This window comes from Pholis gunnellus, assembly GCF_910591455.1.
Source record: "Pholis gunnellus genome assembly, chromosome: 2".
Classification (NCBI taxonomy): domain Eukaryota; kingdom Metazoa; phylum Chordata; class Actinopteri; order Perciformes; family Pholidae; genus Pholis; species Pholis gunnellus.
In genome coordinates, this window is record NC_136536.1 from 13,046,457 (window position 1) to 13,108,263 (window position 61,807).

The window sequence follows — 61,807 nt, forward strand, 5'->3', positions numbered from 1 at the left end:
TCCAATCACAGCTGCAGTAAAGCACATCTTGTAAAAGGTCACAGTGTGACCTCTCAGTTCTCTAAATTGGATGGTGGTTGGCCCACTTTCCTTTGAAATACTGCACAGCCTGAAATAAAAACGGCCCTGTACACAATCACACCACCGGTGGGACCGGCATGCAGCCCATCAGTAGGTGTTCATTTTGATGTGAAGTGTCACAGCGCAGAGAGTTTAACAACATATTGGTTGTCTGCGTTGAGGGGAAACAGGAATCAGATCTCAAACCTGAACTAGAGCTCGGGGGCCTGGGGATGATTTTGGGATAGGTATATCTGTGTGTGCTTGCCATAGGCAGCAGTCATATAGTGGAGCATCTCTCCTGCAGACAGCCAAGGGAACTGATCAGATGGACGATCAAACACTAATCATTCCCTCACGGCCCATACCGAGTAAAGCTGTCATTAATTTTGCGGAATTACATCAAATCTGAGACATTCTTTATGTGGCCCACGGCCTGTAGACAGTTATACGACAGGGACTGCTGCGCTAAGCAGATGGGGCAGCTTGGCCGTGCATACTAAATACCACCGTCCCCCATTTCTCCATCTCCGCCCTCCCAACACTCTGCCCTCCTTCCAGGCGCTCTGCTGCTGCCGCTTCCTTCTTTCTTTGTATTCGACCCTTCACTACATGGTCACACAGCCCTCCCCACAGTGAGGCGCATTCATTTATTCGCAAATGCTCGGATGGCATTAAATAAATACTACACCCTCGACAGAAAAAAATAAATATTCCTAAAAGCTCTACTCACACACAGAAGACACATCACAGTTTAAATTTAGTATGATGAGAAAATAAATTGTTTACCGACATAAATCTTTAATGCCGTCTCTTGGATGTTGACATCTTTAACAGTTTACTTGTCTAAACACAACAGAAGGTCATAATCCCATTTGAGGTTGCCTTGGCAACTGATTACTGCTGAAGGCAAGTTAGGATTTATGACTAGCGACACATACCTGCCATTCCCTTTGAATAAGACATGTGGCAAGCTATATTCAGGCAGACCACCTCAGGTAATAAAAGTGCAGTAGCACTCAGGGGCTATACCATTTTCTTATATATCGAGAGGAATTCCAAGCCAGGCTGCGAGAAATCAGCAGATGACGGATTAAATTTGTGTGGAGGAGTTCTGCAACAGATAAATAAAAACGGCACGCAGAGGCATCAACAGTTGATAGTTGGGAGTTTTTCTACCTAAATGCATAAAAGTGTTTATATTAGTTCAGTTCACACTTCCAAAAGAAAGAAACTAGGCTGTTCATGTGTGCGGGTGTGTGTGCATGTGTTGGGGTTGGGGGGGGGGGGGGGGGGGGGGGTTATGACAGACAGAGGAGCCACAACAGCAGGCAGTCAGGTCAAGATCAAGCAGTTCCATGGACAATCCACCTTTCAGTCTAGTCTCTATTAGGGTGAAGCCTCACATTCCGAGTGCACAGCCCTCTTCTAACGTCTAACGGCGACGCTTCAAAGTCAAGGCTAACTGAGGTCTGCCGTACTCTTCTCTGAAATAACAAGAGGCAAAAACCACCAAACAATTAGCGAAACAGCTAGAAAGCCATTATGAGTCAAAGCACATCATTAATTTGATTAGCTTTTTTATTCATGCATATGGCTTTTTATGCTAGTTAATAAAAAAATTAAACAAACAAATAAATCAATAAAGCAGAAGCAAGACACCCACTTTGAAGTTGCAACAAATACTAATAGAGCATTTTTTATATTTTAACTCCCCAACATTCTAGCCTAAAACACATGTAAACAATGGATACTGGAGAAGCTAGTGAATGTACAACCTATTTAATTATCCTACGGCATAGGGAGCCACTACTTCCAGCACCGCTTTGCTCACACAGGCTCAGCACACTATTAATCCACTTAAACACAATTTATAGGGTCTCCACAATCGACTGTCCGTCGGCATAAAATTACATGAAGCGTCCTTATAGTGTCTTCAACAGACTAAATTAGCCAAACTGGGCTTACTAATTGAGGAGAGTAAAGCACTGTGTGACTGGACTGGCTCGTCAATGAGCAGAGATAAATAAGCAAGCTATGGGAAGAACATCAATAACTATAATAATACAGGATGAACATTATTTAAGCTGCGGTAACTGAGGCACGATAACCTAATATACTAATTACCACTTCTATGATCTGAGTTTCTACTTTATTGTGGTCACAGGCAAACAACTGTCTCCTATTGAGCGTACGACACAGGAGATTTGTTTTAACTCCCTTAATAGCCATTTTAATGGCAATTAAATTTAAATGTATTCAGATTGAGCCGAAGTACAAATCCAATATTTTATGTTTTTCATTTAGAAACTCACAATTAGGCATTTTGGTCCAATACAAACAATTTAACAAATCCCTGTGATACACTTCCCCTCTTCTTTGCGGTTCTGTGTTTACAAAAACTTTATTTCACCAAACTTCTTCAATGCAAAGTTGAGGAGAAGTAGACATTTGGTTTTTCTATTTAGGATCTCATCTTGCGGCCTAATTAAATACCAACCTTTTTAAATTTTTTATTTCCTAAATGAATACAAAAGACAAAAAAACATGTATGTCAAAATGGCCTCCGAGACCCTGGGACAGTCTCGGGAGAATGAGGAAAATACATTGTGTGTTATAGATGGTTTAGGAATATGGTCTTCATGTGACAGCCTGAATGCATTAATGCACTGAGTTTTAAAGATGGTATACTGCCATCTGCTGTCCGGCGCCGCAACTTCATCATGCAGTTTAACTTCTACACCCACATGTTTCCAAGACAAGATGAGGAGTCTCTCAAAACAATTGGCAAACTGCGGCACGTTTCAAAAGTAGGATTAATGCTTTTGAAGAAGAAGAAAAACTAAATCCACATCAAATCCATAACATGGAATAATATCAAAAGGGTATTTTTTCCCAGTTATACAGGTAACTCAGTAAACCTGCTTATTGGAACAGTCTCCTGTGGGACATCGACTCAACAGATTATCAAAAACTGCAACAAATAACTATAATAATAAATAGCTCATGTGCTCATATACACATTTTACTGCCATTAAATTTACATACCAGAATCGGAACCATTTATTGCCACGGTATGTTGCACAAACAAGGAATTTGACATGACGGATGGTGCATAAACATTAAACAATCAACACAGCGCAAAAAGTAGAAATATATTAAAATGTACAGTAAAAGATAAAATAAAGTAAATTATAAAATAAAGTGAAATATAAAATAAAGTGGACAAAAAATCCTTCATAGTGTTTGCTATTGTCTACCTTCCATATCCAGCTGCATGGGAATGAATGCGTAGTATAAACGTTGACAACATATTCTACAGAGTATATCGTCACAACAGAAATTGAACAATTGCTCTCTCTCCCACTCTGCACCTCTCCGCTGTTTCGCCCGCTAATCGTTGTTTTCCTCATCGCACACCAGCGCTAATCATGCCCATTGGTCAGTCCGCACATCTCTGCCGTACAACCAGCGTCTCTCGGTGCCTTGACATCCGATGAGAAAAACAACGGCGGCGGATGAGGCGCATCATATTACGTGCAGCGCGACCTCGGCTACTCCGCTCCGTGGCCTGGGGATTGTAGTTTAAAATGAGCCGTTTCAGCGTACTTTCATCGACGTGGCGAACAACAGCTCCCACAATGCCGCGGTTGAAGTGAAGCTGTCACGCTTGTGTTTTGCTTTGTTTTCTTGTTATTGTTTCGGGTTAGCGGAGCTACTGAGTCCGAGGAGGAAAGCGCGTCTGGGCCGTGTTTTGATGCCATCTCACACATCGCGACGACCGTGTCTGTTAGAGAGACAGCTCCTTTAGGCCGTTTACAGAGAAGTTAGGGATATAAAAAGGTAAGCGAGACGCCCGAGAGGCAATGTGCGCAGATGTCTTTTGTACAAAGCCTGTTATTGTCTCGCCTGACTTGCACGCGCATCACATTCTTTAATTGGACAACGATAAATAACGAGACGGCTACAGGTCCAAAACAGCTTCAGTGGCTTTGTTTACACGTTTGTCTTCTCAAGCTTGCATCGACGTGGATGGCACACTGTTTTCTGGACATGTGCTAATGTTGGGCCTCAAGCCTCGTGCTGTGTAACGTGAACCCTCCGAAAGCTACTGTATAGTCACGGATCTGTTTTTGTGACGGGAACATGTTCTGCAATATTTACAGTAGAAACGTTTCTTCCAAGATTAGCAGGATGCTTTACTAAAATAGAAAACGTCACACCCCTATACTTGTATTTGATCATGACTGTATCCACAGGGGATACATATAAAGTATGGGAAAGTCACAGTGAATCCACAGGTGCAGTGTATGTACACTGCAAACCAAAATGGGGCTTTTAGTTACAAACATATGATGCTAATAGGGTACTAACTGAATAAATAATGCTCCCTGTAAGCCACACATGTCTCCATGTGTTGTGGTTTACTGCAGGCTGGAAGTGTATCTATGGGTAGAACTTGAGCCCTATACATGCTGGAGGCCACATACACCTTGTACTGCATGCTGACACGTGATGGTGTACAATAGCAATGACTGAAATAGCCCGAGTGACAAACATGTAATATGTCATGTCGCTCAAAAGGCCATGCTGTCACTGAGGTTTAGTTCTGGTGTCCTCAGTCAGGATATCTTCTTACACTGAATAAATACTCACATGCTGTCGGCTCTGTCTCCTTTGTTCTGGAGCGGTCGCCCCTTACCTATTATGCATGCCTGTCAAGTTTGTACCCGGAAATTGGACTCAATAATAAACTAGAAAAACACAGACTCAAGTTTGAACATTGTGTTTTTTTTCCCCCACTTGTAGGTGCAGAATAGCCTGTTGCCATGGAGAAGGCTTGGCGGGTGGAGTTCAGAAACGTGGGCAGCAGCTACTTCCCTCAGAGCAGAGTGGATTGCCACTACACACTTAGCGCACAGCACAACTGGGCCAGCAATGACTGGATAGGGCTCTTCAAGGTATTGTTAACCCGACGGCTGTCGCAAAGTGAATAAAGAGTTTATGCATCAACTGCCAAATAACGGCACGTTTTTCTCCCTCAGGTGGGATGGTCGTCAGTGAAGGACTACCACACATTCGTCTGGGCACTGGCGCCAGCTGACTATCAAGAGGGCACAGATGTCAACTGCTGTGTGCACTTCCAGGGTACACGTGCCCTTGTTTTCTAATTGTGTATTTTATTTCCCATAGTTAGCCAGAATCTATACTGGTACGGTGCTTAGATCTGCACATAAAACCTTCAGCAGGAGATTGATGTTTCTGTAAATTGAATTGCTCTCTTGTACACAAAAGGCTAGCGATTGGCATATTGAATGGAGGGAAATGTAAGTTACTTCTATAGTAAAAAAAACAACAGTATTTTCACAGATGTAAAGGGGGAAATATCCTATACAGAAGCCAAATGTCCCTCTCATCTTGGTCTCGGTCATAGTTTCAATTAATTTCTGAAGGATGCAGGAGTTTGAGTAATGAGTACGACAAAGACAAAGCCTTTGTCAAAGCCTGCTCTGACTACGAGTCAAAACAGTGACAACTGATAAGCCTGATTCAGTGTGAGGGGCACGCATGCAGCAGGTGTGGCACTGACCTCTAGTAGAGTGATTTATCACTAACTTTGGCATACTGACAATGTCATTCTTCATTTGAAGAAGAGCAGAGGGAGGGAAGTCTAAAGAAACTGCTGATGGTTCCTTATCGTCAGCAATGCAGTGATTCACAAAGAAGGTTTCCTGCACTGTGACCAAAGCCGGCGCTGTAAGTTACAATACAGCTCATAAACTTTGCTGTATCCTTCCTGTCGGTTTCCCATCTGGCCACTTTACTGTTCATGTGTTGTGAAACCGAAAGGTAAATCACTCTAAAGATGACGCTGAAGTCTGAGCGAGATAAGGATAATATTAGGTTAGCTTACTTTATGGGCTGGAAGAAGTCCCGGGCTGTGGTTCGCTGCTCAGCGGTCAGAGTGGGAAGCAGGAGGCCTATATAGCATCATCAGTTCCTGCCTGATCTGTTGAGGGATAAAAAAGGACAGAGAATTACAAATATGGTATTATGACAAATATGGTTTACGGTTGAAAGTCAGTTGCAAGGTTATGCTAATAGCGCAACTAATCAAGAAACCATTTATTTAGCAGCACACCAATACGGGTAAACTTAATTCCCCCGGGAAGGCAAATCCATGATTGGCTCTCAATTGTGTCATTTGGGATCTAGTGTGCAGAGACAGAGAGCATGCAAAGCACCATTAACAGCATGTGGATGCTTGCTTTTTTTTTTTGCTGAACAGGTAACTTCTATATTTAACTTGCTTAGACACACAATTCAATTGCGACACGTTGTTGTTTAAAGGGCAGTTAGTTTGATGGAGCATGCCAATTAAAGTATAGGCCCTTTTCACAGCAGCCATTTTGACGTGCCACCGCAGAGTAAACACACTGGTTTAATTAATAACGTTAATTAGGGCCTCGCTTCATTTAGGTGTGCCTAACGGAGCCAGCCGAACAGCAGGGCCTTGTAAATGCAGGCCCCCGGTTTGACTCTTCCTGAAAGACAAATGTAGAGCCACTGGAGGACGCGTTTTACTGCTGAGGCTAACGGGAAGCGTTTTCACCTGCTTCAATAACTGCGACGCCATGCGTAAACCCTGCACCGGGCCAATCACTCAACTGAGCAGAGGTGAAATTCGATATCCTCATCCAAGCTAATCCCAGTATGACAGCAAAAAAAACGAAAAAAATGTTTGCAGTCCTTTACAAACACCACACCACTCGTCCCCGATACAGGACTGTTGGTGTGCCATCTCAGGTATTCTGTGCGCATTAAATACTTTACAGGCTAATAATCAAAATGGGAACTCACTCGAGGCAAACTGGACATCTCGACGATGTGTCAGGATGGGAACATGCTGTTCCAGGCCGGTGTAAAGCAACAGAACCTCAGCTTGTACACGCGAAATTCCGACTGACGTCTGTGTGAACGACATTCAAATCAACGATGGCGCCAAACTGCGCAACGCCATTTTTTCGCGCTCACCTGCGCAGAACGACCTGGGTGCTGCCACTGGTGGTGGGAAGTTATATTGCAACCCTCTGCTCTATCTATCTAATCTATTGGAAATACACGTTTAATTATAATTTTGTAAATGTAATGTTTTATGCATTACAATATTAAAGCCATATAAATGTGTAAACTCTCTAAATGCTCACTACCAAAATACTGTCAGGCTGTTTCATAAAGGACTCATTTTAAAAAGGTGATTAGCGCCTCCAAAATTAGAGGTAGTTAAATAATATAATTATCGATAGTACACTTACCTTCCACCTTGTTCAACACAGTATGATGGGAAGTGAGCTCAAAAACAAAAAATGGGTTACTTTGAAATACAATTATTCTCCACTGAAAATAGATTTTAACATGTCTCATCTTTTTTTCCCCCTATCTTATAGCCTCCTACCTACCCAAGCTCAGCTCCCAAGAGTATGAGTTTGTATATATTGATGCAAAGGGGGAAGTGTTCTCCCGCAGCTCCCAATTCACTTTCTGTGCTCCGAAGCCACTTGAGGATCTGGTGACCTTTGAGGAGGAGCCCCATGGGGAGGAAGGAGGCACAGACATGTTGCTGGTAGTGCCTAGAGCTGAACTGCTGCAGGTGAACATAACAAAACCGTATAGATTTACTACATAAGGTAGTGAAGGAGTGTATGTTATCAGTTTTGTAAATTAATGAGTGCTGATAAAACACATATACTGATAAATCAATACTGTTGTTTACTGCCGGCAAACAAAGACACAACTATGACTCCCCGTGTGCTCCCTGCATCCACCTGTCTCTTGTCAGGGTCGACTGCAGGAATGTCTGCGAGAGCGAGCTGAGCTGCTGCAGGTGCAGGAGGCATTAAACAGGCAGAGGGAGACAGACCAGGAGGAGTACAAGAGGGCGAGGGAGGCCTGGGACAGAAGACGCAGAGGGCAAGAAAGTGATATCGCCAGGCTGCAGGAAGAGCTGAAGCAGAGTCGAGAGAAGATCGAGGACATGGAGGCGGAGCAGAAGGTGGCGTATAGAGCTCGGCAAATGACGGCCAAGACCATTTGATTAGGACCAATTTGCCTGTTATTTCCACACTATATAGACGTATCTGTCCCCCTATTCTTTGATGAAAATCACGTCTCTGCTCAAACAATATCCTGTCTTTTGTGATATAAAATTCTCCAGTAATTCAATAAAATGTTTGGGTTGTTATATTAAAAATGTAAATGTAATATATTTTATATGGGTAGCCTATATCACGATAAATTAAAAATTCTCATAAAAATGTGAAATGCCTCTGGTCTGTTAGGAGGAGCAGGCTTTTGGAGAATCACTAGCCCAGGAGAAAAGTGCTTTATTGGATGCGAGCGAGGCGAGCGAAGTGCGAATCAAAGAGCTGGAGGAGGATATCAAAACCCTGACTCAGAGAACGGTGGAAAGAGAGACCGAGTTGGAGAGGTATGACATTTTGTTTTTTATTTTCTCTTCTCTCTCTTAGTTTTATGTGGGTCTCATGAATACTTTTGATCATCAGTAACTAAATCTATGTGTGCAGGATGAAAGAAAGAGCAAAGAGAGCTGGAGCTCAGAGAAAAGAAGAGGAGAGTGACAGAAAGGGCCTGCAGGTAATTATAATTCAGAACATGCTGTATATCTTAGTAAAAACCTGTGTCTCAGTTGTTATTTTCTTCTACATCTCACTCTCTTTTCCCGTCTGTATCGTGTCTCTCTTTCAGACAAAGCTGGAACAGACAGAAGGTGAACTCCGAAGTCTGTCTAAGGAGTTCCAGTTCTTGAGGAATTCACTGGCCCAGAGAGACACAAGCGCCCTGCAGCTCCAAAACAGCATCACCACCCTCACCCAGAAACTCACCACTTCCCACAGGAAAGAGGTCAGACATCTCTTAGGAAATCAGAGGAGACCGGATTGAAAGCAGGGTTGAGAATAATGTGGGAATTCATAGTTAAAGGCAGAGTAGGCAAATCTGCATGCTAAGCTCCAAATGTGTGCTGTGACCACCAAGAATATCACCAGAGTTTGTTTGAGACAAACGCGCTGTCGAAATTACTGGAGTTGGGTTGTTGTTTTTTATTGTACCTTTACTTTGTGGTTTAGGCTATTTTCTTCATAGATATGCTTCACTTTAAATAAGTTGTATGTCTGCACGTTCTAAAACTTTGCTAGAATGGACTTAAAACTTGACCATGGCATCTCGAATTCAGTAATAGTTTTTTTCCAGACTGGCATTATGTAGCAATTCACCTGCAGTTACAGATATAATGTCTCAAACACACGTTTTATTGCCCCTTTATGGCCAGGCGGAGAACGAGGCCACATTGAAGGAGATGCGGAGCCTGCGGGAGTTTCTGAACGTGAACGAGCGTGCCACAGAGGGCTTGAAGAGTGATCTAAGTGCCATGGTGGCCCAGAGGGATCACGGTCATGCAGAACTGCATCAGGCTCGTCTGCAGGCTGCCCAACTCACCCTTCAGTTTGCAGATTCTAGTCTGGCCATGAGAGAGGGAAGAGCCCGCTGGGCCAAGGAGAGGCAGATTCTGGGGCGCACTGCTGAGGTACTGTATCCGTGCAGAACACAGAATCTGAAGTGGAGCATTTATAAAATGTGCTGTGGTAGAGCCAAAGTTTTACATATATTTGGTCAAATGTCCCATCACGGTCCAAAGTTTTGAGTTAGATGTCATGAAGTTTCAAAACAGCACCTGATGGCTTCAAGATGACGTTTTCCCATAGCTCTTCTACTGTATGTGTTTATCTTATTGGGTACTGCAGCTAAACAGTTGAGTCAGGTTTTTACACATGGTCTAGTGACCTAAGGTGAACGTGTTGTATACTGAGTACCGTCTGTGTATCACCCTGACAGAAGGATCACGAGCAGCTTGAGAAACTCAACGCAGAGATGCAGAGGACGGAAGAGCAGCTGCAGGAAGAGAGGATGGAGAGAGTGAAGCTGGAGGTTGAGCTTGGGAGAGAAAAGGATTGCAACCGGGTGAGAAATACTACAAACCACTTAGTGCATTCAGTGTTTCTTGTTATAGGTTCATTTTGCGAGTACACTTGTACACAGTGTGTTTGCAGTAAATCAAACTACATTTAACACACAGAAATGAGAGTATAACGATCTTTTCATCTTTACAAAAAACACCTCAAGCAATCCCTTTGGCTTCACTGAGATTTACTCTGTATACTACACATTGTCATTCTGAAATCACAGTAACTGTTTGATGCTTCTGACATGCTGCTTCTGATATCTGGCCTGCAGGTTCAGCTGAGTGAAACTCGCAGGGAGCTCCAGGAGCTAAAGACCAGCCTGAAGGTTGCCCAAAAAGAGAAGGAGCAGCTACTTGCAGAGAAACAGGTCAGAGACACATTGTGATTAGTCATAGATGGCAACTTGAATCGATGCTGACAGAAAGTTTGTCCAAAAACGAGAAAAATATACTGTTTTGAGATGTTATGTTCATGTGTTTACACTGCATATATGGTGTCACAGGTCCTGACTTTGTGTCCTTGTCAGCTGATCCCAAGGCCAATGAGTGGCTTGTATGGAATAATAAGTAAACCGTAACTGTTTTATCCTAATCAGCTCACAACTGCAGTAATTCAGTCATTATCAGCCTTAGATTTAGTACAAGTTTGGTTACAATTTGTACCACTCTCAAGCTTGAGTGCACCTATGAATAATATTTTTTTTTTCTAAAAGCTGTGTATAGATAATGTATTCATATGCTCAAGCTTACTGATGGAACATATTCACAAGTATACAGGGATTGTAAGTGTCACAGGTGTTGGGAATCTTCTCTCTGTTGTTGTCTTCTTAGCCGTTATTGTGCAATATAAACTGTTTATAGTGCAATATAAATCAGTAGATTTCAGGGCAGTCAGTGCTACTGCTGTTAAAGTGTTTTTGTTGGCTAACCACCATCAAGTTTGCTTGCAACTAGCAGAGTAGTCATTGTTTTTAAAATCAGTGTCCAGCTTAATTTGCCATATAGGAGCATAGCGGCCAATCTGTGACACATCATAAATCAAACACATGTTAAAATGTTTATTGAACAGTGATGATATTTATGAAATATCAATGTTGTGTTTGTGTGTAAATATATTTTATGTGGCTTTAGCTTGAAGAAGTCAGACATCATGAGGGTTATGAGGGTGATGGCTGCTGCTGATGCAAGTCCTGCCCTGGTGTGTGATATGATGGCTGTATTTTCCACTACAGGAGTTGATGGAGTACATCTGTCAGCTGGAGCAGAAGATGGGAACAGTGGTCAGTGCCAAGTGGAGCGCTGCTCCGATTGCCTATGCAGGTGAATGGAGCCCCACATTAATCAACTGTATGCCCCGCAGATGTGAACCATAAAAGAGTTAATTATCACTCAACAGCGACACTAAATATTGCTCAGAACAGCATATGTTGTGGGGGCGACAGGAGCAGTGCTCTGGAGAAAAGTGACCACTTTTTCTGTGCCAATGATTCTGTCCGGCAGATCGGCCCAGCAGTGTGTTATCTGACTCTGAGGACGAGAACCCAGAGGCTTTGCAGCCCCTCCGTCCACCAAGACCTCTGGGACACTACAGCCTGTGTGAGCAGGGCCAGCCGGACTCCTTGCTCCTTGCCACCCCTCCTCCCTCCCCCAGGGAGATGGAGAGGAGCACAGTGGTCATCAACCAGCCAGCCCCGCTCTGCTCGCCACACCAGACCGACGCTGACACTCTGGCGCACAGCTCTGATTCGGTGAGACACACTATCCCGGCCATTTAGCATCACCATAGTCTAATTGCATGTGATACAGAAAATTAGGAATGTCGTCATGCTGATAGCTGTGCACACCAGTTAAACACGGGCAGTTGATCGTTTGATATAGACATTATCTCTGAGAACCAATTAGGCCGCTCGTCTGCAAGTTATTCGGCTTTAATGGCTGCTGCTGCTGTGTGTGTGTGTGTGTGTGTGTGTGTGTTGTTCTCTGATGTTAAGGAGGAGGAATCTGATACACTTAAGTGTGGAAGGCACAGCTCTGGAGAGGAAACAGCACTTTTGCTGCCTGAACACATGGACACTGTTCTCAGGTACAACCTCCCCTCACATGTTCTACATACAATACACACACACACATGCACATAGCCAAGTACAACATTCAAATATCAAGTGAGGGGGACTCCATAACATGTCCTGCAGTGTCTTTCTGGGGACTCTTGTCACGTTATAGATGTCTACAGTTGTCTATGTGCTGTTACTTGTAATGTCATATTGTTAAAAGTATTATTACTTAAGGAAAGGATCTCAGTACCTCCTCCACCACTGCCTATCACACTGTTACACATGGAAGTATTTATTTAATGTTGCTTCTGATATAACTATTTCAAATACTACTGCTTTCTAATGTGACTGGATACATGGACATGCTACTTGCCTTCCCGTGAAATATATAGCAGGATTCGGTTTAGATTAATGAAGGGTTTGGCAATTGACAATAAGACAATCGCAACAAATCGAGCACAGTTGAAGATGTAATGTTAAAAAATGCAGCTTTGCATTGCTGGCTGCATATTAAATTGAACATTTCTTTGAGGTCAAACAAGCCAACAAATGTCTTCCTGCCATGCTGGCTGGTTTTAAACTCAAGTAATGCATCATTTTTTATGAGCTCATGACTTGATTTGTGTGTACAACTTTACTCTGTAAAGTAATTAGTGAACACAGCAGCCAGATAAACACAGTGGAGTTAAAAGTATCACATTTCTTTCTTAAATGTAGAGAAGTAAAATCCTAAACTATCTCGAAAAGGAAGAATGAAGTAATTGTACTCAAACATAGTACCTGTGTACTGAGTTTCCACACCGGCTCTCACACAGAAAGGCTTAAAAAATGAATTCAAAGCTTGCTAAGGCACACGGACACATGCAACCAGTTATTTATGGTGACAGGGTGAGTATGGCTGGAAGATGGAAGTTTTGAATATGTGGTCGTAAAAGAAGTTGAGTCAGGGAGACTGTGTGAGACAGAGTTGGGGCGTGGGAGGGGCGAGATGGGAGGACAAGGGGACAGATAAGTTGACAGCAAGCTGTAGCAATGATTTACCTGAGGGGTGTACTGCAGTCACAGGCCAATTTTCAGCATCATTAAAGCCCTCTTTCTCCCACTCACCCGCTCCTTTAGTCTAACCTCCTCTTTCAGCCAGACTGTGTGTTTCTTTCATTTTTTTCACACACGCACACTCTGCTTTGTCTCCTCCTCCAGTGATCTGGCCGACACCTCGCTATGGTAACCGGTGGACGTCCAGCCACGGCGAGCGATTAAAAAGAAGAGAAGGGGGGGGGGGGGGGGGGGACTTTTTTGGAGTTTATGTGGTTTCACATTACTTCCACTAACAAGCACATATACAGCTCACTCACTACACAGACAAAATGGTAATATGCAATTTACATCATATCTGCCGCGAACCCTGGTTTTCCCCTCTAACTGTTGTGTTATTATTGCTCTAGATGTTTTGTTGTTAGGAATGACATAATGCTTGTGGTGGCAGGTCGACACTATGTTTATGACTGACATAAGACTTTCAGTTTGAAATGGCGTGCTTTCGGACATGGGCTCTGGCGTTTCAGAGTTTGCAGGTTGTAGCAGAATTATTTCTGTTGAATCATTGCAATGTCGAGAGCTTAACGATGGATGTTATGTCGTTTTTATGACATTTGTGATTAGGATTCATGACAGGCACTGTAATTATGATGTTTTGAGCAGCACCGGCTCCCCTGGGAAACATGGCAAAACTCTCTTCCAGCATTAAATTCTCCACAGCAGCTTTGAACGCTATTCACGGCAGCATAAAGTAATAATGATACAGCATCATGCTAGAATTATATTGCAGTAATCTAGGTCTATGACATCATATTTTTCCTCCATTTACTCACAAGTAAGTTTTGATATGCACTTTCTTGTAGGCAAGAGCACTTGATTGGTGTCGTGCAGATGCAGTTAAAGAGATTTAGTGACGCAGAGACGCTCTGAGACAGACAAGCATTTGAAAAAGAAAGCTTATTGAACAGATTGTGTTTAAAGTCTATTAAATAGATGCCAGATGCAACTTTCTACTTCAGTACCTTCATATAATTATTATTATAAAATGAATGTTCATTCGCTTTACACTATAGATCAGCTATAGTTTTTACTTTTTAATGATCCTGGATTTGCTAGCTGGCCATTAGGATATTTAGTGTTTGTTACAGTTTGTATTGTACAGAAATTTCGCATTCACGCAGTTATAAATTTGTGCGGAAAATAATTTAAAAAAGAGTCAAAGAAAATCATCTTTATAGATCCTGACACATTGACACGGTGTTGGTATTTTCCCTGAGCCCTATGGCAATATACTGCCTAATAAAAATGGCTGCCTACCTTTTAATCAATACTGTATGCATTTTTCATGATTTTCTATTCATAATTAACTTGAGTTATGCTGCAATTAAACTATATTCAGGTTTAGTTTTAAAGAGGTGTTTTTCACACAGCTGTCTGTGCAATGTATGACAAAATTTTCCATGCTTGGCTAAGAAAATTTGCTAGACACTTTGATGCTTGATTTTATCTGCTGTATTTGCACCCTATTTTTTACTATATAAGAGTTTTTAGATGAAAACGTTGATATATGGATACTTAATATGTTAGTCGTGTCCTTTCATCATTATCTTAATCATTACCATGGTGTGTTGTGTTTACGTATATATTTCATCTACACTTTATGTTTTTACATTCTGCTTTCAAATACTCACTTTGACTCTATTAAGATTTGATATAAGAGTTATATTGTTGCTAGATATCGGTGCTAATGAAAGGGAATGATTCCAGCACATTGTGTTTTAAGGTGAAACTAATTGATTTGAATGTTCAAACAGGAGGACCAGGGTTATGAAAGTAGTCACCTCTCATTTACCTTGTGTCACTGGGTGATCTGGTGTTGCAGTCCATGTTGATGCTCCTTGTATAGAGGTGGGAATGTTTTGAGGAGCCTGGTATTCTTTCCCATAAGATAGCACACTACACTACATGTATTCTCCATAGTCCTTGTTTGTGGTTGTATTCTGACTTTATGTCTTATGGATGTTGTTTTTTTGTTGTTCCACTGAGAGCTCTAGTACGAGTGCTCCTCGTCGGGACACCGTCTCCGGTTGCAATAAAGCTCCAGTGGTTATGGTTTGTTTTGAAGTTTTGTGTGAAGGTTATCCCACATGTACACCGCCGTGTATTTTCTTATCGGTCATGTAACGGGGTTTGGGTGGGGTTCTGTGTAATAAAATGGTTTATGTATCCATCATTGGAGCTAATGTGTCTTTTTCTAGCCAAAGATCATAGCAATATTTTGATCCTCACATGACATTTCACTGGTAATTAACTATGCCATTTCTTTTCACGTAGCTATATAACCTATATCCCCCCTTTGGCTCATTGCCTGTTTCAGACACATTTTTCATGCTGGATTTTCGCTCCGCTCACCTTTTGGCTCTCCTGCACTCTCCCCTCAGGCCTGACCTCCTCCTCATCATCTTCATCCTTGTGCCTCCCCACTCATATGGCAGTCTCCTGTTCCCTCTTTTAAGCTCTAAGCTCCTTCCACCACACTCCCTCCATCTTAAGTCTGGGGTGACGATAGCTAATTATAAAATCAATGATGCTGGGCTGCCTAGTTTACAGCCCCCTCTAAAACCTTAACTGGGAAATCACTGTGGGATTGATGACTCCCTCACTCTTTATCTCTTTTAATTAGAAATGTAAAAGATATGAAGACCCAGAGGCCAGAACACATCTCCGAGTTTTTATGACCCCGACACCCGCCTTCCCCAGCTCTCGCTCCCCTTCCCCAAATCACCCCTTCCTCTACCTGGCCTTGTTTATTCCTTCTTCCTCCCGGCTGGCACACCCTCCATTCTCACTCTCGTCACAGATACCTTTACCCGTTTCTTCATCACTTTCTCCATTACCCTTTCTTTAGGATCGCCCGCCTGCCTCTCTGCTCACGCAGTGGAAGGTGTTAAATTGATGGCTGTTGCACTTGAAAACGTTTCTCACCTTCCCCTCACCTCTCTTCTCTTCCCTTGACTGATTCCCAACCCTCTGTGGATTTGCTGCATATGTAACAAATGACAAACTTGTCCTTTTTGTCTGCTCTGAACCCAGCGGGAGACACACTGTAAATGATGTACTGTTTCACATTGTGACCCAGCTTCCAACTTTATGCGTCCAGCGCATGACACATACACCTCTGTGTATTGTAGCCTACATAGCTTTACGTCTACAGAAAGACCCCACAGTTTATTTTTATCACATCAAACCCAGGTCACATGCACCTCCGCTCTCTGACTTTATCACACCCTGAGCCCCTTCCTCTCTTACTGGTGCCAGAGCACTTGGGTTCAGTGAGCTTTATCCTCCCGATCACTCTCTGAGGAGCCAGCCTCTCCTGATCCATTATCCCGGCAGTTTCAGAGCAAACTCGGTGGATGTGCTCTCTCTGTGTTTAAATATTCAAATTCATTTTTTTTTTTTGGTATGCCGCACTCATGGCCTACTTTTATGGATTCTTTACAATTTTTTATGAATAATTGATGCCCTGAGGCTGCAAGAATATTACAAGGGAGATTTTTCCCCTTTATTAATTCATTGTACAGTTATACCCTTTTTTCCCCCGGGGGCCTTTTTTTTACACATTTCCATCTCTTTTTCCAATTTCCAGTCAATAAGCATTCCTAACTCATGTAATTAGTTAATCCAGCACCACTGATGTGGAAGGATGAGTATATAGAAATCCTGCCCGGCTCTTTTAAATTCCCCCAAGCACACCCAAACCCTCCCATAGGTTCCCATGGCAACACCGTCCAGGGGCTCAGTATATGAGGCCATTTGATTGTTCCTTGTAAAATAGTGTAATGTATGGGCCTTATTTTAATTCCAGTCTGGTGTTATTGATCTGTCTTTAATGATGGTTAATTAAAGTAATCATATAATTGATAGGATCTCATCGCTGTTTATCACCCTCTTCTGATTCTCTCTCGCTCGCAAACTATTAATAAAATCAAGGTGTGACATTAGTATCCCACACTGGTACGCTGAAAACGAGAGATGTTTACTGTTGGTAGCCCTTTAAAAAGAAGGTTCCTGTTCTTTATCTGGATGTCAAGAGAGCTGGTTTTATCAGTGATGTCGATGTACTCGAGGTAATAAGTTTGTGACAAATATAACTCGGGACTTTTGGTGACGTTTGTATGGGAATCTGAAAAATGTTTAAAGTTATTCTTGTTTTATTCATCTGCTTGTTTCAAATGTATTCTGACAAATGCGTTGACTTTGAGTTGAGTTTAAGGCCGCAGTGTCCTCTCACATTTCACAGGTCATTACCAAACCAGATTCAGTTTTGGATCCAAGATGCTTCTACAAGATCAAATATCGCACGAGTCCAATCAAATCTGAGACCATGCTGAACCATGCACCGACTGTTCAGCTGGAAGCAGCACCCGGAAAGAACTGTAAAATGGACTGATCACTGGGGCTGCTACCTATGTTTATTTTCATTAGCAATTTATCTGCCAGATATCTCTTGGATTAATGGTTTAGTCTGAAACACCAATAATAATAACAGTCATACTCATAATAATAATATTTGAGAAGCTGAAATCACAGAATGAACGACCAATTAATCAGCTGCTTATATCTATAAGTTATCGATATGTTTCATGTAATGTATCTACAATTGAGATACATTAATTATATTTGATCCATCGTTGTTGTGGTGTACATCTTTTAAAGGTGCACTATTTTTTTCTGTTCAGTTGTCCACCTTTCTAAAATTCAATAAATAAATCCTAACAGACAGATTTACTTTTTAACTTCTGAACCACTCTATCAGTGAGACAAAACTATAGGACTTTTCACTACCTCCAACTGCACAGAGAACAAATCTTCAGAGCGGACCTTTATCTGATGTCCTTGTTCAGCAGGAGGCAGTGAATTATTAGCCTCTGCACTCCCAGCGCTCCATGACCGAGCAGACCATGCTCTCCTCTTCCATGCAGGGTGAACACAGCTTGAAGCGGTGCGCCCTGCAGTAACGGTGCAAGAGCTCCCTCTACTGATATATTTGGTAATGCATGGTTCAACTCTCTGAAAGCTACGACTTTACAGTGTTAAGGGACTGTGTGCGCTTCATGTTTTCCTTGTATGAGTGAAATGTCTGATCATATACCAGACGTTTCTTTTTGCAAAAAAAATTGAATAAATGAAAAAGTCCAGTAATCTCACAAAAGTAGTTTATTGTGCCTCTTACTGTTTATATGGCTTTTCTTTGTATGACAAGAGTTGACATAAACAGAGAGTGGACAACACCTTGGCCATGTTGAAAAACAAAAACATGAAACAACATAATCTCAAAGTTCTGCCTGCATTACCATAATTGACATCATTGACATCATGACAGCCCAGCAGAGAGAGAGAGAGAGAGAGAGAGAGGGATGTGGTCATTCACTCAATGACTCAAACAAAACATGTTAAAGCATTCTCTCTCACACACTCACACACACATACCCGCACGCACACACACACACACACACACACACACACACACACACGCACAAACTGAGGAGACCTGCCCATATTCAGAAGATGGGACCTCTCGCCGCTACAGAAAGAATGTTCATATTGCTTCAAAGAGAGACAGAAAAAAACCCCTCTGTACTGTATATCAGCCACGCTCTGAGACAATTTGGCAATAAAGAAATGATACATGAGAACACATAATCCTCCACAGCTCGTTCAAAGAGAAGTGAGGATGTACACAAGAAGACAAGACGATATAATGGCTTTTGGGATGAGAAGGCAGTTTGCTGCTTGGATGCCAGCACGAGCACAGGCGGCGCAGTAACGATGATACGTCCCCTTATGGGAGAGTCAGGCTGGCGCCCGTGCTGATTCTCAGACTTGTCACCTTCTATGTACACGCAGAGGAGTTGAGCTGATCAAAACGGAGTCAAGAATACACACATAAATATTGCCTGTTTCTAGCGAGCCTGAATGCAGCGAGAGTTTGGTCCTTACTGAAAAGCCCTGAGTCTGAATCCAAAATGTCTTACATGAAGATTCCTGCTTTCGACTTGCATATGTCTTTGATCGTTGTGTTGATGCACGATGCTGCTATGTATGTATGTGTGTATGTTTTTTTTGTCCGTGCTGAAAGTGTGCATTTGTCTACTGACATCATCGGGGAGTGCTCTAAGGTTGATTGTATTGTATATGTTGATGCTGTCGTCAGTTTGGAAATGCTAACGGAAATATAAGCTCCCGGACAGTAACTCTGCTCTCGGTGGACGAGATGTGCCTTACTTGAATAGAGGATCACAAAAGTGCTACATATTCGGTCAAGTGTAAATCTCTTGTCCGGGCACTTGATGCCAGGTAATCTGCTACAACTGAGGGTAGTGAGATCGGAGTGTGTGTATGACATGTATGTTTGTGTGTGCGTGTGTGTGAGTGACCACGCTGCTGTGAGGATCGCTGGATGGTAGCTGGAGTTCCTGCCAGTAGTCAAACTCATGCTACCAAGATGACTTTTCCTAACTTTGGCACAAAGATACTTACTTTCCGCACTGACAGCATTAGTCGGCTGCAACGAGAATAATGCCAATTCCCTGATAACAGAAACTGATTAAGTCACTGCAACATAACAATAGTCCTCTGGGTTGATTATCATTGACATACACAGTGAGCCAAAGTGCCCAAAAAAGCCCCAGCTAAGCATATGTAGCTGATAAGGAAGACCCAGCCAGTTCTGATTACCCTTCTTTCCCTCAGAATATCTTCTCAGGAAAGCTCTTCAAAGAAAAAAAACTTGTCTAAAAGGATTCATATATAAAACCAGAATAACAAATAAAGACAAAAATATAATGGTATATAGATATGTATGGACTTATTCATAAATTGAAAAAAAGAAAAGTAAAATTGAAAACAATATTCAAAAGCAATAACCACAAAAACAAAAGATTAGCATACTCAATTTGGTTTTGCCCTGTACTCTTGTTGTCTTTTGAGAAATGTGCTTGTTGTAATCCATCGGAATCAACTGCTCAGTTCTGGTGTCTGGTTTGGCCTTTCCCTATTTCGATATTAACAACAACAGTGGAAGAAAAAGAGACATAAACCTTTCTCAAAGAGGTTCTGTTTGTCACGGTAACTTGCCTCTCGGCTATGCCAGGAGTTCATATGATTTACGGTCATCTCTCCTTTACTTTATTTTTCTGTAGTTCACTTGTCATGGACCATGTGGCCTGAGTTAGAAGTGTCTGTACACATAAGGCTCCGCTGTGTTCCGCTGTGGAGGACACGGTGATGTGCAGTACGAGGGAAGGCCAGCATTTTGTTGAGGTGGGAGAGTGAGTGAGGTTGTGTTGTTTGTCTCAATGTATGTTTGCGTGTGTGTATGCGTGTGTTTATATGTGTGTTTGAACCTGTATGTGCATGAGTGTGTGTATGTTTGAAATGCTCTGTTCACTGCGCCCTCCCAACAATGCCTTTCCTCGACCCATCTATGGCCTCCGGAACACCCCAGGGCTCCCCATCACTGTCCGAGCCCCTGTCTCGATCTTCATCCCCCACGTCGTCATCGTCGTCTTCATCCTCCTCCGGCGACGGCTCGCTGCCGTTCTCTGTGGCCCAGCTGTCGTCCTCATCCTCAGCCTCCTGCTTGACCTGGGCCGGTGGTGGAGGCGGCGGCGGTGGCGGAGGTGGCGGACTCTCGTTGTCCTCTGTTTGGTCTTCAAAGGCCTCTGGGTTCTCGAGCATCTCCCTGATCAAAGGAGGCATTGGCCCTGGGATCTCCATCTTCAGAGTGATGGCTCTCTCGGCACCTGGAAGCAGAGAACATGGTGATGATCAATGATTATAATCCTGTTACGTATTCCCTGCCACAAAGAGGACACAAATGAAACACCAGAAGACTGAGGCTAGTAGAGGTTCAGGGACTTATTTACAAAGCCTTCTTTGTCGGTATTATGAATTGGTTATGACAGTGGTCAAGCATTTTTCAAAATCTGAATTTGTTCTAGGAATTAGTCTCTTCACACTAACCCTTAGTGCTGATGCCCCTGAGGTCGGTGATCTTCATCAGCATGCGGGGGAACATGTGAGGTTTGTTGGGACGACGGCGGCGGGCGTAGATCTTCAGAGCCTCAAGTAGAGGCTCTTGCAGCTTATCCACTTTCTGGGGCTCCTCTAGATCCATACGGTCTGATGAAGTGTGCAGAAAACACATTGTATTCTTTATTATTAAGGAATACTGAAACAGAGATTTACTCAAGCCACTTCCTTCTTTACAGTTGATGTTGTCAGTGTGTGTACACACTGCAGTACCTCCACAGATGAGGCAGATGGCGCTGAGGAGGCCAGTCTCTGTGTCGTCCATCTCCAAGGGTAGAAGCTGGCCAGCAAAGGCAAACACCAGGTCTGTGAGCGGTCCGAAACCGGCGTTGTGCATTTGAGTCCGGTTCAGCGTCAGGCCATCTGAGAAGGTCATAGTGTCCTGTTCTGGAGTGTAGCGTGTGCAGATCCTCAGCATCTGTGAGCACAAGAAGGTGGGTAACTTATAAATATCAAAAATATGATGTAATGGGGATTTAACAATGTTTTCTGCAGCACAAAGTATTGGCAGTAGCTCAACTCATAGATATTAGCTCAGTGTCTAGTGTGTATAACTAGTTTCACACCAAGGATTAAGTAGGCTCAGCATTATTTGTGCAAACCTTCATGCACTACCACTTTTCACCACCAGATGCAAGTATTCCCTCATCTGTCAAGTAAGCTGATTTTGTGAGAACAGAGCAAGTGAAGAGGACAAAAGGGAACAACAAAGACAACGGCTCCTCACCAGTATGTCCAGGCAGGCTGACTTAAGTAGAGTGATCTGGTCAGCGATGGTGAGGGTGGTGAAACCTGGCAGCCGCTTGGCGAATTCCACAATCTTGATGATGCATTTGGTGGAGAGCTCACTGAACTTGTCCCATAAACCCAGATCCAGCTGAACCCGGGTGTCTGAGCTGGAGTTCTGAACACACACAGATCAGTATATTGTTACAGAGGTGGTGTACAACCCCGTCCGCATTGAGGGCTAGCGTGTCCGAAGCCTCACAAGACATTTACATTTTACATCAATCAAAGGGGGGGAAAAAAAATCTATTTACATGTTGCATCAATCATTCAGAGGCCACACAGATGGCTTAATGGGGAACTGAATTAGTTAAACCACCACTATGTTGGGAAAGCTACGGTGAATTTAGATCTTTGCATGCAATCTGTGAGCCCTCAGTGACGGCATAGCTTGAAGAATGTTACCACACACAGTATGAGTGAACAGTGGTGTAGGGTATGTGTGTGAGTGTGTGTGTGTGTGTGTGTGTGTGTGTATGTGTGTGTGTATGTGTGTGTGTGTGTGTGTGTGCGTGTGACTTACGGTGGTATATTTGCCCAATTGGCAAAGTGACGGGAAGGTTTCTTTGTGAGCTTTGCTGACTTTATTGACCAACTCCTCCAATTCTCCACTTAGCTCATAGCTCTCTGGAAGCACCAACTCCTCCTTCACATCCTTCTTCTTCTTGTTTCTGTCATTGCGCACCGCTTTGTAAAAAGAAAAACAAGATGAGACACACATCAGTTACGAAATGTCCCTCTTCTTTATCTGCGATCACATGTAAAAACATACACAGCACTCATGCTCTGTGTCTTTCACCACTGTCAATGACATTGGGCTCACTAGTGGAAAAAATAACTAAGTTGCAGCGGACGTTTGCTCTTAACAGTATTAACATATTTCCTTTAGCACGGGACGGACACTGGCTATCTCTTCCTTATCACCCGCTCTCTTCCTTGTCCATCTCTCTATCCACTTGACCGGTGCACATAAGCCAGTCCTCCACTCTCTGCCTCCTCTCCCGCCTCCTCCCCGACTTTCCTTCCTCTCAGGATATCCAGTAATAGCAGAGGCACAATGTGATCCCGGTCTTAACACACATCCCACACAAACATTACACCCACATACATGTCCCACGGGCTCTGTGAAGGGCAAGAAACTGCCACTTACACACACACACAAGGTCAAGCTAAACAGGTCACAACTGGGTTTTTGATTTTGGTACACTGGATGGATCCTGAAACCATGAGCTTTGTCAAAACCGAAAACTTGTTTTCTGATCTGTTGTCGATATGAATGAAAGCAGTGTCTGTGCTGGCCAGAGGGGCGAGGTTCTGTTGTGAAACAGGAAGTCAGAAATCATTTTGTAAAGGGATTAGTCATATGATTGCTACAGTGCCCAGCCTCGCCCCGATCACCACCCCTGGTACGCTCATCATCTGCTTCTGCCTCTCCGCTGCATAGTTTCCCAGAGTCTCTGACTGAACATGAATAGATCAATGAATTCACACTGTGTGAATCAGGTCAGATCTTTCCCTTTGTGGTAAAACATCTGATCTAAGTAGAATCCAAACTACTTGCCAATGTTTCCAAGGTACTCGGTATATCATACTGTGTCTTGATCTATGACTGAAACAGAGTCTTGTGTGTGCGTGTGTGTGTGTGTGTGTGTGTGCGTGCGTGTGTCTGTGGATATTCACATGCGAGTGAATATCCATGTTTTGGAAGTTGGTCTCTCTATCTCTTAGGACTCCAGTCCAATAGGGCTCACCTTCCTTGGACATGCCGACCTCAAAGCACTTTTGCAGTCTGCAGTACTGGCAGCGGTTGCGTGTGACCTTGTTAATCTGACAGTTCTTGTCTCGGTGGCAGGTGTACACCATGTTCTTCTGGATACTGCGGCGGAAGAAACCCTGAAGCACCAGGAAGTAAGAGACAAAAGAGAAGAGATAGAACGATTGTGTGTTATAGTCAAGTCATCAAATTCAGGATGTGTTATTTCACTGTTTCCCTTTCAGAATAACTCTTCTTTCCTCTATCTTTTCTAAACTGAACCCTGAAGTGAAAAGTGAACAACTTTTTAAACTTTGTAATGTTTTGATTGGGTCTTTTCACTTTTCTTTCTTTAGTCTTAGTTATTCCATTTTTCCCCACTACGATCTAACCCACATTACAGAAGTAGCTTGAGACTGCCTACTATAAAGCCCTTTCCTTCTTATCTTGATGAAAAGGCAGGTAACTAACTCTTGCAATCCAGCGTTTTTCTAAATGTATGTAATAAATCAAGACAAAGCAGAGCTCAAAAGGCTCTGGCAGGTTCTTCTCACCTTGCAGCCTTCACAGGAGCTGACCCCGTAGTGGTACCCTGAGGACTTGTCCTGGCACACAAAGCAGGGCTTGTAGACACGAGGTGGGGGAGGTGGAGACGGAGAACTGGGTACCATCTCCTCTGAGCTGGTGCTCTGGGTCTCCACCGCTATGGAGAAGAAGAAAAAAAGACAGCGAAGCACATGAGCACATGATTTGTCACATATCCCTGTCCTACGGCGAGTCAGAAATGTCAAATGTGCACTTGTCAATGAATGTAGCAGATGTGGATAATCGAGTGTGTTCAACTGCATTCAAACATGATATGACAGCTGACAGCATTTCCTTTTCCATTTGATTTGTGGTGCCAGCAAGAGATTCTAAGTAACGATTACGTTCGGTGGGCCTGGAGGTGGATTGAGATACGTTATCATATATTGCTTTTTAGCTTGACTTTCTTGTGTGATGAGAAAGAGAGGAATATTATGAGGCAACTGTTTCTATTTCCAGGCATCAATTACCACCATAAGGGGAAGCACTCAGGTGCATGTTTGGGGAGATTATTGTTGTGTGTGAACACAGAGAAACAAAGGAAGAATGATTGTCTGACAGCAGAGACAAAACTGTTTTTTACTGCAGTAAGCAGGAGCGCTGTTGATGGACAGCCCATCTGATAAGGCCAGGTAACAGAGTAAGCTGTTGCAGCCAAGAGTCAAAGCTGGCTCTTCCTCATTCCATGGACTCATGATGACATCTTGCACGCAGAGAGTAGAGAAATGTAGTACACGCATGCATGCAAGGCTCTCCTTCTACTTTTTAAACTGGAACACAACTGTGACGTCAGTGCAACCTTGAGTCACATATTTGCTATGGTACATTAAACTTCAATATATCCCAAAGAGAAACACATACAGAATCTTTTGGATGCTCAAGTGTGCAGCGTATGGATTCCTTACTTCCCCTGAGAAACATAAGCTGCTGCACACACACACAGGACCAGACCCTCGTCGTCACACATGCTAGCCTGCACAAACTCACGGACACACATGTTGCTCGGGGAAAGTATGGAATCCATACGCTGCACACTTGAACAACCACTTACCCAGCAACACCTCTTTCAACTCTCACCCTTAGTTACCCTCAAACTTCAACCCCCAATACTGCATCCCACCACCCCCTGACACACAAACCCTATTTTTCTCTTGTTTCCTGGCCCTAAATTCCTCAGTGCAGCCCTGCCAGGTTTTAATAGAGGCCCAGGCTCGTAAGGCGGCCTATAAAGGCAGTCCCATGGCTGGACTGGAGGCCCCAGCCCGGCTGGCCTACACTTTATAGGGACTCGGTCACCTTGGGCAGCTATTCACACCACCAGCTGTAGCTCCCAACCCGTAAAAGAAGCCAATCATAAAATAAAAAACAGGGAGGCTCTAAAATTCGAACTTTTACTGCCCCCCCCCCGCCTGCACCTTCAATGGAAAGCACAGAGGGTTAGCCTAAACTTAACCTAGCCCCCCCCCTCTCTCTCTCTCTCTGACACCCAAGGCTGAAGCAAGAACCACCAGCTTGTCTTTTTACAAGAGAGGGGAGACTTCAAAAAGAAGAAAAAAAAGGGGAATAAAAAGAGGAATTTGATAAAAAACAGAGAAAGGGAGAAAGGGGGAGGAGAAGACCCAGTTGCTCCTGAGGGCAAGTCTTGTTCAAGACCAAGCTGACCATTACTACCACTGCTGTGACTGCCCAGCTACTACCTCATTAATGATAGTAACAGAAAAGGTTTTTTTCATTTGTGGCCCGCTGCTCAAACATCTGTTTTTCATATGCATTTTTATATTTCACTATTCAGAATCCACATTCAAATTCCTGCTTTGAAAGCTTTACTATGCTGGAGGCAAAGATGTTTTCCATTAGTTTAAATAGCAATACCGAAGCCAAATGTGCAAATCAATCTAAAACCTGAAGTTTACACCCGCTGAATGTTTCTACAGCAGTTCTCATATCTCCCTGGCCAGAATGTAACAAAGCAGCAGGGTCAGAGGCAGAGCAGAAACCCTCTGAACGTGCCATGAACCTCCATGTTTATGCAATAATAACAGCAGCAAATGAGGCTCCAGACCGAGTGCTGACAACCCCTTAGAAAAGGACAAACCATATGTGGCGTCAAGTAACGAACACTGACTGACACCGTCTAAATGGAGGAAGAAAGCGAGCCAAAGAGAGAAAGGCCATCCTGGAGAAAACTCGGACAGCGATGAGAGAGAAAATACATCAGGCTCCATCAACACGTTGAACCTGGTTCCTGCCAGAGAACATGACTCCTGAACCCGCCTCCCAGACTTTGCCTCATTCAGCCCGCTCCATCCAAATCCCCTGCACCACTTACCCCAGGGCGCCACAGTGAGAGAGCCCTTTCAGGCAGCCCCTTTCCCCAGTCTCCTCAACTCAGCTCATCACTGTTTAGAAAACAAAGCCCTGTGAAATGAGAGGCCCTCCTTATCAGCGCTCCGAGGCCCGGGGCACCATTTGCATGACAATCCGCCGGCCGAGGCCTGTGAGTCGATGACGGACGGATGAGATGAGAGGACTGGGATAGGTGGGTGGCTGCTGTTGTTGGGGGAGGAGAAGAGGATAAGAGAGGCAGGAAGGAGGGATAGTTGAGTTACCAGTAGCCACTGTTCGTTTCCTGCTAAGTATCAGTTTACTCCCTAATCCCTTCTCTCAATGCTCTCTGTGCACAAGTGGCCCAGCTGCACTGACCAGGCCTAATCCCCTGGTCAAATACACACACGGATAGCATTCAAGGGCTACAAACTACAAACGGCCTCGGGAGGATAATACTCACTGGCTACAAACAACAACAATCCTCCCTCCCCTGCATTACACTAAAGTGCTTCAGCGTGAGTGGGATGCGCAGTACATCATTCTCAACAACCTCATTAGATGTGAAATGTAACTGCGCACGACAGAAATAGCTGTTTGACTGAAGGTGACTTCAACTAGGTCAATTGCTTTAAATTCTAGGTCAGTTCAACTGGGCCATTTCACGTCCCTTTAGATTCGACAGATACAATGGGAGGGAAAAAGATTGAATAGGAAGAGATTATAAAGAAAAACAGGAGACTTTCTGGTAACACTGACGCTGCCTGCTGTTCACTCAACTGGAACAGGGGAGTGTTTCTAATGTATGTGAGCAAAGGCCGTGACTGTGCAGCTTGTGCTTTGTGTTGCAACACACTCCTTTTAACTGAGCAGCATATGACATTCTGGCAGGGTTACAAGTATTCTTTCACAATAGGCTTGCAGATTTTGTCTACGTGACTTGTTGGTGTGATTGAATCTTCAGTGGGACGCTGTTCCAGAATCTAGTCTTGGCATGTGACAGCAAAATGCACAGGCTATGTGAGGACAGCGTCCGTACATTAAAGTACACGAGTGAACGGCACAGACAGATTTCTGTGTTTATGTTGCGTGCAGCGGCCCTGCCCAATCTTTGCAGCCTCTATTTGACTTGCAAATGCAGGACTGTTTGTAACAGTGCGCTATAGTGAGCGCCACTGTTCTCCATTAAAATATCCTCCTTGTGTGTGTGTGTGTGTGTGTGTGGGGGGCAGCTCATTGTGTGCAAGTTTTTTTCTGTCCATGTTAAACTGCAAGCACAGGCATGTGGGGCCTTTGTCTCCATCTCTACCTTCATTAAACAGCTTGTACAGCTTTCGTGTTCTTGTCGAATGCACCGAGCAGTAAAAGAGGTGTGTGAGACTTGAAGGCCGCGTGCGAGAGAGAGGCACACAGTAGGGCTCACTGTGAAAAGAGGGGTGGGCATTGGGCAGACAGCAGTGGCAGAAGGGGAGCAGATTGAGAGAGGATGGTGAACAGTGGGCTGGAAGACTTGCTGGCACACTGGGTGGGGCCTTTGAGGGTGCCGTTGGCCCTCTCTACCCCATGGCAGAGGCTACAGCTCCACAGGCTGCTCACTGAGTGACCAGGAACCCACTGAAAGGTTTCTATGAAGAACTGGGCTTTGTAAAAGAGGAAAAGAAAGTACCACACCCTTGTCAGTAGTGCCAGCTAGTTTCACTCTCCTTCTCTGCCCACGTCTTCCTGCCATCCCTCTGAGGCTTCTGCTTCAAGGTCCCACACAACAGCCTGGTTTCCTTCCTCTTGTCAGTCTTTCCGGAGGATCTCCGTCACTGCTTTTCGAGCCACTTCTCTGTGTCCCTCGCTGCTACACTTTCTTACATGCGCCTCCATTTCCCACAGGTCGAAATAATACTGGTGCTCTGTTCAAGCTCTGTTGCACACAATTGAGTCACCTGCAGGCTTTTAAATGGGAGGTCTATCAAGTCTCTATTGTGTCGCGTTGCACAAGCACTCACAGTGTAACCTCCCTACAACTGAGAAATAAATGGTTTATATGGTGAGGAAGTCGAACGCTGGAAGGAGTGAGGGAGGAATGTGTGTGTGCGTGTGTGTTGACAAGGAGGGGGGGATGCTTTCATTAAAAGGTGCTGAGCAGTAGCAACACCTTTCAACAGCTGTCAGAAAGCTCATTACCTGGACTCCTACTGACACACACACACATTCACTCACACGCCTGTAAAGAGGCCCCGCTAAGCTGTCTTTTAAAACAAGGTCTATGATAAAACTGGGCTGTCGACCAGGAGATTGCTCAGGTTTGAGCGGTGAAAACACATAAAGCTGGCTAGGGAGTAGTGAGAAACCAGACATTAACACACACACCTCCAGGAATTTACACCCTTCTGTCAGAACCAGCAGAAAGTCATGAAACACAGAGAGAGACAAACACGTGTGAACCCACATAATGCACACATATGATCTGAGACCAGACGGATATAAGGAGTAGAATGTTTTCGCATATGTTCATAGCTGCTTGATTTTTTTTTTTACTTTTGAGACTGACACAATGTGACATGGCGCACAAACTCCTGCCACCACACACACACACACACGCTTCTTTATCTACAGCTCCCCCGAAGAAAGTGTACAAGCAGTGCAGAGCAGGAAAGGCAGCAGGTGGGATAAGCCTGTATCCTCAGGGCACATTTTAAAAAGTGGAATTACCCTTGCAGTCTGCTGGTGCTCTCAAAACACCCTTTCTTCTTTACAGCACCTCATAAAGGGCCTTTTGATATTTTCTTGATGGAGTCGGCCAAGCCAACATTTGGCAGCAAGTGCCCCCCTTTTCCTGCACCACACAACCCTGTCAAGAAACACACAAGTTGGCTTCAAACGGACAAACTTGCCCACCGAGCTGCCTGTCCCACATGAACCCAGCAAAAAGTTTCCTTCAAATGTCCTTGAACAAAACCTGAGGAAGGAGGTGTTAAAAGGAGAGGGGAAATTAAAGGAAACACGCGTTCATTGAAAGGATTTTAGTCAGTGGCCTTTTAGGGCAAGTGCAGGAAAAAAAGCAGACAGTCAAGTGCAGATCTGTGGAAAAAATGTGCCCCTTCATCCCTGTGGTGAGCTCAAGCTGACTCTTCATCTGCCCACCAGAAGACAGAGAGGAACACAGCTCTCCTCCGGTGACTGCAGAGTGAACCCAAACCTGGCAGTCCGGCGCAGGCTCGGGCCATTGCTCATGTCAAGTAGACAGGACAACTCACGGGCAGGCGAGGAAGCAGACAGCGAGCGGAGGCAGGCAGGCAGACAGGCGAGGTTAGGAGAGAGGACAGGAGAGACATGGGAGGCAAATCCTGAGTACTTTGATCCTCAGGTTGTTTCTCGTCCTCCCAGACTTCCTCTCACCATCTGTAGCCCTGGCTCTCACCTGTCTGTCTCTGGCAAGTCCACCAGCGCTCGTTCAATAGCTATTGCTTCCTCCCAACAACAATAGAAACCTACAAAAGTAGAAGTAGCCCAGCCCCGGCTGCAGCCTTGCTCAGTCAGAGGAAGTGAGGGGAAAGGAGGATAACGTAAACAACAACAGTAGTATTCACTCCAGCTCATTGGGGAAGCACCACAGACCAAAGCATGCAAACGCAAACCTCTTATTGGAAGGAACAAGCACACCCACAAGTAGTAATCACAGTTCATTCCCACTCAACATGTAAATGAATGTGCCAAAGCATCCGCACACACTACAATAAGCGTTTCCTCTTGCTTTTTCCCCCCGGTGTAGCCACCTATCTAATATCTTGATCTAACAATTTGGCTTTACAGCTACAGTTTTTCTCCCTCTTTTCACAAAGGACTTTAAAGGCAGCACTACGAGAGAGAGTCAAAAGCAAAGACTGAAAGTAAAAAAAAAACAGATCAACAGCGAGAGGGCAGCCAGAAACTGACTGTGGTTTCCTGACGTCTCAGTGATTAGAAGTACATACGTACGGGGTGATTTTAGAAGCACTACAACGCTGGCACCAACACTCTGAGTCATACCAGACATAGGAGTCGCTCTGAGAAACTTCTGCTTTGAGTGGTTCAGTGGAGCAATGATGCATAACAAGAGTTTTTCACTTTTGCTTGGCAACCAACCGCCAACAGGTTGCCCATGTCTGCGTCTGGGTGGAGCCTGTCTGAGCACTGACAAGAAATTCAGATTGAGGCCCTGCAGTGATTCATTTCCTTCTCGGTCTGCCTCTTGGTGTGTTGGAAGTTCCATGTGACATTATTGTGAGGCAACACATCTCATTTTGATATTTGGACGATAAGCATTCAGAGAATACGTCACTGAGAAAGCAAGCAATGCCCATTCAGTCAGTTCCCATAACAGAGGTGCACCCTGAACTCATTCAGCGTTCCTGAACAACGCATAAATCACTTCAAGCCGCCCCTAACGCCTCAGCTGGATCACTTCCTGTCTAACTGGCTGTCTGTCTGTCTGTCTGGCAGGTTTTCTCTGTGTTTTCTGGCAAGTGAGGTGCTCAAGCAGTGGAGCAGGAGCTGATGAATCCAGGTCGACTGACAGGCTCTCATTCAATCACAGGCAATACTACAGTATAGACATGGACATATTATCTGCTAGTTTGAAGAGCATGTGATTTGTTTCTTTGTGTCCAACTATACCTACCTGTGTGTGTGTCATGCGTGTAAGTAAGAATGCACTTCTGCAAGGATGTTTACACACAATTCTGTAATTGTCGGTTTTCCTTTACATGTGTGCATGACAAAGAGCCAGCACAGGGAATGTATCGCTGTGAATGCAATGGAGCGGGATGAAAGGTCATTATTGTGCATTGCTTTCAAAATTACTACATCCAAAGTCTGGCTAAACAGAAACAGAAAATATCATAAATAAGTCATTTCCACAGCTGTAGAGTAGACAATTTGTAAAATTCAGACACATGCGCAAAGTAAAAGGAAAAACTGTGTTTTTGGTTAAAAAAATATTACAGTAAGTTGGAGAGAAATCTGACCACTGACCAGCTGTATGTAAAGTTTTTCAAGATGTGAACACATTCTCCTGTTTCCTGCCATGACCCGATTTCTACCAATAACCTGCACTTGTAAACATAGTCAGGGAGCGAACACAGAAACAGGCACACATGCACACAGTGGCATCTGTTAAGTTTTCCATTGACATTCATGTTTTCACACAAAAAACTCCCAAACTGTCAGCTAAGCACACAATTACAGTCATGTTCGCTTACACACACACACCTGTTCGCCCTCACTGATCACACAGACAAAATGTACACACAAACAAATGAACTAATGCAAGTTTATACAAATGAACTCATGCACCACTCTTCACAAGAGACCATGGCAGTTGCACATATGCACATTGGCACAATTTGACTAATGTCTAAGTGAACACAACACCAGCGGGCCTCCCTCCCCTCCCTCGGCCAACTTCTCTTCCATCACTCTCCACCCCTGAGCCCAGATTATAGCTGTACTGCACCGGCCGCCCACCACTCCCTGCCAAACACTGTCGGCTGCGTAAACACAGCCCATTCACACACACACGGAGGGAGGACAGTCAGGCTCGTCTGGGTTTCTAGTCGCGGCATGGCTGTCCGAGCCCTCCGCTTCTCATAACAGTGAGCCCCTAGCAACGCTCGAGCCAAGCTGTCAGTCAATAACATGATGGTAACAGAACTGCTATCTTCACACTCAGCTCACACATGGCTCCGAGCTGACTTACACACACTCCTATAGATGCTACACACAAATACACGTGCACAACAGCACATTGCGTGCTCACCAGTGAAATAAACTCTTGCAGGTGCATGCATGAGTACAACGCGCGCACACAAAAAGGCCAAGGTGCACACATATACACACACACACTCCCTGCCAATTCCCCACGCCTTTGTACAAGGGAAAATGTGCCTGGCAGCCAGAGAGCTGTTTTCAGTAAACAGCTACAATAGTAGCAGCCAGACATGGGTGTCCAGGTGGGCAGCTACAATACCTCCGTGACCAGCAAACTATTGTGAAAGAACTTACGAAAGTCCACATTATATACTCTGCTGATACAGAAAGGCAAAGTGTTGGCCCAGTTGCCTCATAACAACCGGAACGAGATTCCTCGGAATGTTTCAGCGTAAGCACTCTTGTGAAACACTTCTAAAATAATTCAAGAAGATGGAAAGAACGTCCGATGTGACAGATTCAGCCTCCACGCGGTGGTTTATGAGTTTTATTTACAGTGGTGTGACTAACGCTGTTGAGGGGCTATAAAGTGCTATTAGAGCAGAGCTGGATTCCAACACAGGCCTGTGGAATCCAGCCTGGCACATTGTCTGTCTCTGGATTTGACACAGCAGTCTGGGTGCCCAACGCCAGCCAAACAGGCACGTAAACACCACATACATTGACATATAGGAGTTCACATATAGACTCTACACACGCAAGCACAGGTTGACACACTCATATTTATGCATAAGCAAAAAAACACATTAAAGGGGGGCTTATGGAAATAACTTTAAGCAACTGCAGGGATTGAAACTGTTTATTTATAGGCGGCACTGCCTATTAATGGCCTTGGCTATGACTGCAGAACTGAGACAGATCTGTTAGCAAGGTGGTGTGATACACCGAGTCCTTATCCTGAAAATGGCTTCCTGCTATGAAAATGTTTTCCATGCTGTAAAGTAATATAATACAGTAAATGTCATATAACTATTATGTGGTTAGAATGAACTTAAATCATATTTCAGATTATAGTTTCAGATTCAATTTATTGCCAGTGCAGACTTTGAATACAAAAAAATAGAGTATTGTTAAGAATGCATATAGAAACGCACACACATACAAATACCTACACTTATAGATATATAGCCTAGTGCGCCTTTCCCCAGACAGCAGCTTAGCAAAATAGGGGCTCTCTATCCACTCACTGCACACTAACATTTGGTGCTTTTTCGATTACAGTTTGGAATTACGGAACAAAAAAAGTTCCTCTCAGTTTTTTGTGCATTTCATGTTGAACTCATCTTCTACTTCAAACAGCTCATTTAGTTGCATTAGAATAATTGTTTTCAGAGACAAGTGAAGGCCTTTCATCGGTCATATCAATTTCGACTCAGTGACCTTGGACCAGCTGACTACTTAAGCCTTTTAACTTCAGCACATTCATTTGACATTATCTTGAAAGGATCAACAAGGTTTATGTATATATAACAGCACTGACAAGTCCTCATTAGACCAGCAACCATGGTACTCTGTCTCCTTCATTCTCTGTCATACACACACCACCCCCTTACCCAAGATACCACTATCTATTCCCAGTCCTGCCCCCTCAGGCATTCTAATCTTTTAATTGAATCTTTTGTAATTATAATGAAATAACTGCGGACTTCCATCAGGGAGAAAATGATCGGGGGCCAGAATGTGCCAGCGGTCACAGGAAGCTCTTATTTCTCTGCCATTGCTGCTGAGATATACCCCCATTTCAATTAGCTCCTCAATTCACATTTGAACAGCACATTAAGGTAAAACAAAGAGACGTATGTGCCTATGTGTGTGTGTGTGTGTGTGTGAAGGATTGCACACAAGGTGATGGGTCAGTCTATCAATCTGTTACTGCCATGTCACTCTCTTGATTGTATCGCTTGGAAGCATCACAATTAATACCCAAACAGTGTTTAAAAAAAAGAAAGAAGCTATGAGTGTATTTTGGTGAGAAAAACACACTTCCCCTTCTTCTGACCCTGGAGAACTGCTAAGCGTAATTGCCTCATTCTTCCAAGCAAATGAACATTGACAGAGAGGGAATCGGTCTGCATAGCATCTCTGAAATGGCTTCCATGGCAGTTGACTAATTCAGTTCTCATTGATGTATGACTAAATCAGTGTCCATTATCCTTACGTGCAAGGCAGCTCAGATGTAGTACCAGCTACGTGATATAAGGCACTTAAGAGCATTACACAAGCCAAACTGGCTGAAAGGGTCTCCTTTTCAGCAAGCTGACAAGGCCGCCACACATGGTGTAGATCTGGCATTGGCCAGCCTGTAGCCTCTCACTAACCTCTGACATTGAGGTCTCCCACTGGTGAACAGAAAAACAGGAAGACTGACAACACACTTTTAAGTCCTCTAACTGTCCCGGGCTAACGGCCAACGACAGTGACACTTATCACCGCAGGAGATTTACTGCCAGGACAATAGGATGTACTCATTTTGTGTAAGATTTAGGGGCACAACGTTTTTTCTATTACATTTTCCACAGATAATCAAAGAACTACTGACACCCATGTTTTCATGAAATACACCTCAAAGCGCTTATTTTTGGACCACAGTAATTAGTTGGTGCGTATCATGCCAGGGCCAGGTGACTCTCTCTTTACAAACCCTGTGGTTATTTTGGAGAGCAGAGTGAGTGCTTGTCTGAGCGTGGCATGAGGAGCCAGACAGGTCCCTCTGTTGTGCAGCTGGGCTGGCTTAATGAGATATCAGACTCAAACATCAATTCATCAGCCTCATTGATGAGGACAATGAGGGGCAACTGCTTCAGCAAAGAGAGGCATTATGGCTCCTCGTGTGGGGATAGGGCCGCCTTGTTTACAAAGGTTATTGGGCACAGAGGGCTTGAAACAGTACACCACACCAGCCTCCACTTTGCTCTGCTCTGCTAGACTCAGCTCCTTTACCCTCGGGGCAGCTTCTCAGGACTTTTTTTTTTTTTTTTTTTTATCTCTTTGATTTTCAGGAACAAAGGCCCAAAAGAAAAATGTACTTCTGGAATCTAGAGGCCTAATTTTCAAATGTATGCGTGTGTGTGAATGGGCTAAATGGAGAGTCCATAGAAGTCTGATTGATTAAATAAACAAATCTCATCTTGTTATCATCAGGGTTCCCCTAGCTAAGCAGAGCAAGCTGGGCTGGCTGGAGTCCCCCCTGGCCTCGGCCTTCCCTGACAGAGCATCTGTCTTCATTAAAGCTCAGCCAGTGTGCATGACAGCCACTGAAACACTGGTGTCTTCACGATTAATGAAGACAGATGAGTCCCCCCCGAGAGGCAGTCAAAAGGAACAAAAAGCAGGAGGATGAACAAACAGAAAAATACTAAAAAATAGAAAATCAGAACCAATTTCAAAAAGCTCCCCAAAAACAAGAACACAGTCTGGCTGTTTATCCCACTGCTCTATCTCTTCTTGTAGTCTTGATTGTTTTTCCACTGTCATATCTGGCTTGTCTCCCTCCACACTTCTCCCACCATACTATGCACACACACCCCCACTCCTTTTCCACTCTCACACGCTCTCTCACAGCAGTAGTGGCCCCCTGGAAGTGTATGGAAATGGACCCCAGTTTTGTCTTTACAGAGACAGGCCTGTTGTTAGAGTGAGAGCGTTGTCTGAAGTCAGAGGGGGAAGAAGGGAGAGGAAAAATGAGAGTCTGACAGAGAAAAAGAGAAAAAAAGAAACATCCCTCTGCTTTTTTAGACTGTGCATGTATTCTACATTTCTAATTTATTCATTTATCCATTAAATAATTCATCTACTTATTAATTCATAGCTCCAGAGGAATATCATTATCCATCTTGTATCCAGAAGCATAAACAAACCTCTGACCTAGGAGCACTGCAGCAGGCTACACAAAACTTTTAATATCTGTAATATTAAACAGGCTATTTGTCAATAACAGTTCATCAGAAACCAGACTTGTAAAGCTACAACAAGAAAGGACGATGAACTAAAATGTCAATGTTTTTTCGTCTTCTTCCTGTAGCACACCATGTACTTTCCTCTTTCTTTCATGTGTGCATACTTGTAGTTTTGTTTTTAGTATACACCTGGCAAGGTCAAACCTCAGGTGGCTACACATTGTCACTGAAACTTGACTCCATGGGCTCAAGTCCACAAGTACACACACACACACACACACACACACAGTGCATATCATATCATAGCAAAGAGTTTCTTTCAGATGGCTGAGCAGCTCAAACTGTCTGTGGGCTGAGGGGGGAGAGGAGAGGAGAGGAAAAGAGAGGAGAGGAGACTGTTTGTCCCAGTCTTTTCCTGTGCTGCTCTGTAGCCCCTGACAGCAGCCCCCTTGGTCGAGCCCTGAGGGGTAAGCAAGCCAGCAATGAGAGAGAGAGGGAGAGAGAGAGAGAGAGAGTGTGTGTGTGTGTGTGTCAGAGAGAGAGAGAGAGACACAGAGAGAGAGAGAGAGAGAGACAGACAGACGGAGAGACAGACAGACGGAGAGAGACAGACATGATTGTGTCATACAAGAAATCCAAAACAGGATGCCACTTACACTGAACGCTGGCACTGCCCGTCCAAGCAAAGGGGTCCAGCCCCGCAAAGAAGGGGCTCGCCTTCCGCAGCATGCATGCACCCCGGCTGGTGACATCATAGAGCTGACGGGGGCCCATTCCCAGAGCCTCCATGCAGTCGAACATGGCACCCACACCCCCCTCCCGCCCTCAGCGAGAAATCACTCCGAGCCCTCAAGTCCTGCCTGCGTCCTGCCCCGCTTCCACAGCGCACGTCACTCGCTGAGGCAGTGACAACAACAAACAGCAGCAACAGCTAGCTGGATCTGCTGCCTTCACTTATCTCTCGCTGTCACCCTCTCTGCTGCTCTTTCCTGCCGATGCTGGAGTTTCCCCTCCTTCCCTCTCAGCTGGAATGCAGATCTGGTTCCTGCCTGGCTGAGCTGAGCTGAGCTGAGCGTGACTCTGACTCTCTCCTCTCCCCCCCTGCCCTTGGGTGAGCTGCTCTCTGTCTGCTGTAACAGACCTAAATAACAGCCTCTCACAGCTCTGGCTGAGCCCCAGACACGGCGGAGCGAACCAACTGCCTCGGCATGACGCTCTGAGAGGGGGTGGAGAGAGAGAGAGAGAGAGAGAGAGAGAGAGGGAGGGAGAGAGAGCGAGAGTGAGAGAGAGAGACAGAATGCCAGAGAGGGAGGGCTAGAGAGAGGGACCCAGGAGGAGTGGGGAGAAGGGAGGGAGAGGGAGAGGGAGAGGGGGCCGGCCAGCAGAGCCTGCACTCCAGGAAGAACTGATCTGGTTAGAGGACAAAACTCTATTCCCATTCTTCTTTTGCTTCTTTTTTTTTTTGTCCGTGCTGCTTTTGTGTTTCATATTTCATCCTAGATCGCAAACAAACACAGTCCCCTCCCTCCCTCCACTCCCCTCCCCTCGTGTCCCATTCAGATCTGGTCCCTGTCTCTTCCATCGCACCTCCCCCAATTCCCCTGCAGTAAATATATGAGCCCCCTCCCCTCCCTTCTCTGAGCCCCCGTCTCTAATCATAACCATATTAAAGTCCAGCCACTGGCCGGGTGAGTATGTGTGTGTGAGAAAAGAGAGCCAGAGAGAGCGAGGAAGAACATTGTGCTGTGGTTGAACCCAGAAACCAGATGCCAGGGTAAATCCCTCCCTCTCTGTCCGTCTGAGGGAACAGAGGATGGGCAGTTCTTTCTGTCTCTCCCTACCGAAGTGCTTTAACAGTGATGAATGAGGGCTGCCTTGCTCAATCCCTGCAGTGCATTTACACAGACAAATACCCCCAATATACAAACACACCATGTGCTGGACACACTTCTCACAGGTTCTCTTGACCCTGTTTGTGATTTATCTCCGAGCAACCATTGTGAAGAAATACAGAGAGATGCAAGGATGCAGATGTGAAAGTAATGAATTTTAATAATGTGCCTCCTGAATGCATCATCGAGCCCAAAAAAAAATGTCTGCCTTCCACGTTTAGCTTTCTTAAACCCAGGCTTTTCTGTGTATCGATAAAATAATTCAATTTAAAACAGAGCAGTGCCCTCACAGTGACAGTAAATCAAAGGAAAATCAATAGGCGGTCTGCGGTCAATAAAAAGGCCTGTCACTGGTCCTAACTGTTCATCAGCAGATGGATGGACTCTGGCTGGGCGAAAGCAAACAGCTTGATACAATGGGAGATATATGATAATAGAATGACTTTAGTCTGTGCGCCCCACACATTCATCTCCCCCCTGTCAGGCCAGTACAAGTGGTACAGCCCAGCAGGCAAAAAAAGACAACATTTCCTGTCAATCTGTGCTGCTGGCTACACTCTCCATAAACACACAGTGCCCTCCCGCCTCCTCGTCTGTCTCACACTTCACTCTTTTTCCTGTCTCTTGAAAGAAACCATGCTTTCACGTTTCGGGCTATTTTGAATGATTTTGATTAAAATGTTTATTGACCTAAAAGCTTTTCCTTCGGTTGAAATCCCCTTGTTTATTTTGTTAAGCTAGTTCACTAGAGCAGTCATACTCACATGCATACACACCGACACAGACTCACTCACACACTTAACAGCTCTTTTGTTGCATCAAACAGTAAATAAGATCAGTAGTTTTTATGTGTTTCTTCATCCACTTGTCGGGTCATAAAGGGGAAGCTTTATGACAGCAAGAAGAGAACAGTGAGGCTAACAAACTGTTATCTCTCAAAGATGTAACAGTGTGTTGTTAAAAATGTGTCTCTTTTTGTTCTACCTCTCCACCCATTTACACAATCATTTAAAAAAAAAATGTCAGGTCTGGATGCATTTCAGATTAAATCACCACTGCCACGAGTCACATTTTTATGATCCACAAGCATTCTTCTCACACTCGTCTTTCATCTGTTTCCTGTGTTTTTTTTCTTTCTCGCTGCTAGTTTCAAACAGCATCCTGGAAACTAAAAACTGGCCAATCCCCTGGTGTTCAAATGTTCTTTGTAACATTGGCGTTGTTTGCCAGGGCTGCTCTCTGGACCGGCGTGCAGCAGCACAATCGATTTATAATATCATGCGGTCACACTTGAAACTCTTTTGCTTTTGGAGATTGGCGGACCTTATCCGACTCCACTGGTTTTGACATTTCTTTTTCACTGTGTTTGAGACTCAGACCACTAACCCCAGGTTCTCCACTTGTTGGCACACAGCGCTGTGAGCTGAGAGTCTGCTAGTGCTTCAGAGGGCTTTGCGGAGTGAGTTTAGACATCTAATCTACACATACTCCATACTGCTGCTGACCCAGGCTGGTCCCTGCCTCCCCTCCCTCCTCCCCTTCCTTCCCCAGCCAGAGAGGTTGAACTCTAGAAGAAACCCCCACTGGGCCACTAACTTTCCCCCCAAACTTATCCTGCCCGCCCTCCTTCTCTCCCTCACTCTCTGGCTCACAAGTCTCTCCATCGCTCCCCCCCCCCCCCCCCCCCCCCCCCCACCCCTACTCTGTTTCTGCAAAATACTCTCCCCATTTCATCAGGTTCCCTATGGTCGTTTTTTCCTAACTGCATGATTTGTTTTAGTTGACAAAGACCTCTGCTTTTGAAAATGTTTCATTTTCAGTGGCTGCCAACTCACTGGTTATTATGTGTGACTGCTGAGTTCAATCATGTTTAATTGCACTTTAGATTAGACCAGATTCAAAAATGGCAATGTTTCTTTTGTGACATGACGTGTGTCATCTCTTTATCTATACATCAGACCGGGACGCTCAGTCAGCTGGTCCCAGACTGCTTATAGCTCCACGTGGGCCGGAGACCCAGGAAAATCAGGCTTTACCGTCTGACACTCTGATGCCGATTACAGATAAGCCGTATACAACACATTGTTGCCACTTCCTCTGTATACAGTCATTCACGTTCCAGCCAAGCAGTCAACAACACAGTGGTGTGTGAGGCTATAAAGGTGGCTTGTTTTTAAATGCCTATGTGCTAAACGCAGCGTGGTGATTTTGAAAGGAATGCAGAGCTTTTTCATTGCTTATGTGAACACGTGTGCAGTGTGTGGACATGCTGAAACAGATTGCCGGTGATGATAGATAGAGACACTGAACACCAGTTCAGAGCGCCCTCCCACTGCAGACAGATTCAGGTTACTCAGAAACACAGACATACACACAGGGATTTCATTTGATTTTTTTTTACACATAAAGTAGCTTCATGAAGGACATAACCAACAAGATCCATGCATCCAAAATATATTTTCCATCCTTTTCATTTATGAACTCATTAAAGAAAGTAACAGAGGGCAATCCTGGCGTTGCTACCCATCACATCCATCAACTGCTCCACCAGCAGAAGGTTTTTACACATGTTCAGCTCTGAGAAGACATGTAATCTTATCCACTCATCTACTTCACTCTCTCATGATGTGTCACTGAAGAGGGATGTCAGGAAGGTGAAGCATGAATTGAATTGACTAAACTAAAATGTATATGTAAAAACTGAACAAAATTGCCAATAAATAAGGGGACTTTTAATAAGCAATTTAGATTAACATTTCATGTCTGAAATTGAGTAGGAAGAAGCAACATGCTTGTCTGGGCCTACCCCAATTCTGATCTATACTAATCCATCAATACTCAATCAGCCGCATGAACCTACTTTCTGCCCCAGCGTCGATCCCAACAACAATTATGTGAGAGCCCATTTCTCAGCGGCGGCCATGTTGGCGTCTGTTCACATGCACACCAAAGGCCTAACACAGCTACTTTTCAGAGCACTATCATTCTTGGCCATCTTTCAGCAAAGTTTTTTTTCACTCTGTGTCTTTCTCTCGCCCTCTATCTGCACTGTCATGACATTTCACTACCCGTGTTTTGTGTGGGGAAAAAAAAAGAAAGATCTTTTAATTCTGTGGTGAAAAACACGAAACGTCGTGTCTTGTTCTCATAGGCCCTCCCACGCCTTCTCAAGGCCCATCCCTCCTTTCTCGCCATTGCGCGCCCTTCATCTTGCACGTGCCCACAAAAGGCCCATCTGAAAACAGATCCCTCCCCTTTTTAATAGTAGCCTCTTTATCTTCATCTGTCATCGTGTCAGAGCTTTAGTAAACTCTGTGACCTCTCCTTTACCAGCAACCTTTGCTGACTTTGCGCACACGCAGGCAAGCAGGCACAAGCACACATGTGATACACAAACACAAGCAAAGTTTCAGAAAGTTTCCAGCACTTAGGGCAAATTGGCTCCAACTTGCACGGAGGGATAACCAAAGGAAATCCAAGGTGAAGGCCGAGGAGAAAGAGAGAAAGGAGTAAGGGAATTCAAGAGTGCATAAGCCGACAGGCTTTGGGTGGATATCATCGGAGGAGCAGATATTCCCCTCAGTTTCACAATAAAAAAACTCCTCCTGCTTTAAATTGACAGGAAAAACAAAGTATGCCTTTCTGTCCATTTCCCCCCTCATCTATTGAGTCATGGCCAGTAATGGTTGAAAAAGAAAACAGAGCAATGTGAGGGGAATGTATTTCCAAAAAGAAGAGGAGCGCCTCGGAGAGCTGTCGTCTTGAGGCTGGCGGTTGCCATGGGAGATAAAACCAGGGCTGTTTATCAAAGCTCCAATCTCACTGATGGATCAAGGACACAGTCAAACAGAGCTACATGTGCTGTCATCACACACAAGTACACACAAATGGTCCAGTCCTAGCATTGCTAATGTGCGATGTAGATCATGGTTACAGGAGCAGAGATGCCAGCGAGCAGATGGCTCTTTAATGGCGCTTCTTTTTTCTGATTGAGTTGTGACACTCGTAACGGTGAACGCTGTGGTCAAAGCTCAACACTGCTTACATTGAGATAGTGAAATCATTTCAAAATGTGATGGAGTACTATGTTTAACATGATTTGAAAATATGAAAACGTTAATGGATAAATGGATTACTTTTATACTGAAATGATCTGGAGTTGATTCCTTTCATGTTTTTGATTACAGCTCGGACAACATGACGCTACTCTTGTTAAGAAAGAAATACAATATTAGCATGTGACCATGCCAAATCAGAGATCAGAGATGATATTATTCATATGTATGAAAATACACCTCATACATCATGACAGATCCTTTTCACTGCTCTATCTTAGTCTTTTAAATGATCATAATCCATAGGCAATGATCACATGAGAGGCTACTATCAATCTCAACTATATGTCACTCATTCTTGAAGTTTTTCTGAAATTCTTTGAAATCCTCATTTATATTGTTTTCACCCCAGGCTCAGGCCATTTTTTTCCTGCCTAAATCTAACAGAGATCAGTGGATGACACAGAGATTGACAGAGGTCAGAGATGATCGGCTTTGCTCTCAAGAGCAAACTGAAAATTGAACTCTCAGGTGTCTCTGAGGGCCTTTCACAGCTTTAAAAGAGAGGTGACGTCACAGCTTATAAAGGGGAAAATAAATAGAGAAGGGAGTTTTTCTGTGTCTGTGAGAAAGCTTGTGCCTGTGAAGGGCAGCAGGGCTGAGCTCATCAGTTTCATATCCATATAGCTCCCTTACTCTTTCATCTCCCTCCTACCCTTCACTCAAATACACAGTATGCCCGCATAAGCACGCACATTATGCAATATCCAATCCTCCACAGGGAGGCACGTACCCACCTACAGCACCTACATCAAGGCTGGGCTGAAAGCCAGCACTTCAACCTTTATGAAAATAAATAAGGCGGTACAATGTGCTGTTTGTGCTCGTTTCCACATCCAGTGGAGAAGGTTTAACTCTGATAGTCGACATGTCCCTCTCCTCCATTTAAAGGTTCACTTTGACATTCCCTCTCATAGCACATTTCCCACCAAAATGGCTTCTTTACGCAACTCCCCGAGCTCCCTAAGCCAACATGACCTCCTTATGTGTGTGTGTGTGTGTGTGTGTGTGTGTGTGTGTGTGTGTGTGTGTGTGTGTGTGTGTGTGTGTGTGTGTGTGTGTGTGTGTGTGTGTGTGTGTGTGTGCGTGTGTGTGTGTGTGTGTGTGTGTGTTTAAGAATGCAATGAGTGTTTTTAATTATGTCACTCTGCATGAGGATATTCTTTTCTGCTGGAACATTTTGGTCCTTTTCAGTCTGCCTGACTTAATGCCTGGTTTGTGTGTGTGTGTGTGTGTGTGTGTGTGTGTGTGTGTGTGTGTGTGTGTGTGTGTGTGTGTGTGTGTGTGTGTGTGTGTGTGTGTTCAAAAATGGGTGAAATCCTTGGCCTAGCGAGTAATTATTTTTGTTTTCTACTTTTCTATCTTTTACAATTCTTCTGTAGTTTTCATGATCTTTTTTGGATGATTTTTGTGATTCATGATATACATTTGACTCAATCTCTTGTCTTGTTATAAATATGTAGGTATTAATACAAAAGTGGGCCTATTACTATAAACTGAACTTGCCTGTATTCCTGAAATTCCCTATATTTATTTTCTTTTTGGGTCAATATTATATGACTATTATTTACTATTTTATATTATTCTAACTTTTCACTTCGTCTCCACCGGAGGCACAACTGAGCAGACTCAGGCGGCTTTTTACACACGTTTCAACACACTATTCATTCCTTTCTATTAATACAATGCTTTTAGTTTCATCCCACTGTGTAATGCAGCTGAAAAAGTTCACAGCTGAGCCTCTCGTGAGAGGCAGTAAAGATAAAGCTCCAAAGTCATGGTCTGAATTGAAAGTCCGAGCCAAGCAAAGGACTGCAGATTTTGGTCCGAGCCATGTGGGCTGAAGGAAATGACCTGCTAGCTTTTCAAAACATCCCTGTGGCTGGCTTTGGGGCCAGGGCTCCGGCCCTGATTGGTGAAAGCTTATAGAGGTGTTTCAGGGCTCAGTGGTGATGTTATCACATAGTAAGTGGCCTTAATGGGCTTCCAACTGTTTGTTTCAAGGGCTCCCATAATGACAGGGATCAACTGATAACGGCCTCTGCTACACACTGCACAGAGAGCCGTCAGGCCCTCTCATGGATGAACAAACGCAAATATAAAGATATGGGTGGTAAGGACGGGAGTCTGGCAGCACACCCACACGGTCAGTGCAACTCATTCACACATGACTTGAAGTGAAGCACTAATGTTTTCTGAGTCCAGTTTCTCTTTGTATGCATTAAGAATAAAGAAAAGCTGACTATCTCTACATGTGCAAACACAGCCACCCCTCCTCTCTCCGGTCTCTTCCCACTGCTGTGCAAAACAGGTATTTCCAAAGACACTCTGGTGCCAAAACACACCGCTGCCGTGGGAGGTGCTCCGACCTGTCGGCACACCACGCACGCCCAACAAAGGTAGGTTTCACCCAGCCTACCTTTCGAACAACAATTATGCACGGAGCTCTGGAGCCGGCAAGAATGCAGTGCTATTAACTGCACACACAAACACACACATACACGCAGAGAAACATCCACAGAGCTACTCCCTTTATGTGGAAGTATTTTTTTCTGTCTGGCCTACAGACAGCCCTGACAACAATGAGCAGGCCTGTTAAGCCAACTCCTGGAGAAGAAGGAGAAGGAGAAGAAAAACAGGGCCTGGGGAATGTCCAAACCAAGGCCTTTTGTCTGCTGACTGCTGTCAGTAAAGTGACTTGTAACATTCCTTGTGAAGGGATACACCAAAAGGACCTTTTAAAAGCCCAGACTGACAGCTGATCATTTCCCATCCACTGGTGGAAACATAAACTGATACTAAGGTGTATTTTTGAATGAGCTTCAGCACAAATAAGGTGTACGTCTAGTGCTAAAACAATTTGTCGCACACTTAAAGCTAAGTCAGCACTAATTGTAGCTATGATCCTGACTTAATCTCTGACCCCAGCCTTTTTTAAGCTGTGACACAGAGTTTAAACAGAATAATTGCAGTCCTTAACCCTTGTGAACGATACTACTGCCAGCGTAGATGTGTCAGTACAAGCAGTCATGTATGAGGGCCCCAGTGCGTGTGGTTGCCTGCGTCTTTTTTGTGCTTTGATACTTGTTTTTGTTTTAACTCCTGCCAGTTTAAAAACCAAAAAGAATCCATCTGTCAGTGCGGCGGGATTTCACTCTGCGTCAGGGGTATGTTTCTACTTTTTAGATGAAAGAAGGGCTCTGTGGTGTGTGAGAGAGAGAGAGAGAGAGAGAGAGAGGGAGAGAGAGAGAGAAGAGAGAGAGGGAAGAGTGTCTTTGGTGGTGTGTTTGCATGTGTGTGCATCTGTGTGTTTTCCTAGCAGGGTGTGTTCTTGGATTCCACCACACTAGGACATTACCCCCAGGTGCTCTCTCTCTCTCGCCTGCTCTGGTTCTGTGAAAATACCTTGAGGATTAGGTGGGCTACAGCGGCGAGGAGGACGGGGTGTGTGTGTGTGTGTGTGGGGGGGGGGGCTAGTAGTGATTGACGTCTGAAAGGCTGGAGAGGTGCTCAGGCATGCTGTGGTAGGGGAGAGAGGGGGACTGCACACACAGGCAGGGGGGGCTCTCAGGCTCTGCACTCAGCTGTTGCCACCCACACCCATTATAGCCCCTCCACCACCTACCACCCACCACCACCACCTGCCACCCCTTCAGCGCTGCACCCAGATAAGATTTCAAATAACTCCCGCTTACCTTTATTTCATGTCCTAACCTCAAAAAACCTGCTCCGTCTGTTCTCTCTCTCTCTGCCTCCCTCTCTCTCACACTGACATCCTCAGCATCAAATTATGCAACAGTGGTTTCATAAGAGGATACTCCCTGACCTAGAATCCAGACGCTGATTTAAATAATGCCTTTTGAAATTAGCAGGTGTTTTGAGCAATGACAAGTCTGTGTAATCTGGCTAGTTCTTCCATGACAGATCAACACTCTAGATTGCCAACAATCTCCTCTTTGTGCTCTGTGCTGCATACATCATCCCATTTTAGTGCTACATACAGCAGCAGCGCCCCCTGTGGCAAAGTCTGAAACTACAAGTCTGATACTAATGGAGCCTGCTGTCGTGGTACCTGATTGTTTGAACTGTGCTTTCTGCTCACCTTTCTTTCTACAAAACGGTGTGTGGTATGCTCATTCTGAATAAATGTCAGACGTGTCTTTCAATTGCAATTGTGCTCATTTTCAAATATGTGTTGCTTCTCAGAGCACTCATCGCCTCACATTGAAAGAATGTTGTTTTGTCTCTAATTGCAGACTTGTGGGTTGCCTGCCTCACAAAAGCTCTGTGAGAGGTGTAGATGCACACGCACATAGACAAACACACACACACACACACACACACGCGCACACACACACACGCACACACACGCACACACACGCACACACACGCACACCAGGGAAGCCAGAGCCAGAGTTTGTGGTCACAACCACACCATCTACAAGCATCTATACGGAAACCACAGGAGTAGTGTAATCGTTGTATTGATGAAAGTGGACTTTTTTTCATGGTTTCTTTTGGGGGATTTTTTTTCTTATTCCATTCGTCTTATATCACAAACAGACCCTACGGTTTTCCATTTCCACAAAATTACACATAATGAAGTGCAATTTAAATAGCCTCTTTCCAGTCCATGTCCAAATTGTATAATGTGACTTAAATGAAGGTATGGACGACATATGTAGTTTAGAGTTGAAATGGAAAATGATATATGAGCGCGTGGAAAAGTCAAACACACAGTAATGAAAATGACTTACAGAGAGCGGCCATCTCTTTGGGCAGGTCAGCACCAAACCTCCCAAACAGGCTGCTGTTGGCCAGCAGGTCGAAAGGGGAGTGGCTTCTCATGGAGTTGAAGGCGAAGGGGTAGACAGCAGGTGGGAAGCCGGTCATGTGACCCACCTGCTGTTCCCTGTTGGTAGCCATGGCGACGGAGCACACCCCGGGGTCCGCAGCAGGCCGCTGGATGAAATTAACAGGCTCTCGCAACACCTGGAAATCCCCTGAAAAGTTGAAATCCGTGTCCTTTTGAAGACTCTCAGGATGTGGGGAATGGATGAGTGACGATGAAGCCTCTGGTTTCAGCGACTGCACTTTCGATGGGTCATCCAATTCACTTTTCTGAGGAAGAGAAGGCAGAGATATTTGTTATTTCTTTCTAATTAATTCACCACATAAAACGCATTGGATAATTCCTTGTGATTGGCTTGAACATGATGATCCAATCAGTGGTCTGTGTTGACATCCTCTCTGGATTCCACAAACACAATTCACCTCACATCAACTCTGAGACCATGATCCATCCTCGCTCTGGGACGGAAAATAGTTTATCCATAGCTCTAATGCAAGAAGGATGTGCAAACTTCAGACCAGCAGGTATGAGAGAACGGGAAGGAAAGAGGAAGTGAGGAAGGACGGCAGGAACCAGAACAGATAAAGACGTGAGAGAAAAAGAATGAGTGAGAGGAAAAGCCAGAAAAGCTGAGACTGGGCGAGGGGAAAAGAAAATAAGAAAGAAGTTTGGAAAAAGTTATAATAGGGAAGAGCGGGAGGGAGGGAGGGAGGGTAAAAAAGAGAGAGAGAAAAAGAGAGAAAGCTCTTGTTCTTGCAGTTTTGAAGAGCTTCCAGACTTCTACAGTGATTCCAGGCTATGCCATATGATTTAAATCACCAGAACTCTACTATAAAGAGCTTCTCTGTTCCTGCTGCCAGCCTAGCACAGCAGCCTGCCTCTCTGCCTCTTTCCCTCAGGACCAGAGGCCCAGACACGGGGTCCAGAGCATGAAGAAGGGAGGGAGGAGGGGGTCGACGGGGGTAGAGGGTAGGGAAAATGAGATCCACTGATTGCTAACTGCTGCTGTCACTTCCAACTATCTTCTCTCGAGGTCAGGCTCCCATCCCACAGAGTCATTTTGGCTCTAACCTCCTGCAGCCCGCTCGTCACTTTGACTCCACACAGTGGGCACAGACAAGTCGGGCTCAAGTGTGGACAAGGCTGCAGTTATGCCCCACTGTTGACGGTTAATACAAGAGGAGGAAAAAATTCCCGGCAAGGCCTCCCATTTTCTTTTTCATGTTTTCTCTTTGCCTTTCGCTAGCGTGATTTCATGAGTGGGTGGTGTGATCAGCTTGTTTTTTAAATGTGGCTTTGAAAAAGAGCAGAGCCAAGGAATTTGGAACTGCTGTGGCTTGTGAATCCGGGAGAAAAGACGGGAAAAAAATCTTGGTAATGAATTCGGTATAAACAAAGAAATGAGTTGAGGGGGTGGGGGGTGGGGAGGGAGGGGGAGATCTAAGGCTGAACCGGTGAACTGCTGAACTGAGCGAAAAATGCACAGAGGAACAGTGACAGGGTCTGGGCACTGGGGGGCACTAAGAGGTGGCGCCGTGCCCGGGAAAAAGAGGGAGAAATTTCCAAGACGCACACAAACACACCGCACAGTCTGAAACACATACACATGCAATCAAGCACTGAAAAAAAACCCTCTACACACACACACACACACACCTCTCACCCCTTGCCTTTTCCAGGGCTCTGGCTCCCTCCCTGCCTCTCTTTCTGGCTCTTTCTCTTTCAACAGAGCCAGTTAATTACACCCTACTGCTGCAGGCAGCTTCAAACCACCACTAATTTAGAGTTCCATTACAGTAAACTGTTCCACATGTGCATCCAGGACCCAGGCAGGCTCGGGTGGCCACGTTTCAGGAAGGAGCAGCCGCCGATAGTCACCCACCCCCATCCTGCCAACACAGCCATGCTGCCATCTTTCTTTTTTCTTTCCCTTCTTCTTTCTGTATTTCTTTCTTTCCCTTATTCAGTATATCCCTCATCTTAACTACTTTAGATTTTTTTTTTCCCTTTTCTGACCCACCCCACATCTCTATATCCTCTCTTTAATCATGTACTTATACCCAATCCTCTCTCCCCCGCCTCCTCCACCCACACCCCATTTCCATCTCTCTATTGCTTATACAACTTGTACCATGACCCTGTGCAGTGGTTCCACTGTGTGGCTAACACACAAAAACATCACTAAAGATTTCACAGTGGGCCTAATGGGAGAAGAGGTAGACTGGAAAAACAAAACTGCCAGAAACGCAATGGTTCATAGTGTGTGTGTGTGTGTGTGTGTGTGTGTGTGTGTGTGTGTGTGTGTGTGTGTGTGTGTGTGTGTTATGAGTATGGACTTGGCCAGCGTTTGGCCCGTTTGGGTATCTGCCTCATGAACTCAAACCAGGCCCCATAAAGGCAGCACAATGTGTCTGAGAGTGCTGGGAGAAGAGAGAACAATAAAGAGAAAAGGGAAGATGTTTGAGAAAAAGAAGGATCGTGGCAGATAGTAAGACTGTTCACATGTGACTTTTGTATTCCCACAGGGGGAAACAACAATATTTTAATCTAAAAATTAAGCTTTAAGTGCTTTTCAAGCCACCAGACACAGTCGGAAAAACCTCAGCACAATAAACCGCAGTGCCACTGTACGTTTGCACATGTGTCATGAAACAACGAAAGAAACTGAACTAAAGAGTTGTACAGAGACACAGCCTTTGAGAACCCAGTCACTTTACTCTCCCCAAACACAATAATGAATTAATAAAAGAGTTGGCGCCAGTGTTTTTTAATGAGTCACATCAGCCCGGCAGCTTTTTACAGAGCCATTTATGTTTTATGTTGGGTCCTGTGGTAGGCTAACTTCGCCAGCCCGTCTGAGGCTATAAGGGGATAAGGGGAATTTGGAGTGACCTCATCCCCTGTTAGCCAGGGCCAAATGGGCATTGAGGGCCTCCCCACTTCCCTTGAGCCTGGGGGGCACACAGGAGGCAGCAGGCAGCCAGGCAGGCGAGGAGCACCAGGGCCAGCTATGAGTGGCTTCACGGCTGTTGCTGGGACTTTCCATCACTCTCTAAGAGGTGCGCTGTAGCAGTTTAAATTTACTTTGGTTGTTTCTGTAAATAGTGGAGTGTCAGACCTCGCAGTAGTTCATAATGTTGAGGCAGACTCATCGGTTACTTGAGGTAATTAGTTGATTTTATCAGGACGAAACGACGTGTAGCAAATGAAATGAAATCAATCAAGATGACAATTCGGAGACAAGACGAGGCACGCTTAGACTGAGATTATCTTGTTTGCTGAAGAGTTTGGATTTCAATAAAAAGACGTTGCAGAACGTAGAATCGAACAAGAGGGAAAAAGACAGAGAGAGAGAGAGAGAGAGAGAACAGTTCCCACAGATTGAATGTCTGTCAAACGAAGGATATCAAATCCTAAAGCTAAACAGCAATTGTGCCTTAACAGTTGTGACGGAGTGAGGCTCCTCAGGCAATAGGAACTGCAGTCAAACATAACAAATAAATCACGGCATCTCAGGAAGCTCTGCACCACACAACCAAGAAAAGCAGTGGGTTTTTTAGTCAGCAAAAGAAACCACAGGTGATTACTCTGCGTATATGAGCAGGATTCTGGGTGCCATGGCCGACCCGCTTTGCTAACTGGAGGAAGTTTCTTGTTGCAGTAAGGGAAACACACTAAAACTTACAGTAACTGTGTGTGATGTTATATCGAGTTATAATTGCATGTTTGTCTTTGTGGATATTTGTCTTTGAAGTCAAATTCAAACTCCACTCCTCACTCTCTTTTCTGAGCTTGAGTGGGTTCACACGTTTTCTTTGGGTTTCCTGAATTCCAAGAAGGCCACAATACGCAGTTGTAAAAAAATTCCTGGGATGTAAAATAATTAAAAAAAAAAAATGTGTCAGTCAGTCCAGGCAGAGTAGCTAGTCAAAACCTTTTTACTGGAAGGATTGAATTGTAAATTCACAGCCTTGAGACAAATGAACTGTACAATGCATCGTGGCAGAGAAAGCTTGGCTGAATCACAGAATCCTCTCACTATTTTTCCACCTCTGACTTGCCCACTCCTGCTCATTTCTTGAAAGACTGTGCATGTCTTCCAGGCACTGTCCTTCAATTGTCAACATCATAAAGTGATGTATTTTCAGTAAATGTGTAAAGGAAAGGACTTGAAGCAGAGACGGTTATGTTTAAGTTTTGGGTCGTTGGTGAAGTCAACAGTTAAACAATGATTTTACAATTCATGTGTCCTGAGTTGACACCATCGTTTCCAACAGTGTGGAGCCGAACGAACACTTAGTGTCATCATCACTGTTTTGAACTGTCACAGACTAATTAAAACGTAAATAATGAAACATAATGAGGGGCGTTATCTGATCTTTTCTGCTGGCGTCGGCAGTATTTTGGCTGTGAAAACAATATCCTCAACACTATTATCTGATGCAAAGCTGACAGCTCCCAGTCTTTCAACAAGTGGCTGGCTAATGGCTCTGAGAGAGACACCCAGCAACAGACGGTCCAGTGCCTCCAAACAGACCGGCATTCCATCGCCTCAAACTTGTTTGACATCTGCCTGCTCATGGCATCACACAAACACGGATTTGCTTCCAGCAACAATGCAAAGAAGCACCTCTGTGTGATCACTTGTCACTTAAAGAGGTATTGCTTTTCCAAAGTGCCACTGGGCATTATGCAATCCAAACTGTAAACTTTTTTTTTTTTTGCTCTCTCTTTCTTCTCTTTGTTTAAACATTATGTCAAAAAAACAGGCTGTGTTGACTCGCAGTGGTAGAGAGAAGTATGGAAAGAGTGAGAAGTCAGTGAGACATTAAACACTTGGTGACATGATGAAGTCATCCTGACATCTTGCTGTTTCCATGATGTGGTGGCGCTCTTTGGAGTACGCAACATGGAGCCTTCAGCAGTGGGTCCAGCAACACAAGAAAACACACCACAACAGGAAGAGCCAAAGTCAGATGATGGTAAGACATTTTTGAGAAATAAATAGAGAGTTAGAGCGACAGGAAATGAAGCAAGAGAAGAAAGTTCAGAGTGGCAACAGTGTGATGCCTATCTTATAGATTTCAAATGGTAAAAGTGGTGCTACGAATACATCTTGTCTTGTAATTACAGAGAAATGATTCACACAGGCGGCAATGAAGGTGTTTCCCTTCTTCAACTCAGAGAGAAAACAATCCTTTCTCTGTATAAAGAGATGCATAATGGATGGCTTCACCGCCGCCACTTTTAGCCTCGGGAGTCAAAGCAACACTCAAGCAGGCCCAAACACACACACGCGAGCACAACATGCAAAACAACACACATTCGCACACGTTTAACTTTGTGTCAAAAGATCTTTTAATGAGAGCTTGAAGGCAGGGTGAACATGTAAATCCTCACAATCAGAAAGCACACCTGCAAAAATAGACATAGGAAATGGTGTGCAGATAGCTTCCCCGTTAATTATAGTGTGGTAGCAGAGAGCCCCTTGATTCTCCTAAAACCACCTGTCTAACCCCTCCCTACTACTTGGCCTTAATTGCTATAGAAATTCCAGAAAAAGACAGGCATCAACAACTCCCAGATTTACTGCTCAAAGTCTTGTCACAAAGAAGGACTGTTGCAGGTTTTGCAAGACAGGAGCATTTATAAGCCAACTGTTGTTTCAGTGGCTTCCACAAAACCTCAGATGTATCTACACCTGAAAGGTATTCTCACATAACACAACAGGTTTCGCAATTTTGTTTAAAAAAAACTCAATGTAAAATGTATACTACAGTTTTGAGACATCTTTAAACCTTGATGGCTTCACTGGCAGGATTATTCTGTTGTTATAATCAGTGTTTCTCTTGTTTTTAATATTTTGGGATTTCACCTTTTGATCCATAACATGTCTAAATTCAAGGCATATATCTGAAAAAAACTGCCACTCATCACATTGCTTTAAAAAAAAGAAAATAAACTCTACTGTGCTGCTGTTCTAAAGTAGTCATGTCCATGGACAAATAGTACATTTAACCAGTTATTGCTGATATGTGAGCATTGATGAAAGAATTTTAAGCAACGAGAGAATGTTTTTGGTGAGGCCGATAGATAGAGCTGACATACTCATGAACACAAGTACATGGATCATGAGTAATGACACATACCCATCTGGAGCGTATAACAGCAAGCACAAATAATAATTGATTCCAAACTTGTCACTGAAGACGAGCAAAATACTGCATTGACAGCCCGTCCTCGATAAAGAGACCCAAGGGTGGTGCTCTGGAGGAGCAGGAGAGCGCAGTGATATTACTCTGCCTCAGAGATGAGCTCCATTTCTTCCACTCCAGATGTCACTGACTCAAGAGTCAAACTGATAGACCAGATGACAGCGGAGGGCGCCACAGATATCACTGGCCTTCAAGCAGGCCTCCCTCACTCGCCCATGTGGGTGTTTCTTTCAATTCACTTCAATCAAACAGTCTCTCACACTTATGTCAAGTCCACCAGGGGAAATAAGCAGTGGACAGCAGGTGCAAAGCCAAGGCAGTCCAGCTGCAGTGGGTTACCTAGTGACCAGTGACTGCCTGAGCAATAAACCAAGACACTGCAGAAAGCTACACTCGAACATCAGGTGCCTGATCATCCTATATCCAAATCAAACAAAGCTAAATGCCCGTAAACCTAACACATATGCCAGCATTAATACATAATTATTCGTGACACACCGCTAACTATGGGAACACAATGGATAAACGTACTTGTAAACTGTCTGACACACCTCACTCGACAGGAATTCGCCTCTGCTGTTGAAAAGGTGGAAAACAATGCTTGTCTTTTCCAAGTGTTCATATGTTGCGTATAAAAAAAAAACAGGTCAAGGGCTGGTGACTGCTCTGGTGAATACACATCAAACACATGCAAGCGTCTACGCACTGACACAGACACACATGCTAATAATAAAGAGCTCCACAGGCACGGGGTAACACTTGAAACACTCACTAATAAGCACATATGCGCACACAGGCACATGCAGGCGCACATGCTCACATATGTTTTCATATAAACTCAGTGTCACTCTTACATTGATAAAGCAGAAAGAAGCCAACACACTGAAACACTGCATACAAACAAACGTGTGTGTTTGGACTTTTTAGTGTTTACACATGAAAATCTGGTCAGATTTCTGAGAAAACGACAATTAAAGCCTCTCAAGTGTTTTGCACACTCTGTCTCTGTCTTCAATTAAAACTGTCCAACCGTTCCCAAAAAAATACAGCCTCTCTTTCTCTTTCTTTTTCTGTACACAGAGAGAGAGAGAGAGTAAGAAAAAGGAAGACAAACAACGACTAAAGTAAGAGATTCTGAACTTTTTAAGTATAAATTACTTACGCGCTCTGGTGTTCATGAGGCAGACGGAGAGATGAAGCAGTTGCCGGAACGGTCTGATGAGCAGAGCGAGCCGGGAAAAAGGAGAAAAGTTGTGTGTACGTTCATCAGAGTCTTTCTGACAGCAAAGACAGAGTAGCAGTGAGCCTCCCTCTCTCTCTCTCTCTCTCTCTCTCTCTCTCTCTCTCCCTCCTCCTCCTCCTCCTCCTCCTCTCTAGTAGTCTCTACTTCTTAAAATCACCCTTTCACTCCCCAAACACAGGCACACACTCACTCTCTTACTCACTAAGAAATAATTATACTCTCTGATACATAAAGCCTTCCCTTGTCACGTGACACAACACTTCAAATATACAGCACATCTTTTTCACAAGCCACTAAATGCCTGGAGGGAAGAAAAAGGCTCAGAGAGCTTACGTTTTTGTTTTTAATTCTCTCTCCCTTCTTTGTCTCTCCGGTGAATTATTTTTCTCTTCTTCGTCTTCTTGGCTAAAGAGTCGGTTTACCTACCAACTCTTTGCGCATGTTGAAATGCGGAGCCATGTCGAGATCTTAGATCATTCATGTTTATTCAATACATTCACAGTTTAAGGAGAGGATGTTTCAGTATCCTGAACATAAATAAGAATGTTTTGATTTAACACATTCTTTAATGGCAAGCAAATAGATTTATTCTTCCAAGAAAGTCCCAGCGTGATCAATTATAATGGAATAATCATGATGGACTTTTGCCCTTTGACATATCTGCTCATTACAGGCATGTAGGTGCTGTTTTTGTGTATTTCATATTTGTGTTTGATTGCTTCTAATGTTTCTGTGACAATCTTCCCAGAGCAGTGATAATAAAACATTACAATTACTACCACTGCTGAGGCTACGCTAGTACTTAATATTAAGGAAAGTATGAGGACCCTTGTGAAACTAATTAAGGAAGTATAGGACACAAAACGGACAGAATATCTAAAACATTCTCGCTGAGAATAAATGAAAACCAGAATTTTGCATTCAAAGATGGAATCGGACATTTTTTAAGAAACATCACATCTGTCAACATCCTGCCAAACATTATGCAGTTAGGAATATTTTCTCAACCAAGATTATTGGAAGAAAAACCCAACAACAACTGCAGACTTCTGGACCTAAAGTCACTTCAGCTCTGGACATAAAACTAGTGGTGGCACATCAGCTGCAGGGAAGTCCCGTGTGAGATGGCAGAGCTGTGCAGCTGCAGCAGCGACAGAGTTGGGTGTGCCTCTGAACGTGCCCCTCTCTCCATATGAGATCATATGTTTCAGATCTGTGTTTGTGTGTTTGTGGTTCTGGGCGTGTGCCCTGCTTCTCTTAATGTAATGTTTCTCAAGTTGTTTTGGTTATGAGGAGCACCTCAAACCTCAGAACTGTGAGGAAAGGGCACACCTTAACTGGCACCGGGTGCTTTTACCTCTGCAGCAAAGTATAGATAAACTACCCCTTGTGAAGAAAAACAACAACCAAACAAGTCATTGTAAATAAATGCATGCTTCTTTAAAACTCACATAATACAAATCTAGTCTAATTAATATTTAAACCAAGTAAGTGCAGCAAGCATTTTCTAAATAACCAACTTATACATGCACTACTTCATCTAAAACATTGCCCTTTAGGCATATCGGCCATGCATCACTTCACATTCTCCCAGATCTCACAGTCTAAGGCAGAATTTCTGACCAATGCGGCATGTGGAACTTTTGTTTTGGTCTTCCCAACTATCTGTCCATTTAAGACCTGATACGACTGCTGCATATTGTTTTTGTAAAACACAGTAACTGGGCCTGATGCAGGCAGAGATCTCATCCCCAAGCACGCTGGACCCAATATGTCTCCAGGATAAAGTCAAGCCATTATAATAAAAAACACCAGTGCCCAGCCTCGCGCTCATTATTCCTATGTGCTTCCGATCTTTACAGCCACATATGGTCTACAGTAGCCTACAGAAATGTTCTTTCATGCTTTTTTTTATGTCAATTTGCTGGTACATAGGCAGTATTGCCTTTTTGCAGAAACCTTATATTCAGGAAGCACAGAATCTAAGCCCCACTGCAAAAAGCACTTCAGATGATCCTTATCTTGTTTACATTTGATTCATGTGTTGCTTATGAGGCCACTAAGGCTAATAGAAATCCCCTAACTGTTTACATAGCAGTGCTAAATCAGCAATATGAAAACAATATGAAACAAGGAGGTAAATACAGCCAGAGGACACTACAATAACTTCCTATCAGCCATTAGAGTGACATGAACTGTAAAGTATGTATTTCAAGTCAGTTTGATGCCATCGGGCTGACCGAGACCATGCATTTGTGTCAGAATGAGCAGTTAAGTACATGATGACAGTCGTGTGTGTGTGTCAGTGTGCAGGGCAGGCTGTGCTTATTAAATTATGACAGTGAGTTTGAGCAGGGGTTGTGTTTAGGCTTTGCATATGTGCGTGTGCTCTTGCAGTACGCATGTCACTTGTGAATATGTGTGTGTGTGTGTGTGTGTGTGTGGGTGTGTGCATGGATGAGTACGCGTAGGCAGTAGCAGCGAGAAGGTCAGAGGTTACTAGTGTTTGTGTTTCAGTGTCAGTGAAGTGTGCTCCAGGCAGAGATTTATGATCATTGTGTCTGGGAGGCTGCAGAGTGGGGGATAATGAAGATAGATCAGGGTGCTATCTCTCTCTCTGGGCACCACTGGAAACATGGCCTATGGCCCCGTCCGTTCTCGTATCATTAACTTCAGCCTGTGACATCATAACGAACTGCCCTGACATCAATCCTAACACAGTGTGCTCTGACAAAAAGTCAAACGCAAGCAAGGCAATTCCTCACAGGAAATCATCCGGCAAACAGAGGCATTGTTAAGCTTTGCAGCTTCTCTGGGTGTGTTTATGAAGATATGAAATATTCATGGGAACATCATACGTCGTGTGTTTCCACTTTAGATTCAACATATTTGCATTCACAGAGCTACGGAGCAGAGGCCTGAGGCTCGCTGGCAGAGGGAAAGCAGCAAAGGAGAGGAAAGAGGAAAGGGGGGGATGATGGAGGGAACAAGAGAAGGGAGGAAGTGAGGTTAGAGGGGTTAAAGTGAGATGGAGAGAGGGGGAGGAGAGAAGGTTTGGAAGACGAGAGGGCCAGTGGTACAGGGGATGTGAAGAGAAAGGGGTGTGAAATAGTAAGAGGGAGGAAAAGAAAACTGCAGGGTGAGATGGGGAGAGGGATGGGTTGTAGAAGGAGGGAGAGGAGGGGGTTGATGGGATTGGTGGTGGGGAGGTGAGAAGGGAGCGGGTGCCTGTGGCGGCAGGTTTTAATCAGTAACAAGATGCCTGTAATGAGATCACTATTTCCCCACATTCAGATTGATGTCATGTGAAGTTTGGTGCCACACTGAGACAGGCAGGGGATGCAGGGACGAACACACACGCTCAAGACACATTTGTGCACACATGTGCAGAAACACACACACACACACACACACACACACACACACACACAACACACAAATATACACTTGCTTGCACTTTCTTGGTTACAGACTTAAACACACATCCTGTGAAATGAAGGAGCTCATTCATCCAGCCTGGCAAAGTGCGCTCATTTAGAGTCCAACCGCCTTGAAGTAAAAACATACACAGAGGAATACTACTCACAGGAAAATGAGTTACTCATGGCAAAGGAGAAATGTATGTGTTAGGGACCGAAGGGCATATACCACTATGTACTCCTCTAACAAAAACAAATGAGCACAAAGCTTGGAACAGTTAGAGAGAAAGCCAAAAGCTTTTTTACTGCAGAAGGAACTAAGGGAAAACGAGAGGGGGAGCGGGGGAGAAAATAAAAAGAGTGTGTGTGCTTTTTGTGCATATTTTGGGGTGCATTCAGAGGCTGTCGACACAGCTACCAGCGTGTGTGCCAGCATATGACCGCTCTGCCTATTCCCCAACATATGTGTCCAATGAAAGGTGAACGGCTCTCCTGTCTATACTTTCCTCAAAAATCAGCCATGATGTCACCATGAACCCATCTTGAACCCACCTCTGTCAAAAAGCATTACTCCGGCCCTCCCTCTCGCTGCCTCATTTTCTGTTCCACCTCTCCCTCCTTTACGCTCCGTTCCTGCCTATCAAATTCTTCACTGAGCTCCCATTCTTTTGCTTTTCCTCTTTTTCATATTTCCGTATTCTTCAACATTTCCCCTCTCCCATCCATGTCTCTTTTTTTCTCTCACTGAGGCACACAAACTCCTTCTTTTTTTCTTTCTTTTTGGCAAGCATGGTCTAATTGAATCACCAAAAAGCGCAGCAGTTTGCCAAAAATGCCAGGATGTTCTGATTATCATAAACTTTGTTTAAGCTGTGGTTTTACAAAAAAAAATGCTCTGAGTGCACGAGGGGATGCCAAAAAAATAAAAGCTGAAAAAAAGGAGGAATAGGGGAGAATGCAAATGAAAGAGGGGAGAGGGAAAGAGAGAGAAGAGAGAGGGGTGGTGGGGGCAGCGAGAAGGCAGCCAGAGAGCCACATATGGAAGTGATTCTGTAATTACTGCAAATCTGTGAGCTCAAAAGGAAAGGTCTTCTTTTCCATGGCTCCTTCCCTGCACATAAAACTGCCCTTGTGAGAAAGTTGGGCACTAAATGCTGAGCAGGAAACATGAAAAAGTTTTCATTTGCTTTTTGCCTTTTGGCATGTGGGGTTGCTATATAAATATGTATATTGTATATGTTTAGTATGTTGAGGGTCTAATTTTGCTATTTTCCTTCACAGAAGAAGAAAAAAAAAAACCCTCTGTTGATCATGAGGCTAATTCCAGAAAGTCTACTACTGTAAAATCGTCTGCATTCTTTTCTCATTTGCTTTGCTTTGCCTGAGTTTAATCAACCGTCCTGGAAGCTAATCTAAAAGAAACTGGGGAGGTTCAGCCAGACACAAAGTGAAGTATCTCAGTTAACTGGCATCATCCACACAAAGCACCAACTCAACAAGGTGCGTGAGGAAAGGGGGCTGTTTGGGGGAGAGTTGGAGAGGGGAAGGGGGTTACAGTACCCACAGAAAGACAGACAGTGAAGAAGTTCTTCTAAGCCTCAGGCAAAGCAGCGCTTTGCAGGTGTGTATGTTGGCAATGACTTCTGTTCTGCTCAGTCCCCAAACAGTTTCGGCAGCCTGTAATTATCTCGTGCCATAACGTGTTCACATGATGAGTTCTTGAGCCTTACGCACACGGGCGATACAGTAGAAGTAACACACCCGGATTGAGGCAGTTTGAGCTGCGTTTATTCTTAGACACGTCCAATTAATCACAGATGATTTATGTAAAGTACACGATCCTACCTTCTTCGCCTAGAGTAGTGTATGCCTCGGCTTCATGAACGAGCACATTCCCGTCAGAAGTTTGAAACATAAATAGTGGATGACATGCGCACGCACGCCGAACTTTTCTGTGAAGGAGACAAAACAAAAGTCAGGGGCAGTCTTCAGATGAATCCTCCACCGCAGCACATCAGCTCGGAAAGATCACGCCGTTTGGTCTCACGCTTCAGAGATCATTTAAGTCATTTGTCAGATTACCTTCGTGTGTTGCCAAACCGTCACTGTGTCCCGGCAGTTCAGGGGCGTCGATGATGGGAGCTACCCTGCGTGGAGATGTATGGCACTGTGACTCCCCCTAGTGACGGAGAGAAAGACTGCGGCACACGTCCTGTCAATGAGGACGCGATGAGAAGGAACCCCCTCAAGCGAACATGCAAACAATTACTCAGAAAGATGACAAAATAAGTCCGTCAAGATGTATGTAAATATAGAGCCTATACTAAATCAGGCCACTCCTTGCCTTTGATCATGTCCAATTTGAGCAGAATCTACTTTTTTGGGCTTATCATGTTAAAAATGTCTTTACAGTTCCTCAGACGAGTAAGTATACGAGAAAGGGAATCAAAGAAATGTTTAAGAGTTAAGAAGGTATTAAAGCAATTAGTTACTTGATGGAAAGTAATCAAGTATATGAATACATTATAATACAAAGCAAGCATTTTTATTACAGCTTTGTAACTGACGTTTAAGATTAAAAAACAGTTAGTGTTAAATAAAACCTATTGCATTGGGTTTATTTAAAAAAAATACTATTATTTCAAACTTGATAATAAAAAACATTAATTTACGTGCTGCTTAACTCATTTTGATGATCTCAGACATTCAAGCAACTATGTGTAATGTATCTAATGAATGAAAACTCAAGAGTTTAAAACGCATTTCATGACTAATTTGAAATTTGATTTTTCAAAAGCTAAAGTTATTTATCTGCAATAAAACCATTAAAGTGTCCTCTTGCATTGACACTTCTAAGGAACATATATTTAGTCTAGAGATGGACCATGCTTGCGTCGATGCCATAATTTGCCACTAAGAGGCGCTTTCCACAAGCTGTGCACAGTTGACCTACATCTTCAGAGTCACACAGCAGGCTGCAGAGTTTGTTGCTGACTGAATGTTATAGAACTTTTTGCTGCACAAACATTTAAAATAGGTGTCCAATGGAAAACTGTACAAAAAAAAAAACCGGACCCTTGAGAGCACAGAGTGGACTTGGTTTTAAAGTGCTAAAATAATGAAATACAGGATTTACATTTAAATCTAAATCTAAAATCTAAATGTTAGCCTAAATTGAGCGTTTGCAATCGGCTCACTCCAGTAGCATGTTGTTGCATGACATAGTTTCAGTTGCGCATTTAGAGTTTCCTTTGGCACACGGGCCTTACACTTGACAGTTGCTTGTTGTTTGGCATGTCTCAGTGTTCAGAGAACAGGCAGTCACGGTGAGCCACGCCTATTGTCCATGTGCTTCATCCACCAATCTCTCCATCCCTGCGCGCCACACGCTGCGTATTTTGCATAAAATGTGTATCAGTAGGGCAGCACTCTCCCCGGCACATGCAGAGCCCACATGTAGTGTGGCTTTACTGAACACATAACCTACTGCGGTCGAATAAGCGCATCAAACTCCCCTCTGTTCCAGATCCCCGCCAATGAAAATGCACAAAAGCCTGAAGGAGAGAGAGGGAGAGAAGTGACTCCGCGAGATACAAAGAGTGAGCCAAATCCCACACAGACACTACACAAGTTGAGCGAAGGGACAGGCGGTCACATTTCCTACTCACCTGCAAACGTGAGTGAAGTGGGTGTTTGTAT

At 44.2% G+C, this 61,807-nt stretch overlaps 2 protein-coding genes across 5 annotated transcripts; one reads left to right on the forward strand and one right to left on the reverse strand.

Annotated features, from left to right (window-relative positions):
• Positions 1 to 3,770: 3,770 nt before the first annotated feature.
• calcoco1a (calcium binding and coiled-coil domain 1a) lies at positions 3,771 to 13,429 on the forward strand. Of its 2 annotated transcripts, XM_079166995.1 has the most exons (16): positions 3,771 to 3,903; positions 4,870 to 5,021; positions 5,106 to 5,208; positions 7,509 to 7,711; positions 7,901 to 8,113; positions 8,400 to 8,548; positions 8,646 to 8,715; positions 8,827 to 8,982; positions 9,410 to 9,511; positions 9,635 to 9,664; positions 9,973 to 10,098; positions 10,372 to 10,467; positions 11,332 to 11,419; positions 11,600 to 11,847; positions 12,091 to 12,182; positions 13,354 to 13,429. In XM_079166995.1, exons 2-16 carry the CDS (start codon positions 4,890 to 4,892, stop codon positions 13,379 to 13,381), a joined length of 1,836 nt encoding a protein of 611 aa, XP_079023121.1. In that variant the 5' UTR covers positions 3,771 to 3,903; positions 4,870 to 4,889; the 3' UTR covers positions 13,382 to 13,429. The 2 variants fall into 2 exon arrangements, with proteins under 2 accessions (XP_079023121.1, XP_079023120.1); XM_079166994.1 differs by having other exon boundaries at positions 9,410 to 9,664.
• Positions 13,430 to 18,396: 4,967 nt separating this feature from the next.
• rarga (retinoic acid receptor gamma a) lies at positions 18,397 to 60,096 on the reverse strand. 3 transcript variants are annotated; one of them, XM_079171706.1, is made up of 9 exons: positions 59,954 to 60,096; positions 47,137 to 47,500; positions 24,382 to 24,530; positions 23,826 to 23,967; positions 22,598 to 22,761; positions 22,016 to 22,192; positions 21,502 to 21,706; positions 21,220 to 21,378; positions 18,397 to 20,999 (listed from the first exon to the last, which is right to left on the reverse strand). In XM_079171706.1, the coding sequence occupies exons 2-9, from the start codon at positions 47,303 to 47,305 to the stop codon at positions 20,641 to 20,643; spliced, it is 1,524 nt and encodes a 507-aa protein (XP_079027832.1). In that variant the 5' UTR covers positions 47,306 to 47,500; positions 59,954 to 60,096; the 3' UTR covers positions 18,397 to 20,640. The 3 variants fall into 3 exon arrangements, with proteins under 3 accessions (XP_079027832.1, XP_079027831.1, XP_079027833.1); XM_079171705.1 differs by lacking the exon at positions 59,954 to 60,096 and adding an exon at positions 54,609 to 54,751; XM_079171707.1 differs by lacking the exons at positions 47,137 to 47,500; positions 59,954 to 60,096 and adding an exon at positions 37,029 to 37,459.
• Between the last annotated feature and the right edge of the window lie 1,711 nt (positions 60,097 to 61,807).

Bases quoted from the DNA above. Each gene is read 5' to 3' on its own strand.
- rarga (XM_079171706.1), bottom strand. From the start codon at position 47,305: ATGGCTACCAACAGGGAACAGCAGGTGGGTCACATGACCGGCTTCCCA. The intron at 24,531-47,136 runs GTAAGTCATTTT...TCTTCTCCATAG, and splicing joins CAAAGAGATGGCCGCTCTCT to CGGTGGAGACCCAGAGCACC. The intron at 22,193-22,597 runs GTAAGTCACACG...GTGTGTGTTCAG, and splicing joins AATTGGGCAAATATACCACC to AACTCCAGCTCAGACACCCG.
- calcoco1a (XM_079166994.1), top strand. From the start codon at position 4,890: ATGGAGAAGGCTTGGCGGGTGGAGTTCAGAAACGTGGGCAGCAGCTAC. The intron at 8,114-8,399 runs GTGGCGTATAGA...CTGGTCTGTTAG, and splicing joins ACATGGAGGCGGAGCAGAAG to GAGGAGCAGGCTTTTGGAGA. The intron at 10,099-10,371 runs GTGAGAAATACT...TCTGGCCTGCAG, and splicing joins GAGAAAAGGATTGCAACCGG to GTTCAGCTGAGTGAAACTCG.